Source organism: Ovis canadensis, chromosome 3 (assembly GCF_042477335.2).
Source record: "Ovis canadensis isolate MfBH-ARS-UI-01 breed Bighorn chromosome 3, ARS-UI_OviCan_v2, whole genome shotgun sequence".
Classification (NCBI taxonomy): Eukaryota; Metazoa; Chordata; class Mammalia; order Artiodactyla; family Bovidae; genus Ovis; species Ovis canadensis.
Window position 1 is genome coordinate 213,427,878 of NC_091247.1, and position 72,089 is coordinate 213,499,966.

General features: G+C 38.3%; 3 protein-coding genes, 1 non-coding gene and 1 pseudogene across 9 annotated transcripts in view; 3 read left to right on the forward strand and 2 right to left on the reverse strand.

Annotated features, from left to right (window-relative positions):
- Positions 1–4,145: 4,145 nt before the first annotated feature.
- Positions 4,146–22,594, forward strand: CLEC4A (C-type lectin domain family 4 member A). 4 transcript variants are annotated; one of them, XM_069585805.1, is made up of 7 exons: positions 4,146–4,285; positions 9,690–9,894; positions 14,272–14,385; positions 16,939–17,040; positions 19,511–19,662; positions 20,760–20,884; positions 21,946–22,594. In XM_069585805.1, the coding sequence occupies exons 2-7, from the start codon at positions 9,816–9,818 to the stop codon at positions 22,085–22,087; spliced, it is 714 nt and encodes a 237-aa protein (XP_069441906.1). In that variant the 5' UTR covers positions 4,146–4,285; positions 9,690–9,815; the 3' UTR covers positions 22,088–22,594. The 4 variants fall into 4 exon arrangements, with proteins under 4 accessions (XP_069441906.1, XP_069441907.1, XP_069441905.1 ...); XM_069585806.1 differs by lacking the exon at positions 4,146–4,285 and adding an exon at positions 8,493–9,404; XM_069585804.1 differs by lacking the exon at positions 4,146–4,285 and adding an exon at positions 9,437–9,596 and having other exon boundaries at positions 9,670–9,894.
- A 5,490-nt stretch (positions 22,595–28,084) lies between these two features.
- Positions 28,085–44,755, forward strand: CLEC6A (C-type lectin domain containing 6A). 2 transcript variants are annotated; one of them, XM_069585808.1, is made up of 6 exons: positions 28,085–30,396; positions 31,309–31,401; positions 34,640–34,741; positions 40,397–40,548; positions 42,984–43,099; positions 44,304–44,755. In XM_069585808.1, exons 1-6 carry the CDS (start codon positions 30,384–30,386, stop codon positions 44,446–44,448), a joined length of 621 nt encoding a protein of 206 aa, XP_069441909.1. In that variant the 5' UTR covers positions 28,085–30,383; the 3' UTR covers positions 44,449–44,755. The 2 variants fall into 2 exon arrangements, with proteins under 2 accessions (XP_069441909.1, XP_069441910.1); XM_069585809.1 differs by lacking the exon at positions 34,640–34,741 and having other exon boundaries at positions 30,169–30,396.
- Positions 33,859–33,931, reverse strand: TRNAW-CCA (transfer RNA tryptophan (anticodon CCA)). The gene has a single exon. It is a non-coding gene; the product is annotated as a tRNA-Trp (tRNA).
- Positions 44,756–46,652: 1,897 nt separating the features above from the next.
- LOC138436426 (selenoprotein K pseudogene) lies at positions 46,653–47,137 on the reverse strand (annotated as a pseudogene).
- A 21,116-nt stretch (positions 47,138–68,253) lies between these two features.
- CLEC4D (C-type lectin domain family 4 member D) overlaps positions 68,254–72,089 on the forward strand; it is an 11,406-nt gene continuing 7,570 nt past the window's right edge. The window contains exons 1-2 of one of the 2 annotated variants that reach the window (XM_069585821.1): positions 68,254–69,421; positions 70,925–71,017. In XM_069585821.1, coding sequence (XP_069441922.1) covers positions 69,394–69,421; positions 70,925–71,017 — 121 coding nt within the window. In that variant the 5' untranslated portion in view covers positions 68,254–69,393. The remainder of the gene's footprint in view (positions 69,422–70,924; positions 71,018–72,089) is intronic. The other variant, XM_069585822.1, reaches the window with a different exon arrangement.

Sequence of the window (72,089 nt, forward strand, 5' to 3'; positions counted from 1 at the left end):
GCATTTGAGTCAGTTCTAATGAGGTAGATGAAACGAGCCTATTATACAGGGTGAAATAAGCCAGAAAGAAAAACACCAATACAGTATATTAACATGTATATGTGGAATTTAGAAAGATGATAATGACAACCTTGTATGTGAGACAGCAAAAGAGACACAGATGTAAAGAACAGACTTTTGGACTCTGTGGGAGAAGGGAAGGGTGGGATGATTTGAAAGAATAGCAATGAAATATGTATATTACCACATGTGAAATAGATGACCAGTCCAAGTTCAATGCATGAATCAGGGCACTCAAAGCTGGTGCACTGGGACAAGCCAGAGGGATGGGATAGGGAGGGACATGGGAGGGGGGGTTCGGGATGGGGGACACGTACAACCATGCCTGAGTCATGTCAATGTATGGCAAAACCCACCACAATATTGTAAAATAATTAGCCACCAATTAAAATAAATTAATTAATAAAATTAATTTTATTGGCATTTATTTGACAGTTAATTAACTGTAAAGGTTTAGATGTAAAAAATGTTGATTTGATACTTTTTTTGCACTAGCTAGTGTTAGCTAATACTTCTATCATGTCATGTAGTTGTCATTTCTTTTTTTTTTGTGTGGTGAGAACAATTAAGACGTAATCTGTTAGCAACTGTGAAGTTTATAATATTGTCTATACAGGCATACCTCCTTTTATCACACTTGGAGATACTATGATTTTTATGAATTGAAGATTTATAGCATACATCTGGGAAGTCTATCAGTGCCATTTTTCAACAGCACTGTGATGATTTGCTCACTTGGTGTCTCTGTGTCATATTTTGGTAATATTCACAATATTTTAAACTTTTTTTGTCATTATTGTATTTGTTATAGCATCTGTGTGGTATTACTGCTGTGACTCACTGTAGGCTCAGATGATAGTTAATATTTTTTTTAGCAATGAAGTATTCTAAAATTAAGGTGTGTATATTGTTTTTCAAGGTGTTTTTCACTAGGGTACAGTATAGTGTAGACATTGGGCTTCCCTGGTGGCTCAGTGGTAAAGAACCTGCCTACCAATGCAGGAAACATAAGAGACACAGTTTGATCCCTGGGTTGGGAAGATCCTTTGGAAGAGGGCATGGCAACCCACTCCAGTATTCTTGCCTGGAGAATCCCATGGATAGAGGAGCCTGGAGGGCTACAATCCATGGAGTTGCAAAGAGTCAGACATGACTGAAGTGACTTAGTACACATGTATAGTGAACATATAACTTCTATATGTATTGGGAAACCAAAAATTCTTGTAACTTTGTTGCAATATTCATTTATTCTGGTTATCTGAAACTGAAACTGGTTTCTGAAACTGGAACTGGTTTCTCCAAGATATGCTCTTAATGATTGTGCTGGGCATTAGATTTCCAGAACTTAATTTATCTACTGATTGAAACTTTACACCTTTATTTATTTATTTTTAAATTTATTTTATTTTATTTTTTAAAATTTTAGTTTTACTTTATTTTAGTTTACAATACTGTATTGGTTTTGCCATACATTGACGTGAATCCACCACGGGTGTACATGAGCTCCCAATCCTGAATTCCCCTCCCACCTCCCACCCCATATCATCTCTCTGGATCATCCCCATGCACCAGCCCCAAGCATCCTGTATCCTGTATCAAACATAGACTGGCACTTCATTTCTTACATGATAGTGTACATGTTTCAATGCCATTCTCCCAAATCATCCCACCCTCTCCCTCTCCCTCAGAGTCCAAAAGTCCGTTCTATACATCTGTGTCTCTTTTGCTGTCTCGCATACAGGGTCATCATTACCATCTTTCTAAATTCCGTATATATGTGTCAGTATACTGTATTGGTGTTTTTCTTTCTGGCTTACTTCACTCTGTATAATCGGCTCCAGTTTACACCTTTAAACTGCATCTCCCCAGTTCCTCCACCTGCTAGTGTCTGGTAACCACCAGTCTATTCTGTTTCTACAAGTTTGGCTTTTTTAGATTACATGTATAAATGGTATCATGAAATATAGTATTACTCTTTCTCAAACTTTTCTCGCCTAGCATAACGATTTCAAGTTCTATCCATGTTGTTACAAATGGCAGAATTTCCTTCTTTCTCATGGCCAAATAATATTCTTTTGCATGTGTATACCACATCTTCTTTATCTATTCACTGCAAATGGACTCTATGGTTGTTCCATATCTTGCTATTGTGAATAATGCTGCAATAAACAAGGGAGGGCAAATATCTATTCAACATCCTGTTTTCATTTCCTTTGGGTATATACCCAGAAGTAGAATTCCTGACTCATATGGTAGTTCTATTTTTAATCTTTTAAGGAACTTCCATACTGTTTTCCATAGTGACTATACCAATTTGCATTTCCGCCAAGAGTGTGCAAGGAGTTCCCCTTAATCCACATCTCCCCAACATTTGTTATCTTTTATCTTTTGGATTTTGGCTATTCTAACAGATGTGCAGTGATATCTCCTTGTGGCTTTAATTTGCATTTCCCTGGTGATTAGTGATGTTGAACATTATTTCATGTATGTCTTAAGCATCACCCTTGCAGTCTGGGCCCCAACCCTAGGTATCAGAACAGCATGAAATGGAAGTGGTTTCTTTGTGGTTTTGAGTCATACTGAGTTAGTCAGTTGCTTGTGACTCTAAAAAAAAAATCTGTTGGCCATCTGTATGTCTTTTTAGAAAACTGTCTATTTAGTGCTTCTATCCATTTTAACAAATCAAATTGTTTTTAGTGTTTTTGTGTGTTGTTTTTGTTATTGAGTTGTATGAATTCTTTAAATATTTTGGATATTAACTTCTTATCAGATATATGGTTTGCAAATATTTTCTCCTCATCTGTAGGTTGTCTTTTCTTTTGTAGATTGTGTCTTTTGCTGTGCAGAAGCTTTTTAATTTGATATAGTCCCAACTTATTGATCTTTACTTCTGTTTCTTGTGCTTTTGGTGTGATATCTGAAAAAGAGTGGTCAAAACCAATGTTCAGAAACTTCCTCCCTGTGGTTTCTTCAAGGAGTTTTGTGATATCACATCTTACGTTTAAGTCTTTAATCTATTTCAAGTTAATTTTAGGGAGTGGTGTCAGAGGTCCAGTTTCATTTTCTGCATGTGATTATCGGTTTTCCTACTAAAGAGTTTTGTTGAAAAGACTGTCCTTTCCCATTTAGTGTTCTTGGCTCCCTTGTTAAATATAGGTTGACTGTAAATGCAGAAGTTTACTTCTGGAATCTCTACTTAGTTCCATTGTTCTATGTGTCTCTTTTTATGCCAGTACTATACTCTTTTAATTATGATAGCTTTGTAGTATAATTTGAAATTAGGAAATGTGATACCACTGGCTTTGTTTTTTTCCTCATGGTTGCTTTGGCTATTACTTTTTTGTGGTGTTTTGTGATTTTACACAAATCTTCAGTTCAGTTCAGTCGCTCAGTCATGTCTGACTCTTTGCGACCCCATGAATCGCAGCACGCCAGGCCTCCTTGTCCATCACCAACTCCTGGAGTTCACTCAGACTCATGTCAATCGAGTCAGTGATGCCATCCAGCCATCTCATCCTCTGTCGTCCCCTTCTCCTCCTGCCCCCAATCCCTCCCAGCATCAGAATCTTTTCCAATGAGTTAACTCTTTGCATGAGGTGGCCAAAGTACTGGAGTTCAGCTTCGGCATCATTCCTTCCAAAGAAATCCCAGGGCTGATCTCCTTCAGAATGGACAGATTGGATCTCCTTGCAGTCCAAGGGACTCTCAAGAGTCTTCTCCAACACCACAGCTCAAAAGCATCAATTCTTTGGTGCTCAGCTTTCTTCACAGTCCAACTCTCACATCCATACATGACCACTGGAAAAACCATAGCCTTGACTAGATGGACCTTAGTCAGCAAAGTAACGTCTCTGCTTTTAAGTATGCTATCTCGGTTGGTCATAACTTTCCTTCCAAGGGGTAAACGTCTTTTAATTTCATGGCTGCAGTCACCATCTGCAGGGATTTTGGAGCCCCCCAAAATAAAGTCTGACACTGTTTCCACTGTTTCCCCTTCTATTTGCCATGAAGTGATGGGACCAGATGCCATGATCTTCGTTTTCTGAATGTTGAGCTTTAAGCCAACTTTTTCACTCTCCACTTTCACTTTCATCAAGAGGCTTTTTAGTTCCTCTTCACTTTCTGCCATAAGGATGGTGTCATCTGCATATCTGAAGTTATTGATATTTCTCCTGGCAATCTTGATTCAAGCTTGTACTTCTTCCAGCCCAGTGTTTCTCATGAGGTACTCTGCATATAAGTTTTTCTATTTCTGTGAAGAATGCCATTGGGATTTTGATAGAGGTTGTGTTGAATCTATAATTGGCTTGGGTAGTATGGATGTCTTAACGATATTAATTCTTCCAATCCATGAACACAAGATAGCTTTCAATTTTTGTGTGTGTCTTCAGTTTCTTTAATCAAAGTTGTAGTTTTTGGTATGTAGAAATTTCACCCCCTTAGTTGAATTTATTCCTAAGTATTTTATTGTTTTTGGAGTTATTGTGAATGGGATTTTTAATTTCTTTTTTGGTTGTTTTTATTGTTATATGGAAAGGAAACTGATTTTTATATGTTTATTTTATATCTTGCAACTTTACTGAAATAATTTATTAGTTCTAACAGTTTTTTTGGGTGGAGTTCTTAGGATTTTCTATATATAAGATCATATCATCGGCAGAGAAAATTTTGCTTCTTCTTTTCTGATTTGAATGACTTTTATTTTCTTTTCTTGCCCAATTGCTCTGTCTAGGACTTCTAGTACTCTGTTGAATAGAAATGGTGAGAGTGGGCCCCTTTGTCTTGTTCCTGATCTTAGAGGAAAAGCTTTCAGCGTTTAATCATTGAGTAAGATGTTAGCTGTGGTCCTGTCATACATGACCTTTATCATGTTTAGGTATGTTCCTTCATACCCAATTTGTTGAGAGTTTTTATCCTGAAAGGATGTTGTAATTAGTCAAATGCTTTTCCTGTATCCATTGAGATAATCCTGAATTTTCACCTTTTATTTGATTAATGCAGTTTGTCACAGATAATAATTTGTATATGTTGAACCATCTTTTACCCTAGGGATGAATCACACTTGATCATGGTGTTCAGACCTTTAAATGTGTTATTGAATTTGGCTTGCTAGTATTTAGTTGAGAATTTTGTATCCACATACGTCAGTGACACTGGCATTTTCTTGTAGCATCCTCATCTTTGGTATCAAAGTAATGCTGGCCTTATAAAATGGGTTCTAGAGCGTTGCCTCCTCTTGAATTTTTGGGAAGAGTTTGAGAAGGATTGCTGCTAATTAAAAAAAAATGTTGGGTGGATATTTGGGAAACCATCTGGTTCGAGTCTTTTTTTTTGGTAAGTTTATGATTACTGATTCAGTCTACTTATTTGTTACTGGTCTCTTCAGATTTCCTGTTACTTCCTGTTTCGGTCATGGTAGGCTACGTGTTTCTAGGAATTTTTCTATTTTTCCAGGTTATTCAGTTTGTTGGTGTGCAGTTGTTTATAGTAGTCTCTCATGGTCCTTTGCATTTCTGTATGAGCAGTTGTAATGTCCCAAATTTCATTACTGATTTTATTTATTTGAGTCTTCCCTCTTCTTTTCTTAGTCAATTTTGTTTATGTTTTTGAAATACCGCCTCTTAGTTTTGTTGATCTTTCCTATGGTTTCTTTTTTTCACTCTGACTTAGATATTTCATTCGTTCTACTAACTTTGGGCTTAATTTGTTTTTCTTTTTCCAGTTCCTTGAGGTATAAAGTGAGGTTGTTTATTTGAGATATTTCTTTTTACTTAATGTAGGCTTTTATCTATCACTATAAGCTTCCATTTTAGAACTGCTTTAGCAGCCTTGCATAGGTTTTGGTATGTTGTATTCCATTTTTTGTTTGTTTGTTTGTTTCAAGATATTTTAAAAATTTCCTCTTTATTTCCTTGAGCTATTGGCTGTTCAGGATTGTGTTGTTTAATTTCCATATATTTGTAAACTTTCTAGCTTTCCTTCTGGTCTTAATTTCTAGTTTCACTCTACTGTGGTTGGAGAAGATACTTGGCACAAGTTTAGTGTTCTTAAGATTGTGTTTTGATCTAACATTTGGCCTATTCTGAAGAATATTCTGTGCTTAAGAAGAACGTGTATTCTGCTTTTGGGAAGACTGTTCTGTAGATGTCTGTTTTAGGTCTACTTGGTCTATAGTATGGTTGAAGTCCAACATATCCTTGTTGATTTTCATCTGGATAATTGATCCATTGTTGAAAATAAAGTATTGAAGTATCCTGCTGTTATTTATTGTCTATTTCTCCCTTCCGATCTGTCAGTATTTGCTTAATATATTTAGGTGCTCTGATGTTGAATTGCATATATATTTATGATTGTTATCTTTCTGATCATTATATAATGACCTTCTTTGCTTTTCACTACCATATCTGTCTCAACATCTTATTTTGCTGACATATGTATAGTTATCCCTACTATCTTTTGGTTTCCACTTGTATGGAGTATCTTTTTCCATCCCTTCACTTTTAACCTATGTGTGTTCTTGAAGCTGAGCTGAGTTTCTTGTAGAATATATATAGTTGAGTCTTGCTTTTTTCCAGCCACTCTGTCTTTTCACTGGAGAATTCAATCCATTTACATTTAAGGTAATTATTGACAGATAAGGATTTACTATGTCATCTTTCTAATTGTTTTTTTTGTGTTTTGTTGTTCCGTTGTTCCTTTCTTGCTGTCTTCCTTTGTGAATTGATGATTTTCTGTAGTGGTATATTTTGATTCCCTTCTCTTAATCTTTTGTGACTCTACCATAGGTTTATGCTTCAGGATTTTTACCCTGAAGCTTCTATAAAACATCATATCTTTCTTTTTCCTTCCTTCCTTCCTTCTATCATGGTACTATGGGCTGATAACAATTTAACTTTGATTGGATGCAAAAATTTCACCCTTTTATTCCCCCTTGTGTGTTCTTTCATGTCACTATTTACTTCTTTTTTGTGTGTACTGAGCTGCAGGTACCTGTGAAGTGGCTGGGGTCAGTTGCAGACACACATGTAGTGATGAGGACGTGAACCTTGTGGTCTGAGGCCACAAGGGCAGCTGGTGAACTGCGCCTGAATCCAGAAACCAGCTTAGATGGTTAAGGTCCAGTAGTGCTTATTAGGTCTGGAAGTTATTTGCTGGAGAAATTTATGAAAATTAGCTCTTTTTCTTCCTTTACTGTCTTTTGTACCCCCTTTCCTGTCTTTACTAAATGATTCAGTCTTAAATGAAGCATTAGGTGGGTAGAGCAGGGAGGGTGTTTGTTGAATGGTGGGATGGGGAAGGATAAAGTGGTCTGGTGCAGGCAGTCAGAGCTCACACAGGGTGAGCTGGGTGACTGTGCAGGGGGCTGGCTTGGCAGTGGTGTTGGAGCCCAAGATGAGTGAAGACACCATCTCTGTAGGGGTGGGGAAACCGTTCTGACATCATAGCCTGTGCAGGCTGAGGAGCATGTCCACATGTGTCTGTGGCCTGGTATGGGGTATCATAAGCAGCCTGGTCTGGGTACTAATGCCTGAGAGGTAAACAGGGCATCTGTGTGGCAGAGTGGGGGTTGGTGCAGGGGGCTCACGCAGTGACCAGGGCATCCTTGCAGGGAGGTGTCTGAGCCCAAGCAGAGGGAGGAAGGCGTCCATGCAGGTGTGGGTTTCAGAGGCTGTCCACATGATGGAAGCACAGCGTGGAGACTCAGAGCCCAGGCAGGGTGAGGAGGGCTTTCACACAGGAGAGTGACCTTGGACAGGGTGTCAGAGCCTGAGTGGGGTGAGAACAGATTCCACGTTAGGGTCAGGGCACTGGTTTCAGGAATCAGAGTCCAGGCAAGCAAGGAGGGCTGTGCTGTGGAAGGCGGCAGACCTGGGCAGCGTGAGGAGAAACGGCTGTGGGGATTGGCTGCCTCAGTGCAGGACTCCCGTGCAGAACGGAGGTGGTGTCAACAGCAGTAGGGCCTGGATGGAGAAGGGAGCCCAGTGGAGGAGAGAAGGGCATCTTAGTTAAGGAAGGAGGGGCAGCCAAGGTAGAAAATGGGTTACATCTAGGAAATTAATGCCTTTGAACTGTGGTGTTGGAGAAAACTCTTGAGACTTCCTTGGATGGCAAGGAGATCAAACCAGTCAATCGTAATGGAAATCAACCCTGAATATTCATTGGAAGGACTGATGCTGAAGCTGAAGCTCCAATACTTTGGCCACCTTATACATAGAGCTGACTCATTGGAGAAGACCCCGATGCTGGGAAAAGATTGAAGGCAGGAGGGGAAGGAGGTGACAGAAAATAAAATGGTTGGATGGCATCACTGAATTAATGGAAATGAATTTGAGCACACTCCAGGAGATGGTGAAGGATGGGGAAGCCTGGCATGTTGCAGTCTATGGGGTCGCAAAGAGTTGGACAAGACTTAGTGACTGAACAACAACATTGATCAAATAAGTAAGTAAGGAGAATGGAAGCAGTTTTCTTACTGTCACAGAGGGAGTTAGAGATGCAGAAAGAGGAAAAGATAGAATGAACTCTTTGTGTAAGATTGGGATTAGAGATGTTAGTGTGAACTCATGGTTTTCAATGTATTTAGACATAAAATAAATACAGAGGTAAATGCCTGTGGTGTGTGTGTGTAGGTGTGTGTGTGTTATGCAGGGGAGAGAGGAATTAGGTGGGGAGACTAAAAGAAGGTGAATCAGTGGAGTTCCCTGGCAGTCCAGTCGTTAAGAGTCTGTACTTCACTGCTGGGCCCTTGTGGGGGAACTAAAATCCTGTAAGCTGGGTGGGTCACCAAAACCTGGAAAAAGAAAAAAAATAAAAATGGAGACTCATTTGGGGAGAGCTGAATCTTGGGTGTGAGCTGGGAGCATGTCTGCAAAAAGATTCTGCATGAAGGATTTAACTTTTGGGGCGCTTTCCTCTTGGCTTATATGTAGTGCTTAGTTTCTCCTCTAAACTGTGAATCCATTAAACTATCCTAATTTGTTAAAGGCTCGTGTATACCCATAAGCCTTTTGTTGTGGTGTACTCGGGATAAAAGAGAGAAGGACATCCTTCTCTAGCATCCAGTAGAGAGCTGCTCTCAGGAGCCGCTGGGGGCAGTTGAGCAGAATGCATGCGGAGGCATGATGGACTTAATCAAGAACAGGGACGAGCAGAGAACACAGGAGAGCAACTTCTGAAGGCACATAATCTACACTTTGACTTCCCACTGCATTAGAGGACTCTGACTTTTGGAAGTGGGGAGTCTGGCAAGAAAGTTGTTCTGTCAGTTGGAATGTAGTCCCCAGAGTTGCCTGATCAACCCCAGAAGATGAGGAGAATGCAAACATGAATGAGTATATACTCAGGTTGGTGGGTCTATAAATGATTTTGTTTGCAGGTAGATGCTCACAAATGCTTTAATTTCATCCCTTCTGGTAAGTTCACTGTTCTCAGGGAGAATGTCTCTGCTTTGTTCCCCTTTTCCTTTCCTTCCTATTTCTCTCCCCTACCCTTTGACTTCCTACTTCTATCGCTATTTGCTGGCGTGATGTTTAAAGGTATGATTAACATTGCGCCTGTTTTGGGGTTTGGGCCCCTGAGGTTTTTAATTTTCATGAAATTCCTCTCAAGGTTTTTGTTTGTTTGTCTAGAGTCTCTGTCCTCAGCTGGTTGTGTGACAGGATGTATGAGAAATTACCACCGTGCTTGAGTTTCATTTTAAGTGGTTTTAAGGAAGAGACGGACAGGATTCTTTGACAAGAACGGAAGATCTCAGCATGACTTCAGAGGTCACTTATGCTGAAGTGAAGTTTAATAAACCCAAGTCCTCAGGCACCAAATCAGAGCCTCCTGCAGGTAAGACTCGCTTTCCAGTGGTCAGAGTGAATGATGGGATGAAGGGTGAAGAAAAAATACTATAAATAAAGCCTAGGGAATGTTGGTTGCTGGTTCTCTGGCTATGGTTGGGAAACACAGGATTCTCAGATCAAGTTGCCTGAAAAGCATTAAGGGATGGTACAGGTATGCCATGATAAAACTGAGGTGTGAGAAATCCACTATGGACCTGAGTTAAGGAGAATGGTAATGAAGCTGAGAAGTTCTTGTGTGCTTTCTGAGGTGAACTAAGACTGCAGTGTAGAGAGTGGGTTCAGGTCTTGAAATCATCAGTCCAGATGCAGGGGCTAATGATGAATTGGTGGGTTTTGTTTCTCGATTAGTCACAGGAGAAGAGTTTGAGTGCAGAGTGTTGGAGTGTATTGGTTTGTGTCAGACTAACATGGAACAAACCATTGCAGACGAAAGCCTAGAAAGTCTCATGTTTTGAGGGCGGTTGCTCTGCAATCAGAAAATCCATTGCACGCTGTATCTGAGATGGATTCAGTGAGGTTTGGAGGTAAATAAAAGGTAATTTCAGTAGCATGTATGATATCTCAGATACAGAAGAAAAGAGGAAAAAAACCGTGGAGACTATGAGAAGCTGCGAGAGGGAAGTTATGATTGCTTATGTTTTCCAAAATTCTGTGGAAACATGGAAATGCTCAGGAAACTGTTTTTTTCCCCTTAGAAAATTTATAGGGACTTTCCTGGTGGTCCAGGAGTTAAGTCTCTATACTCCCAATGCACAAGTTCAATCCCTAGTCAGGGAACTAAGATTCCTCATGCTGCCAGGCACAGCCAAAATAAATAAATAAATAAATAAATAAATAAATAAATAAATAAATACTTGATAACGTTCAAAAAATAAATACAAATTAAAAAATTTGTATAACTTTGTTATTATATGCCGCAATGTTTATTATAGAAAAATTAAAAACCAGAGATACACACAAATTTATTTGTTTTTAAAATTTTTATTAGTTTAGTTGTTTTACAGTGTTCTGTTTCTGCTGTACAGCAAAGTGAATCAGTTACACATGTACATATATCCATTCTTTTAGATTCTTTTCCCATATAGATCATTACAGAGTATTGAGTAGAGTTCCCTGTGCTGCACAATATGTTCTCATTAGTTATCTATTTTATACATAGTAGAGTGTATATGTCAATCCCAATCTCTGAATTCATTCCACCTCCCTTATCCCCTGCCTTAGTGTCTGTACATTTGTTCTCTACATCAGTGTCTCTATTTCTGCTTTGCAAATAGATTCATCTGTACCATTCTTCTAGATTTCACATATATGCATTAATATATGATACTCGTTTTTCTCTTTCTGACTTATTTCACTCTGTTTGACAGTCTCTAGGTCCACACACAAATTTAAATTGCTGTATTTATTCTTACTATCTAGAGATAACTATAATTTACATTTTGTGTACACCCTTCCAAATATAAATATGCATCTGTGTGCATATGTGTTTTTCCAAAATCACTGCAGATGGTGACTGCAGCCATAAAATTAAAAGACGCTTACTCCTTGGAAGAAAAGTTATGATCAACCTAGATAGCATACTCAAAAGCAGAGATATTACTTTGCTGTGGTGTTGGAGAAGACTCTTGAAAGTCCCTTGGACTGCAAGGAGATCCACCAATCCATTCTGAAAGAGATCAGCCCTGCGTATTCTTTGGAAGGAATGATGCTAAAGCTGAAACTACAGTACTTTGGCCACCTCATGAGAAGAGTTGACTCATTGGAAAAGACTCTGATGCTGGGAGGGATTGGGGGCAGGAGAAGGGGACGACAGAAGATGAGATGGCTGGATGGCATCACTGACTCGTTGGACGTGAATCTGAGTGAACTCCGGGAGATGGTGATGGACAGGGAGGCCTGGCGTGCTGTGATTCATGGGGTCACAAAGAGTCGGACATGACTGAGCAACTGAACTGAACTGAACTGATACATTATTGCAGGTTTTACCCCCACTTAGCAATATATTATAACTTTGAGAAAATAATTCTTTTTTTCAATTGAGAGATGACTGACAAAATTATATTAGTTTCAGATGTATAAGCACAATGGTTTGATTTTTATGTATATTGCAAAATGATCACCACAATGTCTAATTAACATCTGTCACCATACATAGTTTCACAGTTTTTTTTTTGTGTGTGTGATGAAAGCTTTTTAAGATGTACTCTTCAGTTCAGTTCAGTTCAGTCGCTCAGTCCCGTCTGACTCTTTGTGACCCCATGAATCACAGAACACCAGGCCTCCCTGTCCATCACCAACTCCCAGAGTTCACTCAGACTCATGTCCATCGAGTTGGTGGTGCCATCCAGCCATCTCATCCTCTGTCATCCCCTTCTCCTCCCGCCCCCAATCCCTCCCAGCACCAGAGTCTTTTCCAATGAGTCAACTCTTCGCATGAGGTGGCCAAAGTATTGGAGTTTCAGCTTTAGCATCAGTCCTTCCGATGAACACCCAGGACTGATCTCCTTTAGGATGGACTGGTTGGATCTCCTTGCAGTCCAAGGGACTCTCAAGAGCCTTCTCCAACACCACAGCTCAAAAGCATCAATTCTTCGACACTCAGCTTTCTTCACAGTCCAACTTTCACATCCATACATGACCACTGGAAAAACCATAGCCTTGACTAGACAGACCTGTGTTGGCAAACTAATGTCTCTGCTTTTGATTATGCTATCTAGGTTGGTCATAACTTTCCTTCCAAGGAGTAATCGTCTTTTAATTTCACAGCTGCAATCACCATCTGCAGTGATTTTGGAGCTCCCCAAAATAAAGTCTGACACTGTTTCCACTGTTTCCTCATCTATTCCCCATGAAGTGATGGGACCAGATGCCATGATCTTAGTTTTCTGAATGTTGAGCTTTAAGCCAACTTTTTCACTTAGCAACCTTCAAATATGCAGTATTTCATATATGTATGCCATAATCTATAGTATTATTAATTACAGTCATTATACTGTACCTTATGACCCAGGGCTTATTTATTTTGTAACTGGAAGTTTGTACCTCTTGACCCCCTTCACCCATTTTGCTGACCTCATCATCCCTCACCTCTGGCAACCACCATTCTGTTCTCTGTATCTATGAGTTATTATTATCTTTTAAAGATTATACACATAAGTGAGATCATATGGTATTTGTCTTTCTCTTTCTTACTTATTTCACTTAGTATAATGCCCTCAAGGTCCATCCTGAAGACAAGATTTCCTGATTTTTTATAGGTGAATACCCGTTCCATACAGTTGTCACATTTTCTTTATCCATTCACCCATCAATGGACACTTGATAAAATAATTCACAACTATGAAATGATGACTAAAAATGTCTCATTTTTTAACACAACATTGTAACTCAACTATACCTCCATAAAAAATAGAGTTAAAAAGCAGTCTGGCTGAGTAATGTTCCACTGTGTATATGTACCACAACTTCTTGATCCATTCATGGATATCTGGATTGCTTCCATGTCCTAGCTATTGTAAATAGTGCCGTGATGAACAATGTGGTGTTTATATGGCAGAAACCAACACAGCATTGTAAAGCAATCATTCTACAATTAAAAATAAATTAATAAATTTAATAAAACAGTGTGATTTTTATTTTAAGGATGTGATGAGGGACAGTGATAAAGAGTTATCTGCTATGGCATTATGTAAAGTAGTTAAAGTTAGAAATAATCTGCAAGATTATTTACATATATAATGAAATACTATGCAACCACAATACGGTGGGTAAAATAAGAAAATATGGTGATATAGTGTACAAGAAAATAGTAGGTCAGAACCCAATATATATGGTATGTCAGTCATGTGGCAAAATGTGCATGCATGTATATACACTTAAAAAATTGCCGGAAGAATGTATACCAAAACATTAACAGTTATCCCCAATGGGTTTCCCTGGTGGCTCACACAGTAAAGAATCTGCCTTCAGTGCAGGAGACCCAGGTTTTATCCTGGGTCAGGAAGATCTCTTGGAGAAGGGAATGGCTACCCACTCCAGTATTTTTGCCTGGAGAATTCTATGGACAGAGAAGCCTGGCAGGATACAGCCCATGGGGTTGCAAAGAGTTGGACACGATTGAGTGACTAACACTTTCACTTTAATCCTCAATGGTAGGAATTCGTGCTTTTATGTATTTTCTGGCGTTTCTACAATTAACATTACTATTTCCTTTGTAGCTTCATATTTGAAATAATGTCATGTAATAGTAATAGTGTATTATACAAGAAAAGGGAGAGGAGGAAGAGAAGGGGCAAGATGAAGTCAAGGTCAGAATTTATTATTCACGATAATAATAATTTGATTAATTTGATTCCTTCTTCAGCTCCCAAAGAGACCAACCTTCACCAAAGTGGCCATAGTTTTTCCAAGCTACTTCTTACATCATTGCTGATACTTCTGCTACTGTTGGCAGTCTCATTTTTGATCGCTTTTCTCTGTAAGTATCCAGATGGATCTATAAGAAATGTCTGCCTGACATGAATAGATGGCATCAAATAAACAGATAAACTATGAGTTTATTCAGAAATCTGGGAAAGAAGTCTTCTCTGGGGGAAGACATATATAGTGGGAATTCATTGCGAGCTTGGTTCTTTATTTGCATTTAGTCACTCTTTTATAGAAATAAGGCATTCCCTCTCTTTAGAGAAATTGAAAGAAGAGTATATGTGTGTACACATTTCTGTTTTGCAGAATGAAATCTATAGGGCACCATTTCTACACTAGACAGTTGTTTACATGAGACCAAATCTGTATTTTCTTAATAGTGTTTATAAGGCTATGCCTGTTGAGGACATAGACACATATTTTGGGATGAGCAGATGGACAAGAAGGAAATGGGAAGAAATCTCCCAGGAAAATATTCTACTGAATTTTCATCTTAATTATTTTTGTCTTTCTCAAGACTGCATGAGCTCTTAAAATCCAGTTGACAAATAGGTAGATATCTGCCTATCAAGAATTCATCAAGTTTTTTAAAATCATAAAACTAGTATAAGTTTGGGTAGATACTTTGTTCATTCATTTGGTCATTCAGTAAGCAACAGTGGCCATGTAGTCTATGTCAGGCACTGTGTCAGACAGAGACAGCAGAGTTGTAGCCCTTGGTTTTGAGAAGTTCGGAGGATGATGACAACTGGTTGAATGAACCAGTGTTTGTAACAGCATCTGGTAAATGTTCTGTGAGTAAGAAGCACAGGAAGCTGAGATAGGCTTCCTGGAGAAGATGACATCTATACCTGTGTGGACCAAGCATGACAGATGTGGGAGAGCTTGAAAAAATTCGGAAAAATGTGTTAAATGACTGTGACATATGGTGCTAAGTGAACTGTGAGGTTGCAGATGGGAGAAACAAGCAGGGTTCAGATCATGAAAAGTGTCCTGTATAATTCTTAACAGCGGATTTCTTCCTGCCCCCCCTGCAGATTATTTTATCAATTATCTTCTGTTATTTAATAAACCAGTCTAAAACTTGGTGGATTAAAACAGTTTTTAGCTCATGATTCTGTGGTTTGTCAATTTGAACTGGGCTCAGCTAAGCCGTTTCATTGGTCCTGGCTAAAGTCATTCATGCATGCATAGTCAAGTACGAGCTGCAGGTAACTCAGTTTCTGAGGAAGAGGATGTAAACTGGAATGATGTGGACAGATTGGTTCCACTTCTTTATAACTCATCAGGAGAGCTTGAGCTTGTTGATACGGCAACATGTAGGCTGGCAGAGTGAGAGCAGCTATGACCAAAGCCTCTTGAAACCTTAGCTTGAAACAATCCTAAAGGAAATCAACCCTGAATATTCACTGGAAGGACTCATGCTGAAGCTGAAGCTCCAATACTTTGGCCATGATGCTAAGAACCGACTCATTGGAAAAGGCTCTGATGCTGGGAAAGACTGAAGGCAAAAGGAGAAGATGGCAGAGGATGATATGGTTAGATAGCATCACTGACTCAATGGACATAAATTTGAGCAAACTCTAGGAGATAGTGAAGGACAGGGGAGCCTGGCGTGCTGCAGTCCGTGGGATCACAAAGGGTCAGACATGACTTAGCAACTAAACAACAACGACAGACAGAGTTGCTTTTGTACATTCTGTTGGCTGAAGAAGTCTTAGAGTCAGTCCAGTTTCAAGTGGTGAATAAATAGACCCCATTTGTTAACTGGAAAAACTAAGAAGTTATATTGCAAAGGGGTGTGGGTACAGGGAGAGTTGAAAACTGTGGGCCATTTTTGCAATGTGTCACAGTCATGGAGAACCATTACGGAATTTTAAGCAAGGAAGTGATATAACTAAATTTGATTTATAGGAATACGCTTTTGGTGGAGATGTGTAAAATGGATATATGAGGAGAGAATAGAAAGCAAAGAGAATAATCAGAAAGACAGGTCATTGTCCAATTGAGAAATAGTGAGAATCTGATTTAAGGTAGTGAAGAAGGAGAAGGGGAATACCTTTGAATGATAATGAGGAGATAGAATCAAGGAGGTGGGGGCTTGATGAATATTTAGATCTGTGTGTTGGCCTGCTGAGGAATAAGGACCAATTGGGAAGTTACTCTATTTAACATGGATAACCAACAGGGACAGTACTGTAGAGGACAGGGAACTCTGCTTAATATTCTGTAATAAACTAAATGAGAAAAGAATTTGAAAAAGAATAGATACATGTCTGTATAACTGAGTCACTGCTCTATCTCTGAAACTAGCATAACATTGTTAATCAACTTTACACCAATATAAAATAAAAATCTAAAAATTATTGCATTTTATCTAGACATCTGTTTTATCTGACGTTAGTATAGCCACTCTAGCCTTCTTTACTTTCATTCAGTGTTTAAGTTTGAAGTTAATTTCTTATAAGCATAGAATTGAGCACATATTTGAGTCTTGTTCCTCTATTCAGACAACTTTCTTTTAATTAAAATGTTTATACTATTAGAAAAAAGAATGAAGCTATAATGCTACCAGGAAAACGAATGATTTTATTCTCTTTTTCAGTTTATTTTCAAAAATGTTCTTATGTTCATAAAGAAGAAAAGGCTACACGAGAACTCACTCACACAGAATTGGAATGTGTGAAGGAAAATTCGACCCCGGAAGGTAAAAATTAATGTGCCTGTGATTCAGTTATTGACAGTATTGTGTTCTAGGTCAATATTTCCAATAAGTGAATTATACTAAGAAGTTGATCTTTAGAACATTTCAAGTTTTGAGTATACAAATATTTAGGGCCTAAAATTTTTATAATATGCACATCTTTAATTCATTTGTGCAAGGAAATAGTCTTAATTGTGAAAAAGATTACATTGCTTTTCAGTTTCTTGTCTTTGCTTCTTTCTGAACTTTCTGTGCGTACTTGTTCTTTTACTCACATACCGGTTAAAAACTTATTCGGTCAAGAGAGATTTAATTCATATATGTTTTAAGAAATCATATTGTATGTATATAAAACATTTTTGGGAGAATACATAAAATACTCTGCTTAAAAAATTTCCTTTTTTTTAAAAATCCTAAATCTAAATTCTTTTAGCAGTTCTATGGTTTTGCTTCACTTTTTAATGGCCTGTTGTTAGATACATACAGTTTAAGGATTGTTATGGTTTCTTGGGGGGTTTCCCTGCTAGTTCAGTGGTACAGAGTTTGCCTGCCAATACAAGAGATTTGGGCTTGATCCCTGGTTCAGGAAGATCCCCTGGAGAGGGAAATGGCAAACCCATTCCAGTATTCTTGCCTGGAGAACCCCATGGATGGAGGAGTCTGGCGTGCTACAGTCCACGCTGCTGCAAAGAGCCACGACTTCGTGACTGAACAACAACAACAGCAGTAACATGGCTTCTTGGAGAACTGAACAAGAAAAAATTCCCTTTCTCCTTATTCTATACCCATCTTAACTCTGAAATCTTTCCTTGCTCTGAAGTATATATACTGATATATACTATATTTATCTGCTGATATATATATATAGCTACTTCCTGCTTTGTGTGGTCTAGTGTTAGTATGGTACACTTTTATCCATTTTTTTAAAGATGAAATATTAGTATGTTTCATGGTCTTTTTTTTTTCATTTGAGATATCTTTCCACTTATCAAATTATTTCTAATTGAAAAACTGGTTCTGCCTGGTAATGGGGAGGGGATGGATCTGGCTGTTCTCCTGATACAACCCAGAGATACAGCTCATCTCAAGTTTGTGTTCGTAACAAGCTCCTGGTAGACGGCACTGCTCTCTGGAAATTATGAATGGAAGCAACAAATCATGATAGCATGTGTTTCACCAACAGAAATCACAGTCATTTACAGATTACGTTACAGTTGCAGGCATCTTGTAATTTTTTTTGTTTGTTTTTAAACTAATTTTTATTGCATTATAGTTGCTTTAAAATGTTAGTTAGCTTCTACTGCTTAGCAAAATGAATCAGCCGTACATACATAAATACTCCACCTTCTTGGGTTTCTCTCTCATTTATGACACCAGAGTACATTAAGTAGAGCTTTCTGTGCTGTGCAGTAGGTTCTTATTAGGTATCTATTTTATACATAGTGCCAATAGTGTCGGGGCTTCCCTGGTGGCTCAGTGGTAAAGCGTCCGCTGCTACTGCAGGAGCCTGTAGAACAGCAGTTCAATCAATGACAACAACAACCTTGTGGAACTCCAGGATGTGAAACTCAAGGAAGTGTTGGCGCCTCTACATTGCCTGGGTTACCCTGGACTTTTGATCTCTTAGAGTTGTCCACACTGTGCTTCCAGCAATTCCACAATTACAGTTCTGGTTTCTCTATCCTGGGACTGGCTCCCAAAGAAGTTTCTGCTCCAATATGCTGCGATTTTCCGTATTGCCTTTGTGTCTCTCCAGATCTGGGAGTGATGGTTTGCTCTGTGTATGAAAAGTTGCTGGTTTCTAGTTTGTTCAGTTTTTCACTTGTTAGAATAACTTGCTCAGTTGAGTAGTTCCCATTATTCTATCTTTTAATTCATTGATTTCTCTGTCTTCTTTATTCTGCTGTTGAGCCCATCTGCTGTGCTTTTAATTTGATTATTATGTTTTCCAACTGTTGCGCTTGATTCTCTTTTATATCTTTAATTTGTTTGCTGAATTATCTATTTCTTTGCTGAGGCCTCCTATTTTTTTGTGTGGTTCAAACATTTGTACTTACTTGTTGAAGCGTCTTTCCATGGCTTTTTAAAAATCTTTGCTGGATAACTTCAGTATTTCTTTTATCTTGGTATTGACATATATATATATATATATATGTATTTTTAAAGCTAATTTTTGAGAACTTTGTGGTTCTTGGTATGATAAGTAATTTTCCATTGAAACCTGGGTATTTCTGTGTTATGTTCCGAGGATCTTTAAACTTCTGTTTTAGCTGATTTTTCCAGATACCACGCAGGCAAAAGAAAGGGGGTCCTACCTTTTTACTGTCTGATGTAGGCAGACTTGACCTCCTTGACACCTGACAAGAGTCCTGTTTTCCATGTAGTCTCCTCTGGTCCTTAATTTTTTATAATTTATACACTTAAAAAATTACTTTTATTATATTGCACTAATATAGCCTTGTTCTCAATACAGGGAAAGACTGGAGCTGCTGCCCAAAGAGTTGGGGGCCATTTAGTTCTAACTGCTATTTTATTTCTAATGGAGCTAATTTTTGGAATGATAGTGAGAAGGAATGCTTAAGAATGAACGCTCACCTGCTGGTGATCAACACCAAAGCTGAGCAGGTATTACTAGTTTCTAATTGATAATAGAGTCAAGAGCCTGGCTTTTTAACATCTCTCTTAGTTCAGAAGGAGATTTTTATTGTCTTAGAATATTGATGCTGTGTCTAAAGGCTTAAGAAAATAAATAGAAAAGGCTAAGATTTTACATTCCATGCCTTTTTCCTTCTTCTATAAAACTAACCTCTGCCCCAAATAAATTGTGGCATTGAAAATATACTACATAGGGGTTAAGTGGAAGGCTGAAAATATTTCAGCTTGAAATATGATTTCTTTTATTTCAAATAATAAATATTACTACTTATCATTGTTGAAATATAAAACACATAAATGTTTTATAAATTATTAACTATATAACAGGGAAGGGGAATTAAGTCCAACTGGGAAATGCAGTTCAATCATGAAGAGTCACAATCAATGATCAGAAATGACCGCTAACCATCTGACGTTGTTAAAAGGAAAATTGTTTAATTTGCAAAATTTTTCTCATGTACAACTTTGAAGAATACCCTCTCTTAGAGAAGAAATGAAGGGAAGTGAGTCTGAGATAAGAATTCATTATGATTCTGAATAGAAATTGCCTCCATATGTATCAAACATGGCTATGTTCTGAATGTTTGTGTCCTGTCGCCCCAATCCATATGTTGAAATTCTAACCTCCAGAGATGATCGTATTAGGAAGTATGGATTTGGGGAGCTGCATAGGTCATGAGGGTGAAGCCTCTGTGGATGGGATTAATGTTTTTAAAAAAGAGATCCTACAGAGCAACTTCTACATGCGTGAATGCACACAATGAGAAAACAGGAATCATTATCTTACCATGTGGTACGCTGACCTGGGATTTCTAGCCTTCAGAACTGTGAGAAACAAATTTCTGTCACTTATAAGCAATTCAGCCTGAACAGACTAAGACCAGCCTCAGGCTCACAAGTGATATCTTTGATTCTATTCTGCTCTGCCAGAAAAAACCCAAGGCTCCTCTGCAGGGCCCCCATGTGCTTCATTATGAATTTACTTTTTCTTTTCTCTGTAAAGCCTATGGAACTCAATTCAATCTGACTGTTCTAAAGGCTATAACTCCTTTCTTTTATTCCTTTAGGATTTCATCACCCAGAAACTGGAAACTCGCTATGCTTATTATATGGGCCTGTCAGACAAGACATTGCCAATGGGAGAAAGACACTGGCAATGGGTTGATCAGACACCATACAACGAAAGTGTCACGTGAGTACAGAATTCAATAAAGAAACCTAGGTTCTCCATTCTACAGGAATTTTAGGGTGTTCCATTGATCAGCTATTAAAATATAAAATAGTTCATGCTATAAACTTGAAACTTACACAACATTGTAAATCAACTATACTTTGAAAAAAGAAAATACTCACATTCTTTTAATTCTTAGGCACTAGGTTAAATAATTTTCCTTATTACCTCACTCATCAAATAATGCTATGAGGCACACATTATTATTATTCTCACTATAGAGATGAAGAAACTGAGTTTAAAGAGATTAGATGACTCAGTGGTTATCTAGCAGTGGTTACAATGGTCCTCAAGCCCAGGTCTGTTTGACATAAAAACTTGTGCTTTCAACCGCTACTATTTTTACCTCTAAATATAACAGAAATGTATGTCAATTAAGATCGTGACCAATTATCAAGAATTTAATCTCTCATACAGAAAATAAGTTAAATTCTGATAGTCTTATATCTATGCAGTTCTTTTGAAACTCTTAAGTATTTTAGTACATTTTAGTACCTTACCACTTTGGATCCTCATATCACTGTGTGAAACATACAGAGATATTAATCTAGTTCTTATGAATCTGTGAAATTAAATTCCTTGTCCAAGGTAACAGGGATAGTAGCATATTCAGAGATTTTAGCTAGCTCATCAGACTCCAAAAGCAGTGCATAAAAAAGTGAAGCATACTACATTGACACCTGAGACCAGTATGAAGTCTTTTGCATCTTTTAAGAGTCTGTGGATTAACAATTTCCTGGTAACAGGACATAAGATAGACAAACAGAAGATAGCCTCTGGAATGTCTGCTGGGAGGGTGCTTAATGCAATAAGATGACACAGTGCTGGGTGATGTAAGAGCAATTTTCAAGGGAAATATCAGAGATACAGAGGAAGAAAAACTCCATGAGAAGTGGGAAAGAATGATTTGGGCATATTTGACTTTGATTTTCATGCCTAGCCATCTCCCTTACTGTTTCTTTTCAAAGCACTGCTTAAAGAAACGTTCTCATCCTTTTTTCCCCCCCCTTTCTGGTGCTCAGATTCTGGCATGGAGGTGAACCCAACAATCCTAATGAGCATTGTGTTATGCTGAATGCTGTTTCCAATAAATGGGGCTGGAATGATAGTGCTTGTAATGAGCGTCACAAGTTTATTTGCAAGATGATGAAGATCTACTTGTAAAATGGAACATTCTCCATGACCATGAGGTTGAATCGGTATCCTACATCATAGAGATAGCTAATATATTCTTGTTATTCATATGTCTTGTTTAAGGATCTTAACAGAATTTTCCAGAAGGTTGTGCACACATTCATTCATTTATTCATTCATGAAATTTAAAGGGAGCAAAATTTGCCACTCCCAAATGTCTTTTTGGCATGTGTATTATTTCGAGCTGAAAATATTAGTCAGTGCTAGAACTTTACTTTCTATCTTTTTATAAATGTCATTCATAGCCTATTTTCTTTCATCTTCCTTTGAGTACCAGCAATTATTTGTGTATTATGATTTTATGTAAGATTTGTGTCTAAAGAGTGAGATTAAAATGAAGAAGTAAAAGGGATTATGCAGCACACTCTGTCGATTTTTCAATAAGAGTTTGAAAAAAAAAATAAAATGAAGAAGTATCCAGGTGTGTACCAATTAACAGAATTGTGAAAATAATAAACAGCTGTTTTAAACCACTAAGTTTTGGGGTGGCTTATTCTTCAGCAATATGTAACTTAAACACTTTCAAAACAGTTTTGAGCTAAGATTTGCAAAATAATGTAACATATCATAGCACACTGTTTTCTCTAAAAATAATAGTAGTAACTGAAAAGTCAGAGTAGATTAATTTTACTATTAGTGAATAAAATGCAAAATTAAAATGTTTATTTTTTATATCATTTTAAACCCTTATTCTTATATAGTAGGCATATTGTATGATATCACAGGTATGTAATTCTTATATAAATAAATGTTCAATATGAAGTGTTTATATACTAAATTTTATTAAGAATGTGTAATAAAAATTGCTCTGAGATCACTATTCTAGAAAATCAATCTTAAAATTCTTTTAAAAAAAAGTTATTTATGTATCTTTGGCTGCACCAAGTCTTTGCTGCAGTGCGTGGGCATTCTCTAGTTGAGACCAGCAGAGGCTACTCTGTGTTGTTGTGCACAGGCTTCTCATTGTGGTGCTTTCTCTTGTTGCAAAGCCTGAGTTCTAGGGTGCTCGGGCTTCAGTAGTTGCAGCATGTGGGCTCAGAAGTTGTGGTGCATGGGATTATTTTTCCTGTGGCACGTGGGATCTTCCCAGACCAGGGATCAAACCCGTGTTCCCTGCATTGGCAGAAGGATTCTTATCCACTGCACCACCAGGGAAGTCCTTAAAATTCTTGATTGAAATTTAGGTAGATATTCTCTGAGGTTAAAAAAAGATAGGTTACAAATGAACTTATTTATGAAAGAAATACAGTCACAGATGTAGAAAACAAAAGTATGGACATTTAGAGGGAAAAGGAGGGCGGGATGAATTGGGAGATTGGGATTGACATATGCATACTACTAAATATAAAATAGATAATAAGGACCTAGCATACAATACAAGGAACTCTACTCAATACCCTGTAATGACCTATATGGGAAAATAATCCAAAAAAGAGTGGATATGTGTATATATATAACTGATTCACTTTGCTGTATACCAGAAATTAACACAATGTTCTAAATCAGCTACTCCAATAAAAACTAATTTAAAAAAGAGATAGACTACATCCAGAACTATTTGAACACTGTGTTTATGTGTTGGTTTATCTGGCAGATATATTTAAGTCTATAAGTGAAATATGTCTTAGAATTTTAGCCTCTATATTCATCTTTCTAGTTGCTTTAAAAACAACATATAAACAAAAAAAAGTCTACCAACACTTTAAGCTTTTTTGTCACTTATAAATGGAAGAGGATGCAGAAACTCTGAAATGTCCAGTACTGGGAAAGATACTTTTGTCCTTTGGAATTAAAATTATCAACCTGGATATCTTCTCTGAAGGTGGAAATCTGCTGACACTTAATGACCCTTTATGGTCTGGTAAGTGTTAATTTTGCTTAGGTGATCTTAAGACTGCAACATCAATTAATCAATCTGTCTTTACCAATATAGAAATCATCAATGTTTAATTTATATATAGTAAAAAGCTAACATTTTCAGAGTACAGTAGAATAATTTTGACAAAGGTGTGCAAACCTGTAGCCACCATGTCAATCAATATAAAGAACCTTTCCATCATTGTGGAATATTTCCCTGTGTCTCTATGCCAGAAAAACAGTGATCTGATTTCTATCAACGGTGGATCATTTGGTAAAGAATTTGCGATGAGAGAGATCCAGGCTCCTCTGTCCATGAAATTCTCCAGGCAAGAATACTGGAGTGGGTAGTCATTCCCTTCTCCAGGGGATCTTCCTGACTCAAGGATCGAACCTGGGTCTCTGACATTGCAGACATGGGTTCACAAAGAGTCAGACACAACTGAGTGACTACCACTTTCATTTTCACACATATTTGTTTTGCCAGCTCTAAAATTTCATAAAGGAGCAATAATAAAGTATGCTGTTTTGTTTCTACCTCCCTTTGCTCAGTGTTCGTGATATTCATCCATGTTTTGTATTTTTTCAGTTTTACGTTCAATTTTACTGTTGAGTCATATTCCATTGTATGTAATATATCATGATGTTATCCTTTCTTCTTTTAAAGATAATTGATCCTTTCTAGGTTTTAGATATTATGAATAAAGCTGCTATAAACATTCATTTATATGACTTTTGTGGTCATGTGTTTTTGTCTTCCATATGTAGCTAGGAATGTAATGTATTAACCATTCAGTTCAGTTCAGTTCAGTTGCTCAGTCGTGTCCGACTCTTTACCACCCCATGAATCACAGCACACCAGGCCTCCCTGTCCATCACCAACTCCCGAGTTCACTCAGACTCACGTCCATCGAGTCAGTGATGACATCCAGCCATCTCATCCTCTGTTGTCCCCTTCTCCTCCTGCCCCCAGTTCCTCCCAGCATCAGAGTCTTTTCCAAAGAGTCAACTCTTCACATGAGGTGGCCAAAGTATTGGAGTTTCAGCTTTAACATCAGTCCTTCCAAAGAACACCCAGACTGATGTCCTTCAGAATGGACTGGTTGGTTCTCCTTGCAGTCTAAGGGACTCTCAAGAGCCTTCTCCAACACCACAGCTCAAAAACATCAATTCTTCGGCGCTCAGCTTTCTTCACAGTCCAACTCTCACATCCATACACGACCACAGGAAAAACCATAGCCTTGACTAGATGGACCTTTGTTGGCAAAGTAATGTCTCTGCTTTTGAATATGCTATCTAGATTGGTCATAACTTTCCTTCCAAGGAGTAAGCGTCTTTTAATTTCATGGCTGCAGTCACCATCTGCAGGGATTTTGGAGCCCCCCAAAATAAAGTCTGACACTGTTTCCATTGTTTCTCCATCTATTTGCCATGAAGTGATGGGACCAGATGCCATTATCTTCGTTTTCTGAATGTTGAGCTTTAAGCCAACTTTTTCACTCTCCACTTTCACTTTCATCAAGAGGCTTTTTAGTTCCTCTTCACTTTCTGCCATAAGGGTGTTATCATCTGCATATCTGAGGTTATTGATATTTCTCCTGGCAATCTTGATTCCAGCTTGTGCTTCTTCCAGCCCAGCGTTTCTCATGATGTACTCTGCATATAAGTTAAATAGGCAGTAAAATCCCCTGTGCCCCACCTATTCATTCCTTTTCCACTTTTGCATGACCCTTGGCCACCACTGACCTTTTTATGTTTCTGCAGTTTTGCCTTATTTAGATTGTCATATAGTTGGAATCATGCATTATGTGGCATTTTAGACAGGCTTATTTCACTTAACAATATGTATTTAAGATTCTTCCACATCTTTTTGTGGCTTGATAGCTCCTTTCGTTTTATCATGGAAAATTTTCATCATGTGGCTGTACCACAGTTTATCTCAGTTCAGTTCAGTCACTCAGTCGTGTCCAACTCTTTGCGAACCCATGGACTGCAGCATCCCAGGCTTCTCTGTCCATCACCAACTCCTGGAGTTTACTCAAACTCATGTCTATGGAGTTGGTGATGCCATCCAACCAGCTCATCCTCTGTCATCCCCTTCTCCTTCCACCTTCAATCTTTCCCAGCATCAGGGTCTTTTCCAGTGAGTCAGTTCTTTGAATCAGGTGGCCAAAGTATTGGAGCTTCAGCTTCAGCATCAGTCCTTCCAGTGAATATTCAGGACTGATTTCCTTTAGGATGGACTGGTTGGATCTCCTTGCAGTCCAGGGGACTTTCAAGGGTCTTCTCCAATGCCACAGTTCAAGACCATAAATTCTTCAGTGCTCAGTTTTCTTTATAGTCCATCTCTCACATCCATGCATGACTACTGAAAGAATCATAGCTTTGACTAGATGGACCTTTGTTGGCAAAGTAACGTCTCTGCTTTTGAATATGCAATCTAGGTTGGTCATAACTTTTCTTCCAAGGAGCAGGCATCTTTTAATTTCATGGCTGCAGTCACCATCTGCAGTAATTTTGAAGCCCCTCCAAAATAAAGTCTGTGAATGTTTCCATTGTTTCCCCATCTATTTGCCATGAGGTGATGGAACCAGATGCCGTGATCTTAGTTTTCTGAATGTTGAGCTCTAAGCCAACTTGTTCACTCTCCTCTTACACTTTCATCAAGAGGATCTTTAGTTTCTTTTTGCTTTCTGCCATAGGGGTGGGGTGTCATCTGCTTATCTGAGGTTATTGATATTTCTCCTGGCAATATTCATTCCAGCTTGTCCTTCAACCAGCCTGGCATTTCACATGATGTACTCTGCATATAAGTTAAATAAGCAGGTCAACAATATATAGACTTGATGTATTCCTTTCCCAATTTGGAACCAGTCTGTTCCATGTCCACTTCTAACCATTGCTTCTTGACCTGCATACATATTTCTCAGGTGCAGATCAGGTGATCTGGCATTCCCATCTCTTGAAGAATTTTCCACTGTTTTTTGTGATCCATACAGTCAAAGGCTTTGGCATAGTCGATAAAGCAGGAGTAGATATTTTTCTGGAACTCTCTTACTTTTCCAATGATCCAACAGATGTTAGATCCAACATTTTATCTACCTACCTATCAAAGGGCATCATGGTTGTTTTCAGTTTTTGACAACTGTGAATAAAGCTGCTGTAAACATTTACACAGACTTGGATTTGATCCCTGCGTTGGGAAGATCCTCCAGAAAGGAAATGGCAGCCCACTCCAGTATTCTTGCCTGGGAAATTTCCTGGATAGAGGAACCTGGTGGGCTACAGTCCATGGGATCCCAAAAGAGTCGAGTATGGCTCAGGGACTAAACAACAATAACAAAGCATTCATGTGCGGATTTTTGTGTGAACATGCTTTCATCTCATTTAGGTAAATATCTGAGAGCATAGCTGCTGGATTTTATGTTAAGATTATGCATGGCTTTGTAAGAAACTGCCAGATTGTCTTCCAAAGAGACTACCTCATTTTGCAGACCATAAAGAATCTGCCTGCATTACAGGCAAATTGACCTGGATTCGATCCCTGGGTTGGGAAGATCCCCTGTAGAGGGGAATGGCAACCTACTCCAATATTCTTGCCCAGAGAATTTCATGGACAGAGCCTGGTGGGCTACAGTCCATGGGATCTCAAAAGAGTCAGACGTGACTTAGTGACTAAACAATAACAACCAAAATGCAACTTGCAAGTTGAGTTCAGACCACTGTTATGTCAGTGAATAGACATGATCACTATCCTGAAATGCATGCAGGGGAGTGTTAAAGTGCACGTCTAACAAAGATGTTTATAAGAATGCTAATTGTAAGCTGCTTTGAGAAGTGTTATAGCAACGAATAGAAGTGATTCACATTCTATAATGCATGTAGTTATGTGGGCTTTTCCCATAACATTCCTTAGTTATTCTTTTAACGTCTGTGTGGGTCATTCATGATAACTCCTTTGATAAGTTCTTTTTCACTTCTAATTTTGGTAATTTATGTCTTTTCTCATTTTTTTCTTCATTAACTGGCTAGGAGATTATCAATTTTGTTGATTTTAAAAATAATTTTGTTGATATTTTTAAAGAAAAAACTTTTGGTTTCCTTGTCTTTATTGTTTTGCTGTTTTCAATTTCATTAATTTCTACTCTCACTTTTATTATTTATTTTTCTTCTACTTACTTTGGATTTAATTTTTTCTGTTGTTATAGTTGTCTAAGGTGGAAGCTTAAGTTACTGATTTTAGGTCTTTCGTCTTTTCTGATATAGGGCTTCAATGGTATAAAATTTTCCTCTAGGCATTTGCTTTGCTGTAGCCCATAAATTTTGATACATTTCATTTCATGTAATTAAAATTTAAAAAACTGGGGGGAATTCCCTGGTGATTCAGTGGTTAGGATTTGGCTCTTTCACTGCTGTAGGCCTGGTTTGATCCCTGGTGGGGGAATTAAAACCCTGAAAGCCCTGTGGCATGGCTAAAAAAAAATTCTTCTCTGACTCTTGTGTCTTTTAGAGGTATGTTGTTTAATCTCCAAGTATTTTGGGATTTTCCAGTTTTTCTTCTATTACTGACTTTTAGTTTAACACCACTGTGGGCTGAGAGCAGACATTGTATAATTCCTATTATTCTAAATTTGTTAAGGTGTATTTTATGGACCAGAATGTGGCCTATCTTGGTAGTATTCTATGTGAGTTGGGGACAAATGTATATTTTGTCATTTTGGATAAGATATTCTATGAATGTCAATCAGATCCAATGCTGATTGACAGCGCATCTTTTAAAATGAGAGTTTTTATTTTTGCTGGATATATACCCAGGAGTGGAATTACTGGATCATATGGTTCTACTCTTAGTTTTTTAGAGAATGTCCATACTGTTTTTCATAGTGGCTGTACCAATTTACATTTCACCAACCATGTATGGAGTTCCCTTTTCTCCACGTTTGAGGAGAATATTCTTTTTCTGGATGATGAAATGATTTCATCCTTGGGTTTATGTTTCTTCATCGCTGAGGGGAACTGAAAACAGATGGTGACATTTTATAATCTCTTCTCCCATTATGACTTGTTGCATCCCAAACTAATTGGGTGGGGGGAGAATTTTGTGGGTTTTTAATCTTAGTCTCAATGTCTATTTTCATTATTATTGATAACTATCCTGTTACTTAAAAAGTCCTGCTGAGTTGGGACTTCCCTGGTGGTCCAGTGGTTAAGACTCTGAGCTCCCAGTGAGGAGGTATGACTTTAATTCTTGGTCTGGGAGTAAAGATCCCCCATGCTGCATGGCACAGTCAGAAAAACAAACAAACAAATCCTGCTGAGTTCAATAGTCATACATCCATGGTAGTTTTGATTTTTGTTTCTTGTATTTGTGGTTGCTCAATTGAGACTGTGAAGATATATGTAATGTTAACAGAAAACTCTACATTCTGGAAACAGTATGTGAGGAAGGATCCCTAAACCCTTGAGTAATAACAAGATATTAATAAAGCTCACCCTTGATGTTATACCACTTCAAGCTCCTCCTTACTTAATCAAGGAGATTGTAATATATTAATAAATGTTCTTCAGTCTTGGTCTTGATGTAATAAGAATGTTTTATCACATTTACAGATAGATTCCAGTCTCTTCCACTTTGCATTATATTCCTAAACAATGTCCATGGTTCTTTATGTAATTTATTATATTAACCCTTATTATCTAAGTCATATCTATTCAATCAGACTTTTGCTCACTTCCTAGGATACTATTAAACACATGGGTTAAGTCTTACATAAAACTCAATGTAAAAATTGGCTTGTTGTTTAGTTGCTAACTGATGTCTGACTCTTTTGCGACCCCATGAACTGTAGCCTACCAGGCTCCTCTGCCCATGGGATTTCCCAGGCTAGAATACTGGAGTGGGTTGCCATTTCCTTTTCAAGGGATCTGCCTTACCCAGGATTATACCCAAGTCTTCTGCATTGGCAGGCAGATTGTTTACCACTCGGCCACAAGGAAAGCCCCCCCTAAATGGGCTAAGGACCACTGAATTAATTATCTCTTACAAATAATTTTTTTAAAGATTCCTGCTCTGTTCTGAGTAGGAATCAGAGAGAGACACTTTCTGTCAGAAAGTGAGCAAATGATGTGAGTATTCTTGTTGAAGTTCTCATGAACAGTTTAGGCTAGGTTTCTCAGTTTCTCTTTCATTTTACCCACTATTTAAAAATCACTGGAATCTATAGTCCAAACCGCGACTTCTTCTTTCAAGGTGCCCTTTATATTGGATGTCTCTTAGTCACATCAGAGTGTCCAGCAGTTCATCTCTGAGCTCTGACTTCTTTGAATGAAGCCAGAGCTCTGGGTAACATCTTCAGAGAGAGAGAGAGAAAGAGGCTCTTGGACCTCCTGAGCACAGGGAGCTCACAGAATGGTGCGGGAAGGTAAGTATTCCTTTCCTCCATTCAAGAAAGGAAGGTATAAGTATGTGATGAAATGATGAGTCATCTGGAAAGAAGAGGTAGACAACAGACAAATGATGGGAAAGCGATTGGACCACATTGTGGAGTCATGGGAGACTCAAAGAATGATTCCTCAGAGGCCAGACTCACTTGAAAGTGTAAGAAACCACATGCCACAGAGGTTTATGAGAAGTAAGAGACAGAAAAGATATTTTGAGAAAGATGGGGAAATCAACAGATGATTATAATATTAAGAAGAAAGAAGAAGGAAATGGAAATTATCTTTGGCTGAGAATGAGTTTTGCCTGGATTGTTTAAGACCTGAGAGCTGCTGCTAAGTTGCTTTAGTCACGTCCGACTCTTTGTGACCCCATGGACGGTAGCCCACCAGACTCCTCTGTCCATGGAGTTTCCCAGGCAAGAATACTCAAGTGGGCTGCCATTTTTTCTCCAGGGGATCTTCGTGACCCAAGGATTGGATCTGTGTCTCATATCTCCTGCATTGGCAGGCGGGTTCTTCACCACTAGCTCCACCTTTGAGAGCCACTACCTGGTTATTTAATCTTGAGGGTGTTTCTAAGCTCTCTCTATTTTAAAAAAGATACTTATTTACTTACTTGGCTGTGTTAGGTCTTAGTTGAGGCATGTGGGTTCAGTTGCCCCACAGCATGTGGGATCTTATCTCTGTGACCAGAGGTGGAACCTGTGTCTCCTGCATTGCAAGGCGGATCCTTAGCCACTGGATCGCCAGGGGAGTCCCCTAAGTTCTCTTCTTATTTAAGTCTTTTAATTACTCTGAGATTCTTCATCTGATGTCTTCATTGCTCTAAGCTTCTCAGGGTTTCTTGCTTCCTGGAACTCCTGGTAACTACATCTGTCTTGCTGACTTGACAGGGAACGCAGAATCCTGCTTCCGGGTGAGGCTCTGGTGTATTGCGGTACTTGGCTTAGCCCTCCTCAGTGCATGCTTCATTGTGAGCTGTGTGGGTAAGTTCATCATTGAGGGGCTATGTCCCTTGATCCCTTCCCCATCAAGTTCAGTGTAGACCCTCTAGGCAGTGATCCTCAACCTTTTTGGCACCAGGTGCCCACTTTGTGGAAGACAATTTTCCCACAAACTAGGGGTTAGGATGGGGAATGGTTTCAGGATGATTCAAACACGTTACACTTATTGTGAGCTTTATTTCTGTTATTATTATTATATCAGCTCCACCTCAGATCATCAGGCATTAGATCCCAGAGGTTGGGGACCCCTTCCCTAGAATATGTTCTCCTTCATGCATTAATATGTTAGCTCTTACTTGGAATGCCATGCTTTTTCTTCATTTTCCTCTCCCCTCCTCCTCCCTTTTCTCTGCTTCCTCCATGTTTTGATAACTGGTTCTTCTTCCAGACTTATTTTGCCTGGTTTTACTAGCATTTACCCAATCATGACTTCGCCTAGATTGTATGTTGCTTGTTGCCATCCTCGAGGACTCCATCTTCACTCCTGGGTTCACTGTGATCACGTGTCATAAAGCCCTCTAGTGAGAGGACAGCCATAACTGCCTTTATGATCATAATACTTTAGATTAGGGTCTTTGGTTTTCATGTGGGAGTCTTTCCCACTAGGAAAGGAAAAAGTTTTCAGGTGGAATATTGGAACTAGAAGAGAATAAAGTATTTCTTTCCTGTTCCCTTTGCTTCCAGTTAAATAGTTCAAGTTCATTTTGTGACAAGTCTTAAAGGCCTTTTTGCTCTTTAACCCACAGTTTAGTTCTCTATTCACTGACAAGGTGGTTAAAAATAGTTATTGAATAATCTGAGGGAGTGAAACTGACTTCCTATGTCAAATGGGCCATATTTGAAGCTCCTTCTGACATGCAAATCAATCTTATAGTCTTCATTAAAGCACAAAGAATTATCACCAGGATTAGAATTTGCTTTACTTTACAGGGTCAAGTGCAAGAGAGAAAGGGGTTTAAGGGTAGTTATTTCAGTAATCAAGAGGAAGCAGGTATTCAGAACTCCGAGACATAGGCTAAGAGAGACGTAGTAACGTTTGACAGGACAGGGTTTCAGTAACAGAAGGACGAGAAGGATATGAGTGAAGAATCAAATCAGAACCTGAAAGAGAACAGGTCTTACTCAATGTGCACACCCTGAACATAAAAGTTTATATTCATTTGAGACATTTAAAATGACTCTAAAAGTTTAAAGGCTCCCCTTGGTTGTTATTTATCCTCTATGTTTAAGTGTAGCTACCAGCAGTCAGTATTTAAAAAAAATACTGGAATAAACTGCAAACTCACTTCAGGATTATTAACATGAAGGAGAGCTACCATAAGACCCTGCAACCCCACTCCTGGGTATATATCTGGAGCAAAACATGATCCAAAGGATACATGTACCCCAATGTTCACTGCAGCATTGTTTACAATAGCTAAGACATGGAACAACCTAGATGTCCATCAACAGGTGAATGAATAAAAAAGATGTGGTACATGTATGCAGTGGAATATTACTCAGCCATTAAAAAAATGAAGTAATGCCACTTGCAGGAAGATGGATAGACCTAGATATTGTCATACGAGTGAAGTAAATCAGACAGAAAAGGAGAAGTATCATATGACATCCCTTATATATGGAATCTAAAAAAAAAAAAAGATACAAATGAACTTACTTGCAAAACTGAAAAGACTCACAGACTTAGAGAATGAACTTATAGTTGCTGGGTCAGGGGGTGGGGAAAGTATGGAGGAAAGAGATAGTTAGGGGGTTATGGATGGACATGTACATACTGCTATATTTAAAATGGATAACCAACAAGGAACCTACTGTATAGAACATGGAACTCTGCTCAATGTTATGTGGCAACCTCGATGGGAGAGCAGTTTGGGGGAGAATGGATACATGTATATGTACGGCTGAGTCCCTTTACTGTCCACATGAAACTATCACAACATTGTTAATTGGCTATACATCAATATAAAATAAAGAGTTAAAAAAATTTGAAGAGAAGCAGATAGCCAGTGAATGAACAGTGTCTATTGATTATTGTGATCATCACAGCTCTAGGTGATTAACTGGTATAGAAAACAGAATCTCAGCTACTGAGAACATACTGTATAATAGCACAAGGAACGCTATTTAATGCTCAGGGCTGACTTGAATGGGAAGAAAGGCCAAAAGGGAGAGGATATATGTAGATGTATGGCTCATTCACTTTGCTGGACAGTAGACTAATACAATATTGTAAAGCAAACATACTTTTATAAAAATTAGTGAAAAAAAAAAAAAGAAAACAGAATCTCTGCCCTAGAACATAAGTAAAAGTAAGTAAAGTCACTCAGTTGTGTCCGACTCTTTGTGACCCCGTGGACTGCAGCCCATCAGGCTCCTCTGTCCATGGGATTCTCCGGTCAAGAATACTGGAGTGGGTTGCCATTTCCTTCTCCAGGGGATCTTCCTGACCCAGGGATCGAACCTGGGTCTCCCGCTTTGGAGGCAGACGCTTTAACCTCTGAGCCACCAGGGAAGCCCTAGAACATAAAGCTTAAATTTTAATGGGGGAAAGAGTGAAAAATAAGTGTGTAGGCATAAAAAAAACATGATAATGCATACAAGCAAGCATTAAACAATTTTTTTTCAGTTGGAGTATAAATGGCAACCTACTCCAGTATTCTTGCCTGGAGAATTCCATGGACAGAGGAGCCTGGTGGGCTATAGTCCAGGGGGTCTCAAAGAGTCAGACATGACTGAGTGACTAACACACAACACATAATTGCGTTAGTTTCTGCTGTGCAACAGTGTGAATCAGCCATATGGATACATATATCCTCTCCCTCTTGTGCCTCTCTTCCACGCCCCCATCCCACCCCTCCAGGTCATCACAGAGCATCCAGCTGAGCTCCCCGTGCTATATGGCAGCTTCTCACTAGCTATTCATTTTACACGTGGTAGTGTGGATAAGTCAATGCTACTCTCTCAACTTGTCCTACCCTCCCCTTCTCACCCTGTGTGCACAAGTCATTCTCTACGTCCAGGTCTCTGTTCCTGCCCTGCAAATATGTTCCTCAGTACATTTTCCCTAGATTCCATATACAATCAGCATGGTCTTTATTGAGCTGGCTTAGAAAGAAGAGAGTGGCGGCAGTTGCAGGTAAGCCAGCATGGCACAGATTTAGAGCATAAGGCTCAATAGTGAAAGAATGGAAGGATACTAATCCTTCTTCTCCTTTTACAGTGACTTATTATTTTACATATGGCAACACTGGCAAAAGGCTGTCTGAACTGCACACACATCATTCAAATCTAACCTGCTTCAGTGAAGGGACAAGGGTGACAGGTAAGGTGTTGCAATGTTTAACTAGACTACCCCTTTTCTCAGAGAGAGGTCAGGGTTGAGCTCAAGATTGGTTTATTCTATTAAAAAAAAAAAATTTGCTGCAGGCTTCCCTGGTTGCTCAGATGGTAAAAGAATCTGGTGAAATGTGGGAGACCTGGGTTTGATCCCTGGGTTGGGAAAGATCCCCTGGAAGAGAGCATGGCAACCCATTCCAGTATTCTTGCCTGGAGAATCCCCATGGACAGAGGCTTCTGGTGGGCTACAGTCCATGGGGTTGCAAGGAGTCGGCCATGACTGAGCGATTAAGCACAGCACAGCATGCAAAGTTGCTGCATGGATATAATTAATGTATATCTAAACTTCATTGTTCATATCAGGTTCTAGACTTGCCTTCAAAAAATGCCTCCTCCAGCCTTGTTGACTTCAATATGTGCTACCAACATACCCTCGTAATTTGCTAAAGCCCACCCTGGAAATTATTCCTAACGGTTCTTATTTCACATTACCCTCACCCTCTACCAAATGGATAAAATCTTTTTGATATCTAAAATGCCCAATTAATAATGCCCATATCGAGGCTCAGGGGAGTTCAGTGGTTAAAAAGTCCACGCGCCAAGCAGTAGATGTGGGTTTGATCCCTGATCCGGGAAGATCTCACATGCTGTGAAGCAACTAAGCTCCTGCACTACAACTATTGAGCCTGTGCTCTAGAGCTCAGGAGTGGCAACTACTGAGCCCACATGCCACAACTACTGAAGCCTGTGTGCCCTAGAGCCTGCGCTTGGCAACAAGAGAAGCCACTGCAATGAGAGGCATATGCACTGCAGATAGAGAGTAGCCTCCGCTCGTCACAACTAGAGAAAAGCCCACACACAGTGAAAAAAGACCCAGCGCAGCCAAAAATAAATGAATAAAAATAATGCCCATATCCATTCCAAGAATCAGTTTTATTACAGTCAACTTGGATCTCAGAACATGGCTCAGGATGGTGTTACCACATACTTTCCAGATCCCTGGACAGTGATACCATAGAAATGAATATTGATTCCACAAGAGTCTTAGGCAGGCAAAGCTTTTTTTAAAGTAGACAGCTTGTACACAAGAGGGAAGGCAGGGAGAAAAATGCCAGCTCCCCAAGTAGTAGGGGGTGAGTTGCTTTTATAACAATAAGGAGAGTTTGTCCCATGATCACTGATAATTTCCAACAATTGTCAAACATTAAAAAAAATATTTTAGCATTTTGGCTGTGCTGATTATTCATTGAGGCACATAGGCTCTAAACAGCAGAGGCTCTGTGGTTTCAGCAGCACATAGTTACCAAGAATCTGCCTGTAATGCAGGAGACACTGGAGACACGGTTCGATCCCTGGGGCGGGGGGCGGGGGTGGTGGTGGTGGTGGGGGGGAAGATCCCCTGGAGGAGGAAATGGCAACCCACTCGAATATTCTTGCCTGAAAAATCCCAAGGACAGAGGAATGTGGGGTCGTCAGTCCATGGGGTCTCAGGAGTTAGACACAACTGAGCGGCAAAGCACAGCACATGTGGGATCTTGGTTTCCTAATGAGGGGTTAAATCCAAATCCCCTGCACTGTAAGAAGAATTCTTAACCACTGGCCCACCAGGAAAGTCCATCAAACTTTTAAAATCAGTGGCAGATGGGTCCATGATGGCTGTCGGGAACAGAAAGAGCTTGTGTGAAGGAAAAGGAATGCATGACGATTTTCTGCAAGAAAGGACAGAAACAGATAAGGTTAACATATTTAGTTGAGCTTCTTGTGGCAACTAGGTATACTCGTTAGCCTAGCAAAGATAAAGTCAATCTTTTATTCCTGCAAGTGTGTTTTTGTTTTGTTGCTTTTTTTCAACCCTGTCTCTGGGACTCAAGCTCCTATTTAGCTTCCAAGGGCTGTTCTGTGCAAGGCTGTTCCCTGGTCCTTTCAAAATGGCTATATTGCTGTCTTCCTGTCTCAGTGAGACTGCCCCTACTCTAAACAATAACCCTGGTAACTTAGCGTATGGAGAACTGAAAGTAAGTGAAAGTGTTAGTTGCTCAGTCGTGGACTGTAGCCCACCAGGCTTCTCTGTCCATGGGATTCTCCAGGCAAGAATACTGGAGTGGGTAGCCATTCCTTTCTCCAGGGGATCTTCCTGACCCAGGGGTCAAACAAACCCAGGTCTCCCAATCACATTGCAGGTGGATTCTTTACCAGCTGAAAATCTTTACCATCTGAGCCACAGAGAGAATTGGTTGAGTTCAATTCAGAATCAGCACTGGTCTGACTCACAAAAGCCCAAGAAAGGCAAAGTGCATGTTTGCAGTGGTCATTATGACTTGACTCCTTCCAAGTAATGAGACCCAAATAGACATTAGACTCCTGCTATTTCAGGAACTAAATATTTCCTCCTCTGCTTTTATGAAGAAACTTATGAAAGGTAACAAGAAGGCAGAGGTTTCTTTGTATTTCTGTGAGATGTTGAGAATTCCCCCATTTTTTGGGTATTTGGCAAGAATGTAGTGCATGGGGGTGTTGAGGAGTAATTTTTCTCACTCTCCCTGACCTATGGTATTGTTGTCACACTGAGTTTTATTTTTTGTCAAACAGCTGTAGAGCTGGCCCTTCTGGGGTGGAAAACATAAGTCTATCAGGATTGTCTCTCTCCTGACTTCTGGAGACACTCCAACAATAACTACTGAAATTTTAAAGACTACTTTTCTGGAAGCCTTTGTCTTCAGAATACTCTGAATTGAACAAAACAGATGGATATTAATTAAATTAACTCCACATTCATCTGACATAAGAGACTTCAAATTCACTCTCTAAATCTATCCAACTTAATGTTATGGCCACTCAGGATGATCAACACAACCAATTTAAGTTACAGATAAGCTTATGGGATGAAATTATGTTGTGTAATACCATATCATCAAATAAAAATGCCCAATTTTTAAACAATAACTTTTCAAATTATTACAACAATGAAAAGGAAAAATGAAAGTTCAAACACAAAATTACCATTTGATTGAAGTTAAAACCTAATTGAAATCCATATTGTATCTTTCCCATTTTTTCCCCCACCCAGTCCTGGTGTTGAAATGTTCAGAGGCATGGGTAAAGTCAGAGTTTTTTCAGTGGACCTGTGTTCTGCCTAGGCCTGTCCTCTTTTTTAAAAAGACATTTATTTTATTTTTCGACTATGGTGGGTCTTCGTTGCTGCATGTGGGCTTTCTCTAGTTGCATTGCGTGGGCTCCTCACTGCGGTGGCTTCTTTTGCTGTGCAGCGCAGTCTCTTGGCGTGCAGGCTTCAGTATTAATAGTTGCAGCACACAGGCTCAGTAGTTGTGGCACATAAACTTAGCGGTTCCACAGCACGTGCAGTCTTCCTGGACCAGGGATCAGACCGGTGTCCTTTCCATTGCAAGGCAGTCCTAAGGACTGGACCACCAGGGAAGCCCGACCTGTCACATTTAAACTGTTCTGCTTGCCAAGCCCCTAAAAGTATTTTGAAAAGCAGTTATTATATCTAGAGGGGTAATATATTCATATTCTGTGGAACACTGGGCTTTAAGTGTAATGAATTTCTTGCGTTCAAAACATCACAAATGTATTTTAAATATTGATGTTACTACTAATAAAACAAAATCCTATTGGAAGTTAGATGGATGGGACTTGAAAAATGCAATCAGACAGTATCTACTTGGTTAACATTATTACTAGAATGGGAGAGAATTCAACATCAATTCTACTCCTGTTTTTCACTTTAGCAACACAAACTTTAGATAAGCCTTACTTACCTAAATAAGTAGATAGGCATAGAATGTGCTTTGTTAGGATGTCAGTCAATTTTTTGCAAATTTTCAGAGTTATTTGCCAGAAATCATACAGTGTTCTAGTACCAAAAATTATTTGTGGTGGTCTGCTGAGAATTTGATTAGGTTATTTTTCAGTGTTGTTGGGTGTTAAGAATAATAAATGGAATAATTTGCAAAGTCTTGCTATTTTTCAGTCAGTAGTCATTTGCTTTCTCAATTTCTGGAAAGTACACCAAACATGTTTAAGAAGTCTTATCAAATGACTATTAATTACATGGCAACCCACTCCAGTACTCTTGCCTGGAAAATCCCATGGACAGAGGAGCCTGGTAGGCTGCAGTCCTTGGGGTCACAAAGAAGTTGGACACGGCTGAAGTGACTTAGCAGCAGCAGTTCAATACTTACAAAGCATTTTAATCAGTCCATTATTCTCAGAACAGTTAGGAAATTGAAGTATATTAAAATCAATATGCCATTTTGACAAATTCTTCTACTCATCACATTTTTCAGTATTTTTGTCAACCTGGAAACTGGAGATTTGTATCTAACATGTGAAAAATGTTTGCAATGTATAATTAATAGGCAAAACCAATCCCTACTATCAAAACAGTCAGTCAAATTAGACTTAAAATTAAAATAATCTGTTAAGGCACATTTTGAGAAGTCTTATGAAAAGGCAATTTTTAATAATGATCAGAATATATAATTAAGATAGATTTCTAAAGGGGGCCAATATTAAAATGATATTCACGTAGTCTATTTATTCACTTTATAATATTATAAAATGAATTATAAGCCTTTAAATGTTTCCTCATTACTTAATATGTAATAATTTGGCCATAATTAAAAAAACACAAATAGAATAGAGCTACATATAACAATATGGATGAATTTTAGCATTGTGGAATGAGGAATTAAGCCCAAGAAGACTACATATAATACCTTTAAGAAAGTTCAAAACCCAACAAAGTTATACTATTTAGATATACATATACATGGGCTAAAATTATATATATATATATATATATATATATATATATAAAAGACATCAGTGGATAGTTTTACAGTTAATTGCAGATATTTTAATCTAAGGAGAGTGACAAACTGGTGCTTTGAAGGAGAAAGGGGAGAACTATTTGTTTATAGTCTTAAGTGCTTGATACTGTGTAAAACTTAGTACTAGGTAATATTTATAAGCAATTATTACCTCTTAAGAATTCTTTAAAGTGCTTTGTGTATATTATGTGATTAACTCTCACCTTGAGTTTGGTATTGTTATTTCCATTTTAAGGATTAAAAAAATGAGGTGCAAGGAGGTTATGGAATTTGCTCAAGGACAGATATAATAAATGGTAGAGACAGAATTCTAATGATAAATAATTATAATTCCCACAATCATCCTGAGAATAATTATCATTATTAAAATGTTAAAAATTTGAGGCTCTGTGGCTTGCCCAAGATTATTAAGCAGAACTGGAATTCCAGACTCACTTATGTTGATCATTTGAAACTCTGAAAGAATTTGGTGCTTCTAATGTATAAAGAATATGAACAATAGGAAAAAAAATATTGATAGTGACTTTTTTTGGCCAAAAAAAAATCCAGAAAAATTTTGCCGGCAAACCTTAGTAAATATTGAGGGCTTAATGTTGAATAATGTTTATTTACAAGTAATTCTATGGCATCAAATTATATAATTAAGGGAACTGAAAGAAAATACATGAATTAAGAAACCTATCTTTGAAAAAGGACTACAGATCATCAGAATTTTATATGTATAGAACATGCCCCTTTAAGCTTATTAGTCTCATCTTAGACTTACCCTTTCCTTTCATGCAACGCAGAAAAGATTTGGGGATGTTGCCCAGGTACCTGGAAGCCATTCGGTTCCAGCTGCTACTTTATTTCTTCTGAAGAGAATTTCTGGGCTAAGAGTGAGCAGAATTGCGTTGGGATGGGAGCTCACTTGGTGGTGATCAACACAGAAACAGAGCAGGTATTTTGGTTTTCTTTATTTTTCATTAAAATTTTTAAAAAACTGAGGAAAGAGAATAACAAAACTTACCACCTTAACTCTTTTAAGTGTACAGTTTAGTAGTGCTAACTATATTCACATTATTGTATTTGTAATGTCTTATTGTTGTTCGGTCGCTCAGTCATGTCTCACTTTTTGCGACCCCATGGACTGCAGCATGCCAGGCTTCCCTGTCTTTCACCATCTCCTGGAGTTTGCTCAAACTCATGTCCATTGAGTCAGTGATGCCATCCAACCATCTCATCCTCTGTCGTCCCCTTCTCCTCCAGCCTTCGATCTTTCCCAGCACCAGAGTCCTTTCTTAGAAGAGTCAGCTCTTCGCATCAGGTGGCCAAAGTATCACAGCTAATGACTTATGGAAAAACCCAAATGAACTTTTTGACTAACTCAATAACAAGATTTAACAACTTTTTCATCTTGCCAAACTGAACTCTATCCCCAGTGGACAGTGACAACCCATTTCCCCCTCCCTCCAGTCCTTGGAAACCACCCTTTTAATTTCTGTATTTATGAGTTTGACAATTAATACTTATAGATACCTCATCATATAGTATTTTGTATTTTTGTGACTGCCTTATTTCACTTAGTATAATATCTTCAAAATTTACCCATTTCTATCATGTGACAGGATTTTCCTCCTTTGTAAATCTGAATAATATTCCACTCTATGTATAAAACATGTATCACTTATCCATTCACATGTTTATGGACGTTTGGGATGCTCCATCACCTGGCTCTCCTGAACAATGCTGCAATAAACACAGATGATCTTTGAAATTTTACTTTCAATTATCTGCATATATATTCAGAAGTGGGATTGCTGGATCGTATAGCAATCTTAATTTGAATTTTCGAGGAACCACTATTCTGTTTTATATAGTGGCTATACTATTTATAGTCCCACAAAGAGTACACAAATGTTCCAATTTCTCCATTTTATTGACAACATATTATTTTCTTTGTCTTTATTCCAGTAGTGGCCACCCTAATGGGTGTGAAATTATATTTTATCGTGACTTGATTTCCTTTTCTTTAATGATTAGCAGTATCAAGCGTCTTTTCATATATTTGTTGATCATTTGCATGCCTTCTTTGGAGAAATGTGTATTCAAGTACTCTCCCTATTCTAAAAACTGAGATGTCTGTGGGGTTTTTTGTTGAGCTATAGGAGTTTTATATATTCTAGATATCAATTCCTTATCAGATATATGATTTTTGAATATTTTCCCCCATTTCACAGGTTGCCTTTACACTCTGTTGATTATCTCCTTTGATGCTCATAAGTTTTAGAGTTTGATGTAGTTGTTAGTTTATTTTTTCTTTGTTGCCTGTGATTTTGGTGTCATAGCTAAAAAATTGCCAAATCCTATGTCATAGAACATTTCTGTTGTGTTTTCTTTCACAATTTTTATAGTTATGGGTCTTATATTTAGGTCTTCCATTTTGAATTCTTTTTTTTAATGCAGTGTAAGGTAATAGTCCAAATTCATTTTTTGCTACCCCTGCTCCATTTTAGCTTCATTGTGTGGAATATCTTTTTCCATTTGTTCACTTTCAGTCTCTGTGTGTCCTTAAGACTGAAGTGAGTCTCACTGGAGTTTGTTTTTTTAATCCAGTTAACTACTCTATGGTCTATTGCTTCTTGTAGATAATCTCTGTAATTTTAATTATCATCTCATCTGTGGGTTACCAATCTGGGTGTATGGATCTTGACTCCTCTGTGTCTGTGACCCATCTATCAGTCACTTTGTCGTTAAGTTGTAGATGATCTTTCAACTAGCCTGCAGGTCACTCTCATTGCCAGTTGCTTTATAAATAGTTGTAATCCTGGTGTGCTGTGAAAGAAGGGAACTCGGGGTCTTTCTACTCTCCATCTTGGCTCCTCTTGGTCAAAATTAATAATAATTTCAGAAATTAATCACACACTACAGTTAAAATTTAGTTAGAACTCCTTTATGTTTAACTTTTGCAAGTACTGAAATCTATTTCCTAGAGAAGTACTGCTTAGGAAAGTAGACAAACAAATTTGAATTTTGATGACCCAAATATAATTTTACTGATAAACAATGATAAATAAGATGACACACACACACTTGTAAAATTTATTAAACATTTAAAGCACAGAAACTGATCTGTACATTGAAAAAGAATTGTCTCTTGGTGAAGAGACAATAAGAATTGTCTCTTGGTGATGAATAAATCGTCTGAGATGGGAACTCACAGAACAGAGCTTTCTTCCTCTGGGATGGTGATGGTGTTTTTAGCCGTCACTCTTGTTCAGTGTGCTGTCGTGACACTGTTCCTCACACCTGCATTTTCTTTTCTCCAGAGCTAGAGATAACCCTTACTTGATCCAACCTGGAAATTTCAGTCTGTGACTCTTTTTCTTCACATAGGATTTCATTATCCAGCAGCTGAATAAAACATTTTCGTATTTTCTGGGACTCTCAGACCCACAAGGGAATGGCAACTGGCAATGGATTGATCAGACTCCTTACAAGGAAAATGTCAGGTGAGTGCAGACTCAGATGAATGAATCCTAGTGTCTTGTTTACACAAAGAAAATTAGAGAAATTTTGTTAGCAGCAACTATTAATGCTAATACTAACGGCTATAACTTTGAAAACAAGAGTCTAGCAATCATTAAGTTCTTACTAAGTGCGTGCATTATCTTACCTAAATTTCATAAAAACTTCTTTTGCAGAGCTCATTTTACTGATAAGAAATAGAATAAATTGCCCAAGTTCAATAAATTAGTAAGATGAGAAAGTAGTCTCAACTCTATTTAAGTCCAAAGATGGTGCTCTTAACTGTTACTTTTGCTGCTCCTAAACAATTCAGTTAAGTATTTCTCCAATTAATAAGACTTAAATGTCTGAAGCAGTATTATGTTCAAATTCTAATAGGAAAACTATATGATAATACTATTTGTTTGTGGCTTTAAAAAACCCTGAATTTAATTATACATTATTATACAACCTTGTGAGCTATTTGGGGAACTTGTGGTGATTCCTATCTTTGTAGATGAAGAATTTAATTACTTCCTTAAAGTCAAATGAGTCAGCAGCAGTACCAGGTCTTTTAATTTAAAAAATAATGTCCTGTCCCTTCTGTCCCACCCTACCACAGATTGTATCCCAGACTCAAGCATTCTGATACTCACTTTGTGTAGCTCCATGAGAACAGAGAGATTTAGGAATATGATAAGAGTGCATAAGTGAGAGAGGTCAGGATAAGTGCTCTGTATAGGAGAGGAAGTGAAGATCAGATTTTAAAACATTAAATCTTGCCTTGTTTCATAAAAACTTATTTTCCAGGAGAATTTTAGATTAGCAAGAGCGAAAGTATGTGTCTGCACATGTGGTTTTATTTTTAAGACTTTTTTTTTTGATGTGGACCATTTTTAAAGTCTTTATTGAATTTGTTACAATACTGCTTATGTTTTGGTTTTCTGGTCTCAAGGCATGTGGGATCCTAGCTTCTTGACCAGGGATCGAAACTGTGCCCTCTACACTGGGAGGCAAAGTATTAACCACTGAACCATCAGGGAAGCCACCTGCATGTGAGGTTTTTGAGGATGGCTATATGAAGAAAAGGAGTCATCACTGGGATGTTTCTTCATCCTGAACCCCAATTTTTTCAACCCTAACCCTAAGTACTTTCTAATCAATCACTCAGCATTCACTGAAGTGTTTTTACTCTTTGTTTCTCCTTAGATTTTGGCACCAAAATGAACCCAACTTTTCTGCAGAGGAATGTGCCTCAGTTGTTTTCTGGGATGGGAGAGGATGGGGCTGGAACGATGTTTTCTGTGATTCTAAAAGGAAATCAATATGTGAGATGAAGAAGATTTACCTATGAGTGGAACTTTGTTCACTAACATCTTTAAAATTTAGACCCATTGTAAAATTATAATTTCCTTTTGTAACTTACGATAATTCTCATCATATCAGGTCATGGGGATATTCCAATGCCTTTCTCTCTTCAGTTCATCCTCTTCTATTGACCTCTTTTCCACTAATTTTAGGATGAACTTTCCTTAATTTTTTTGTTTAGTTTGTTATTCATTCTTTTCTTCTCTTTTTTCATACTTCTTTTCAACATTCGTTGTTCCAGATATTGTACTATTTTGTCTATTAAAAGGCTTTGTTGTTGTTTAGTTGCTAAATTGTGTCTGGCTCTTTTGTGACCCCATTGACTGTAGCCTGCCAGGCTCCTTTATCCATGGGATTTCCCAGGCAAGGATACAAAGTGGGTTGCCATTTCCTTCTCCAGGGGATCTTCCAGATCTAGGATTGAACCCATATCTTTTGCACTGGCAGGCAGATTCTTTATGAACTTGTGTTTATCAAAACCCTTTATAGTGTTTTTAAATTAAAAATTTTTGAAAACTGAGCTGGGAGAAGATATTTCAATTACTTTTAAGGAGCACAGTATTAATACCAAGAACCTTAAACAACTGTCATGAAATAATTAGAAAGGCAAAAATTGGGAAAAATAAGTAAAAAGCACTTCATGGAAGAGGAAGTACATAATCTAATAAGCTGTATGTATAGAGATGCTCAGCTTTACTCATAACTTGAGAACTGCAAGTCAAGATCATAGTAATATAATATTTCATACCCATTTTAATGGCAAAAATGAATAAATAGGTAATACCACGTGTTGGAGATGTAGATAAATGAGATCTCTTACATTTTACTGATTTGAATTTATATTGGTAAAACCACATTGGGAAGTACATATATCTACATTTTTCATTTATAAACATCATCCAACAAATGCTGTATTAAGAGAAATCTAGGGTCTATGAAATGTGGTTATTAAAATGAAGAGTTGTTCATGGGGATAACTTTAATCAATGTGTGCCTGCTTAGTCACAAAGTCATGTCTGACGTGTGACTCCATGGACTGTAGCCCACCAGGTTCCACTGTCCAGGGGATTTTCCAGGCAAGAATACTGGATGAGTTGCCATTGCCTTCTCTAGGGGGTCTTCTGATCCAGGGATCAAACCCACGTCTCTTACATTGGCAGACAAGTTCGTTACCTCTGAGCCACCAACTTTAATCAGTATGCTTGCATTGTTTAGGCACATATATGGTAAAAGTGAAAACAAATCAAGGGTTTGATAATCAAAGCTCAATATAATGGTGACATTTGCTTGGTAGGCAGGAGGCAGGATTGGCAGGAGCACATAGACATGTTATTAAGTTCTAGCTTTTATATTGGCTAATGATATTCATATAATAAACATCAAACACAACAAAAGAAAACAAGAATGTCAAGAGGCTAGTATACTAGAAATCTCAAATTATAATTAAAATTTTTTGTGCACCCAAAGTTTAAATATGAAAAATGATTGGAGACTAAATTAATGAGAGTTGGGGATTCTTTCTTTCTTTCTTTCTTTCTTTCTTTTTTTTTTAGTAAATACAGTGTGATATATTTATAAATGAGAATAACAACAATAAAAACCATGAACAGTATTTCAGAAGTTGAAAACAGTGACACTAGCAGCACTCAATACACAGCATTTTACTTTTCTTCACATTTGGAACATTTTTTTTAAAAAAATTATATAAAGATGAGAATATAGTATACTGCTAAGTCACTTCAGTCGTGTCTGACTCTGTGTAACCCCATAGACGGCAGCCCACCAAGCTCCCCTGTCCCCAGTATTCTCCAGGCAAGAACACTGGAGTGGGTTGCCATTTCCTTCTCCAGTGCATGAAAGTGAAAAGTGAAAGTGAAGTTGCTCAGTTGTGTCTGACTCTTAGCAACCCCATGGACTGCAGTCCACCAGACTCCATCCATGGGATTTTCCAGGCAAGAGTACTGGAGCAGGGTGCCATTGCCTTCTCTGGAATATAGTATATAGTATGTTAATACTAGCATATAGTATATTAATTAATATATAGTATATTATTATTTTAATTAATAGCATATCAATTAGTATTTTATTAATAGTATGCCAATTAATTAGTATTTTAATTAATATAAAGTGTGTTAATACTTTAATAAATGACAAAAAGATGAGACAAACGTGCATTTAGAGAACTGCATGTCAGTCCTGCCAGATCACTGCAGAGGGAATTCCCAGCACGACCTCATTCGAATGCGAGGACACAGAGCAGTCCTTGTTTGGATGCACACGTTCATCCAGCTTGTCCAACACGGTCAGCATTCCGTTTCTTGCTGGTTTCTTTCCACCGTGAAAGTTCATGTCCAGTTGTCTGCTTCTTAATGCAGACATGCACCTTCCTCATCCACTGGCCATTGAAGGAGGATTAAGGCCAAGCAGGTGGCTGTGATAAATTCAACCCATTCTTCCGGGGACAGGGGGTAGTTTCCTGGTGGCCCTCTTCCTTCATCATATCTGGAATTGGATGAGCTTCCATAACCTCATCTCTTTTTCACATCTTGCTGAAGCAGAGTTCTGAAAAACAAAACCACAAACTCAGCTATTCTGCAGAAGAAACCTGTGATAAAAGATAATGTTCATTGGGATTGACTCTTGCTGTCCAACACTTGTCCATTTGAGATGTCCATTGCCTATTCAAAGCAGTGGTGGGGCCTGGCCCCTTTCAGCTTCTATATCTCTCTGAGTTGGCGATTCTTGAATGATGTCCTTGAGGTCAAGGTCATACTGCAGTAACGGTGATCCCAGGGTCTGCAGCATCCAGAGAGTTTTGCCTCCATGCCAACCTCATCACGATTTTCTCTTCTTTTTGAAGTCTTTATTGAATTTTTAATGATATTTTTTGTTTTATGTTTTGACTTTTTGACCATGGGAACTTTGCATCCTGAACAGGGATCAAACCTGCACTTCCTGCATTGGAAGGGACCACCAAGGAAGTCCCATCACAATTTTCTTTTCACCCATAAGGGTCTGGTGGCTGGACACAGGAATACTCAGTCTAGCCACAACTGCATCTGGAAATTCACAATTTATGACCTTTATTATCAATAGAAAGTTAGCTCCTGCTTCATTTTTACTCCCAAGTCTCACACACTATTGAATTTAATTGGTGTTTACAAATTTGCATCAAGAAAATAAAAGGGAGTCTGGAAAATGTCATTCATAACTTTCCAGTCTCTGAAGCAATGGTAGCTATGATGAAGGAGGTGGGAGTGGATACTGAGGGCTGAGGGACTGGATCTAACATAGTTGGAATACAGCATTCTTTAAATACGTTGTCAGGTTTGCTCTAAGCATTTCTATCTGTAAGTGGGAAGACTCATAGTTTTTATGTGTGTGTGTGCTCTGTGAGTTTGTAATCAGTTTAAGTCTACTTTGTAGAATGAGTCAGAATGCTCTTCTTCCCTTTCTATTTTCTGAACCATTTGATTAAATTTACCTGTATTATAGTGTCTTTGCATGTTTGAAATGTTGTAACAAAACACTGGACACTGGGTAGCTTATAAACGACAGAAAATGTATTTCTCAAAGTTCTGAAGCTGGGAAGCCTAAGTCAAGGCATCAGCATGATCATGTGTTGGTGACATCCCTCATCCTGTCTCTTCCCAGGATGGAAGGGAAAGTCTAGGGGTTTCCTGGAACTTCTTTTATAAGGCACGAGTCCCATTCTTTTTTTTTTTTTTAAATGAGTCCCATTCTCGATGGCCCCATCCTCATGACCTAAGCACCCCCCAAAGGCCCCACCTAATACCACCATCTTTGGACATTAGGATTTCAACACATAAATTTTTGAGGGACACAAACATTCAGACCATAGCATATAGGTGTATATATACTTCTTAGAAATTTGGTTAAATTTGCCCATGAAGTTCTCAGAACTCTTGTCTATTTAAGAGGATTTCTTTGACCATGTTTTCCCTTTCCTCTATGATTCTGAGGCTCAGGATTTCTAATTCTTCTTAGTCATTTCCAATAATTTTTATCTTTTAGAAAACCATCCATTTTGTATTAATTTTTAATTTGTCATTTTGTTTAATTTGCTAGCACAGCTCACAGAACTCAGGGAAGCAGTTTACTTACTAGTGTGTGCATGCGTGCTTAGTCACTTGGTGGTATCCGACTCTGCGACCCCATGGACTGTAGCCCACCAGACTTCTCTGCCCATGAGGTTCTCCAGACAAAAATGCTGGAGTGGGCTGCCATTTCTTCCTCCAGAGGGCCTTCCTGGAATCCAACTCAAGTCTCCTGCGTCTCCTGGATGGGTAGGCAGATTCTTTACCACTGAGCCACCTGGGAAGCCTCTTACTTTCTAGATTCCTAGTTTATTATAAAGGATATTAAAAGAGAAGAGTTAGCAGCCAGATGAAGACATACATAGAATGAGGTCTGGAAGTTTCCTGAGCACAGGAACTTCTGTCGCCATGAAGTTTGGGAGGATGCCTTACTGTCCTGGCACATGGAAGTATTCTTCTTCACTGACCTGGAAGCTCTCTGAACCCTGTCCTTTTGGGGTTTTCTGGGGCTTCATGTATCAATAGAATGACTGATTATCAGTCATTGGTGATTAATTCGACCTCCAATCCTTTTCCCTTCCCTGGGGGATGGGAAGTAGGGCTGTAAGTTTCAGCATTCTAATTATATGGTTGGTCCCCTTGCTAATCAGCCTCTATCCATAGGTTATATAGGGACATTCCAAAAGTCATTTCATTAGCATAAACTCCTTGAAAAGGTTTTAAAATTTTCTTTTGTAAGCTTTTTATTTTGTATTGGAGTATGGCTGATTAACAATGATGTAATAATTTCAGGTGAATTGTTAAGGGACTCGACGACACATATACATTAAAAAATAATAAAAGACATCCATTTTACCTTTATTGCTCTGAGCTACATTAGAAACCAAGGACGAAAAACAAGTGTAACAAAAGATGTTTCTATTGCTCTAATCACTCAGGAAATTATAAGCACTTTGGTTGTGTGAGTCACGAATGAAGGTTGAGGACCAAGTATATCAATATATCTTATTATGTACATCTTGTTATAAATTATTGTATCGTATCTCACAAAAAAGTTTTCATGTATATAAGGTTCTCTAAAAAATTATCTAATATTTAATACTGTATTAAACTTTTTAATGGGTACGTTCATACACAAATGTTGCAGAATAGGAATTATGTTATTTTTCTTCATTGTGATGAAAATGCTGTAATGTGAGAAAAAGCCTCTGTAAATTGAGCCTGGATTGACTTTGACTCAAGGTCTCTGGCAAAAAGAGGCAAGAGCCTACAGAGGGCTGAACAACCAGGGAAAGGACTGTGAAGTTAGAGCATGCATTTCATCTGGATTTTAAAGAAATTTGAATAATTAAAAAATATTTATTTATTTGGCTGTGCTGAGTCTTAGTTGTGGCATGCGGGATCTTAGATCGTTGTTGCATCATGTGGTTCTTTAGTTGCAGCATGCAGAGTCAAATTCTCTGACCAGGGAACAAATCTAGGCCCTCTACACTGGGAGCTCAGAGTCTGAGCCAATGGGCCACAAAGGAAGTCCCAAATTTGAGTAATTTTTGTTATAGCACATGCAGATTCTAGAATTTTTTTCTCCCTTTAATAAAAATTAGCCTTTAACAATACTACTTCTTTTAAGATTAATTTCACATCTAAAGTTTCCTAGTCTTTCAGAGTAAAATGACTAAGGTCTAGCTTCTCTGAATAGATCCAGATTTCCTGGGTAAATCTTCATGGAAACAGACCTAAGAGATTCCACATGCCTCACTACAAGGGTACATACTAGTGTTTCTAGAAGAATAACTTCAAAGTGAAAGTGAGGTTGTATTTTCTTTTTATAATAGTTCCAGATAGGAGAGTTGAAGCAAAAAAACCAAGAATGGGAATTTAGCAATTGATGTTGATTTCAAGAGTGATGTTCTATAAAGTAAGTGCCCAAGAAAGTGAAAGAATTGTGAAGCTAGATGATTTTAGGACTAAAATAGAAGTCATATACAATAATAGGCGAAGGAAGCATGAAATTAGAAAGATAACTCAGATTTATGAGCAATTGGGAAGATAAGAGAAACAGGCAGCATGATTCAAGATGGTATCTAAGATTTTCTATTTGGGGAGACATTAAAGATTTCTCATCACTTTGCCTTGTTATTTCTCAGATGATTTAAAATATCTGTTTTCTGATGTGATGATAAAAAATCAGATAAAAGTGAGAGAGAGCAACCCAACCTGCCTCCTTATGTGAATTTGGAACATTTGGTTTAGATAACCTGAAATTTTCTGGAATATTAAAAAAAAAAACCAACCTCAGATGTTAGTGTAATCCAAAAAAAAAACAACAAAAAAAACAGCATCATCACAAAAGTTAGCTCCATTTTAGTTTTTCAAGGTCAAGTGATAGAGAAGGAAGGGTTTAAGAATATGTATTTCATTGATTAAGGGGAAGTGGATTAGAAAATCCATATTTGACTAAGAAATACAGAAAAATCAGACTGAGTTGAGTATCCACACATTAAAAAAAAAAAGAATGAAAAGAGGGATGAAATGAAGTGAGAAATTGAAAGATCTGTGCCTGTGTTTTCCAAAAAACAAAGAGATAGTTTTTATTGTAAGATTAGGATATCTCAAAGCATTAACAATTTCCCTTGTCGGTTATATTATCTCTTATGATTCTTTGTAGTTAGTAGTAGTCAGGAAACTTCAGAAACTCTCAAAAGGAGGAAGTTAGTATTAAATGGCTGGAATCATGATGGCAGATTGTATTCTTAAGGCATGTGAATGAGAGGGCATGTGGGAGAACAGGGGTGAAATGATCTGTGAGGGGGTGGTTGTGTTCTGGTGGTTTGTAAGAACATGACTCTGTAGTCTAACAAAGACATAATGTACTATAAAGGAACAAACCCCCTTCCTCTTTCCCAGTGACTCTTCAAAAGTCTGCCTAATGGAAAAATTGTATATGCCTTGCTTGTGAAATATAATCCTACTGAAATACATACTTTTGCTAGGACTAATCAAACTTTCTTTTCTAATGTTTAAATTTCTGTTCAACTGAATCTTCCTGATTTCCAAATTAGCAGGTCTTGCTGTCTCATTTGGAGATCTTTTTTCAAAAATTTATTTTAAATTTAATTTTTATTTATATTGTGGCAGCTTCCCTGATAGCTCAGTTGGTAAAGAATTCACCTGTGATGAAGGAGACCCCAGTTTGATTCCTGGGTCAGGAAGATCCACTGGAGAAGGGATAGGCTATCCACTCCAGTATTGTAGTACAGTTGACTTACCCAGGGATTGAACTTGCGTCTTTTACAGGTCTCCTGCATTGCAGGCTGATTCTTTACCACTGAGCCACTGGGGAATGGCTGGAGATACCCTGGAGTAGGAAATGGAGACCCACTCCAGTATGCTTGCCTGGAAATCCCATGGGCAGAGGAGACTGGCAGGCTACAGTCCATGAAGATCACAAGAATCAGATACTATAAGAGTCAGTGACTAAACCACATAGTTGGTGTATAATGTTTTGTTATAACGTTTTAAGTGTGCTGCAAAGCAATTTAGTTATACATATACGTATAGTAACTATTTTTAGATTCTGTTCCCATGTAGATTATTACAGAATATTGAGTAAAGTTCCCTTATTTGAAGATCTTAAAGAAGCATTTCAAGCTTAACATGTTGAATGCCCTAGATTTTACTAAAAACTGCTTTTTCTAGTGCTTCCATTTCAGTAAATGGCTTCAATCAGCATGTAAACAGGTGCTCAAACCATAAATCAAAGGATCATTCTCAACAACTTTCCTTGCTTTAACTTCCTGTTTTCTGCTGGTCTTTGCCTATTGATAGCAATGTTATTGGCTAGAAATGCTTAGGGACATTCACCTGGGGCCGTGGCAAGTCCGTATAGACTTCTCCCCTTTCAGAAGTAGTGCTGTGGCTGGACTGACCCTTGGGATTTTTATAATTGTAAGATACCCTTCCCTGGTGGCTCAGATGGTAAAGAATCTGCCTGCAATGCAGGAGACCTGAGTTTGATCCCTTGGTTGATCCCTGGGTCGGGAAGATTCCCTGAAAAAGGGAATGGCTACCCACTCCAGTATTCTGGAGGCTACAGTCCACAGGCTACAGTCCACAGGAATAAATCTAACCAAGGAGGTAAAAGACCTGTACTCAGAAAACTGTAAGATAACTGTACTCAGAAAGCTGATGAAAGAAATTGAAGGTGACACAAGCAGATGCAAAGATATGCTGTGATCATGAATTGGAAGAATAGCCATTGTTAAAATGACCATTATACCCAGGGCAACCTACAGATTGAATACAATCCCTATCGAAATGCCAATGATATTTTTCATAAAACTAGAACAAATAGTTCAAAAATTGGTATGGAAGCACAAAAGACTGAATAGCCAAAACAATCTTGAGAAAGAAGGGTGGTATCAGTTAATCTAAACAAAAGAGGCAATAGCATACAATGGGAAAAGACAGTCTCTTTAGTAAATGTTGGGAAAACTGGATCACTATATGCAAAATAATCAAACTGAACTACTTTCTCACACCATATTCAGTTCAGTACAGTCACTCAGTCATGTCTGACTCTTTGTGACCCCATGGACTGCAGCATGTCAGGCCTCCCTGTTCATCACCAACTCCTGGAGTTTACTCAAACTCACGTCCACTGAGTCCATGATGCCATCCAACCATCTCACCCTCTGTCGTTCCCTTCTCCTCCCACCTTCAATCTTTCCCAACATCAGGGTCTTTCCAAATGAGTCAGTTCTTCGAATCAGGTGGCCAAAGTATTGGAGTTTCAGTTTCAGCATCAGTCCTTCCAATGAACACCCAGGACTGAATTCCTTTAGGATGGACAGATTGGATCTCCTTGCTGTCCAAGGGACTCTCAAGAGTCTTCTTTAATACCACAGTTCAAAAGCATCAATTCTTCAGCACTCAGCTTTCTTTATAGTCCAACTCTCACATCCATACATGACCACTGGAAAAACCATGGCCTTGACTAGATGGACCTTTGTTGGCAAAGTAATGTCTCTGCTTTATAATAAGCTGTCTATGTTGGTCATAACTTTTCTTCCAAGGAGCAGGCATCTTTTAATTTCATGACTGCAGTCACCATCTGAAGTGATTTTGGAGCCCTCCAAAATTAAGTCTGTCACTGTTTCCATTGTTTCCCCATCTATTTGCAATGAAGCGATGGGACTAGATGCCATGACCTTAGTTTTCTGAATGTTGAGTTTTAAGTCAACTTTTTCACTCTCCTCTTTCACTTTCATCAAGAGTTATTAGTTATATTATATATTATATAATATATATTATATTCTTATATTCTATATATAATATATATATAGAATTATATTCTTATATATATTCTTATATTCTTTAGTTATTCTTCACTTTCTACCATAAGGGTGGTGTCATCTGCATATGTGAGGTTACTGATATTTTTCCTGGCAATCTTGATTCCAGCTTGTGCTTCCTCCAGCCCAGCATTTCTCATGATGTACTCTGCATATAAGTTAAATAAACAGGGTGACAATATACAGCCTTGACGTACTCCTTCCCCTATTTGGAACCAGTCTGTTGTTCCATGTCCAGTTCTAACTGTATCTTGACCTGCATACAGATTTCTCAATAGGCAGGCAGGTGGTCTGGTATTCCCAGCTCTTGAAGAATTTTCCACAGTTTGCTGTGATCCACATAGTCAAAGGCTTTGGCATAGTCAATAAAGCAGAATTAGATGTTTTTCTGGAACTCTTTTGCTTTTTTGATGATCCAACAGATGTTGGAAGTTTGATCTCTGGTTCTTCTGCCTTTCCTAAATCTAGTTTGAACATCTGGAAGTCCATGGTTCATGTACTGTTGAACCCTGGCTTGGAGAATTTTGAGCATTACTTTGCTAGCGTGTGAGATGATTGTAATTGTGCACTAGTTTGAGCATTTTTATGGCAGAAAGCAAAGAAGAACTAGAGAGCCTCTTGATATTACTTTGCCAACAAAGGTCCATCTAGTCAAGACTATGGTTTTTCCAGTAGTCATGTATGGATATGAGAGTTGGACTATAAAGAAAGCTGAGCACTGAAGAATTTATGGTTTTGAACTGAGGTATTGGAGAAGACTCTTGAAAGTCCTTTGGACTGCAAGGAGATTCAACGAGTCCATCCTAAAGGAATTCAGTCCTGGGTGTTCATTGGAAGGACTGAGGCTGAAGCTGAAACTCCAATACTTTGGCCACCTGATGTGAAGAGCTGACTCATTTGAAAAGACCCTGATGTTGGGAAAGATTGAAAGTGGGAGGAGAAAGGAATGACAGAGGATGAGATGGTTGGATAGCATCACAGACTCAGTGGACATGACTTTGAGTAGACTCCGTGAGTTGATGATGAACAGGGAGGCCTGGTGTGCTGCAGTCCATGGGGTCACAGAGTCAGACACGACTGAGTGATTGAACTGAACTTGAGCATCCTTAGGCATTGCCTTTCTTTGAGATTGGAATGAAAACTGACCTTTTCCAGCCCTGTGGCCACTGCTGAGTTTTCCAAATTTGCTGGCATATTGAGTGCAGCAATATGTACAAAACACCATGTACAAAAAATAAACTCATAATGTGGACCAAAGGCTTAAATGTAAGATCTGACACCATAAAACTCCTCGATGAAAACATAGGCAATATGCTCTTTGATATTGGTTGACACTATATTTTTGATATGACTTTTTAAGCAAGGAAAACAAAAATAGGCAATGAGAATATAGCAAACAAAAGAGCTTTTGTATGGTGAAGGAAACTATCAACAAGACAAAAAGGCAGAAATCTGGAAAATTTTTATCTGATAAAGGATTAAAATGCAAAATATACACATAAGTCATGAAACTCAACATTGAAGAAACCAACTCGACAAATAAGCAGAGGACCTAAATAGATATTCTTTAAAGAAGATACACAGATGGCTAATAGACACATGAAAAGATACTCAACATCACTAATCAACATGGAAATGTAAACAACCTGGAAGGGTGGGATGGGGAGGGAGGGTGGGAGGGAGGTTCAAGTGGGAGGGGAGGTTCAAGTGGGAGGGGAGGCTCAAGTGGGAGGGGACGTTCAAGTGGGAGGGGACATAGGTAAACCTATGGCTGATTCATGCTGATGTTTGGTAGAAACAAACACAATACTGTAAAGCAATTATCCTTTAATTAGAAAGATGCAATTACAAAAAAACCCCACAAGATATCGCCTCTAGTTTACTCTGGACCGTCTCACTCTGAGAAACCTATTGCCATAGATCAGTGTGTTCTTTACTTGCTTCATCAAAAGCGGAAGCTGTAGGTCCCCACTGAATCATTGGATTGCTGCTGTGGTTTTCATTCTGTTTGCCCATGCTGGTTTCATCACCACTGTAGTGGGCATGCATAGTTTCTTTTCCTTCCTCTTGCAGACTCTTTTTTGAGTGTGGTCCAGTCATGATTTCCATGCTAGATACAGTCTTACTTCCTGTGAGGCTATGTTTTTAATTTTTCTGTCAGTTGCTGTTAACCAGTGGCTTTTTACATGATGAAATGTCCTTCTTTTCTCAGAGGGCTATAATTCAGTAGTTAGCAGTATGGGCTTCATGCTGTATCACCTAGATCTGAATGCTAGCGTACTCTCTGTGGGAGCTCTGGCAAGTTTCTAACTTTTCAAAGACATGGGTATGTTATTTGTAATGGTGGGAAGATAATAGTACATACTTTGTTTTATGAAGATCATGGAAGTTAATTTCTGTTCAGTACTTAGGATAATCCCTGATCTAATAAATTAATGTGAGCTATCACTGCTTTCAGTTCAGTTCAGTTCAGTTGCTCAGTCGTGTCCGACTCTTTGTGATCCCATAAAGGCATTTAAAAATAATGTTCCAAGGTTGTTACAGCTGGCATGAGCTGTACTCATATTCTCCTAGGTGCCTTGCTTGGGTTACTTATATCAACTTTTTTTTTGGCCAAAAGACTTAAAAAAACTTTTTCCACAAACTCTCTGTAGCAGTCTAAATCTTTGTGTGTGTGTTTTTAAATAAAGCATTTTGCTGTTTGATGAATCCCTGAAGTATTTTCAACTTTAGAAACTGTTGATATAGTCTAGCTTCTTCATTAATGTGGAGGGCACATTTTTAAAATTTATTTTTTAATTGAAAGATAATTGCTTTACAGAATTTTGTTGTTTTCTGTCAAATCTCAACATGAATCAGCCATAGGTATACATATATCCCCTCCCTTTTGAACCTCCCTCCCATCTCCCTCCCCAGCTCATGCCTCTAGGTTGATATGGAACCCCTGTTTGACTTTCTGAGCCATACAGGAAATTCCCATTGGCTATCTATTTCACGTATGGTAATGTAAGCTTCCATGTTACTCTCTCCATACATCTCACCCTCTCCTCCCCTCTCCCCATGTCTATAAGTCTGTTCTCTATGTCTGTTTCTCCACTGCTGCCCTGCAAATAAATTCTTCTGAAACATTTTCCTAGATTCTGTATATATGTGTTAGTATACAATATTTATCTTTCTCTTTCTGACTTACTTCACTCTGTATATTAGGCTCTAGGTTCATCCACTTCATTAGAATTGACTCAAATGCATTCCCTTTTATGGCTGAGTAACATTCCATTGTGTATATGCACCTCTACTTTATCCATTCATCTGTTGATGGACATCTAGGTTACTTCCATGTTCTAGCTATTGTAGATAGTACTGCAATGAACAATGGGATACATGTGCCTTTTTCAATTTTGTTTTCCTCAGGGTATATGCCTAGGATTGGGATTGCTGGGTCATATGGTGGTGTTATTCCTAGTTTTTTAAGGAATCTCCATACTGTCTTCCATAGTGGCTGTATCAATTCATATTCCCACCAACAGGGACATATGGTTTTGAGCTACTATAACTAGTCTGTAAGACAAGCCAAATTTGCTTCATTCCCTTGTTTATAATGGCTATCTTCTTCAAAACAGAGTCTTGAGTAAGATGCTTTTGTTTAAATTTTCCAAACCAATACGAATCCTTCTTGGAAGCTAATTTTAAAATACCTTATACTTTCTTTGCTTAATTGACCACCATTGAAATGGAGTTTGTTAGTCTGTAATGAATACCTGTTGTCCTCCTTTAAATGATATACATTTATACCACTTTTTCAACCTGTGAGAAGTCTAATTCTTCTTTCCTGAAGATGTGCAGAGTGCCCAGTGACTTGAGCATGCCATCAACCTGCTACTTTGAAATTTTATAGCATTGATTCAATTCATGAATTTTAAACATTAGTCTTGGTTGGCTTTTTACTTCCAAATCACTTGAGTGATCCTGCATTTTGGTCTCGTTTGCATGATTTCAGTTTAAGAACATTTGTGCAAAAGAAACTGTTTTCCTGCACAGTAATAACAACAAAGATGGTGACCCCTTATACAACACAACTTACACTGGCATGGCCCATGATAGTTTTCAAAGTTCCTTGAAATAACTTGCTTAATTTTATTTTCATGGTCCTTCATTGAGAAAGGGGAAAAGAAAGACCAGAACTGTCCTTAGGGATAAAGTCCAAGTTTTGACATACACTGTCAGGACTGTTGGTGTGTCAGACACACTAAACAAAAGATTTGGATAATTAATCAGAGAAAACCTTTAAGACTGTCTTAGGAATCAGTCTACAGAGCACCCATACTTGTCAGCCACTCCTCTCTTCAGCCTTTTCCAGTTTTTATTTGCCAGCGTCAACATCCTACAGACTCAGTATTTCTCAGCTTCTGAGATGACTTGAGAAATCATAAAGGACACCAGCTTCTTTGATTTGTAGGGTTGAAATCAATTTTGCTGCAAAAAAGCCTGATATCTACAGTATAAGTCACTTTCAATGTCTATGACTTTTAAAAAATCTTTATCTTATGATCATAATACCCTTTCCAATATACCCATTTTTCATCCATTTAATGATTAGGTTTCTGACTCAGGCTTTGTGCCCATGATTCTGGCTCTGGTTTCTTGCTGAATTTTGGACCCTGTGCTGAAAACTATTCAACTGACCCACAGTCCTATCCTTTCTAGGGCTTCCCAGGTAGTGCTAATGGTAAAGAACCCATCTGTCAGTGCAGGAGATGCAGGAGACATGAGTTTGATCTCTGGGTCAGGAAGATCCCTTGGAGGAGTGCATGGCAACCCACTCCAGTATTCATGCCTGGAGAATCTCATGAACAGAGGAGTGGCAGGCTACGGTCCATAGTGTTGCAGAGTCAGACATGACTGAAGTGATCTGTACTTGTACCTAGCCTTTTTTCAAGCCATTCTTTTCGCAGTTCTCTGTACCTACACACATGTGTTATCAAGGCCTTCAGTGCTATTGTCTGATTTCAAGTCTGACCAAGGTGTGAACATTCTGCTGCTGAATCATGATTCCAGATTTTGTTTTCCTTCGAGATTAACAATATGTCAACCATGGTCCTACCCATTTTGATATTTTTTTCATGTTTGCTTGATATGCAGGAGTCACTCAGCTTGTTTCTAGATTTCTTTCCGAAGGAGTTATTGCATGTGTAGCTGCAGATTTGGTGTGTCCATGGAAGGAAGTGTGTTCAGGAGTCTCTTATAACACTGTCTTGAACCAGAATCTGATAGCTGTTTTATTCTTTAATTTCACTCATGACATCAGTCTATTTTGATCTTGTACTTTTCACATCTTTTTCTTTTTTTGCAACCAGACATTTCTTCCAGAAATATCATACATATACTACTATCTTACTGGCTAAATGCTACATGACTCACTGACTTCAACTGTCAGCATTATTCCAAAGCCATGTATTTCTTATATTTTCAAAGACTGTCATTTGATGTTAGGGTCTTATCTTCTAGAGTATAAAGGAGTCTTTCTTGTTAGCTCTTTTGCTTAGCATGTTTGACTAATTTGTAACTTTGTAGCACATTAGGAGTTCTCTATCTATCTTTTAATTTTTAGACCTACCCCATGGGTATGTGGGATCTTAGTTCTCATACCAAGGATTGAGCTTGTGCCCCCTGCAATGGAAGCCTGGAGTCCTAACCAGGCTTACTTACTGCCATGGAAATCCCCTATTCAGTTACTTTGTATGAACTCCTGGCTTCTTTTCCTGCTTGGTTTTTCAGATGTAGCAACTACTGCACATTGGTTGTTCCTGTTTTTGCTCCAGAAATTTTCCTCCAGAATTACTTGTCTTACCATTTCTGTATCTATTATTTAGTTCTACAAAACAGAACAAGGAAATAGCTATGCTTGGAAATGCATATACTCTTACTGAAAGAAGAAAAGAGATATTAATGTACATATCATAATAATACATTTGTTTTCCAAAGTCAGTTAAAAATAAACAAGGCTTGAGGGGAAGGAATAGTTAGGGAGTTTGGGATAGACATGTATACATTGCTATATTTGAAGTGGACAACCACCAAGGATCTACTGTACAGTACAGGAAACTCTGCTCAATGTTGCATGGCAGCCTGGTTGGGAGGGGAGTTTGGGGGAGAGTGGATACATGTATATGTGTGGCTGAGTCCCTTTATTGTTCATTTGAAACTATTACAAGATGTTTGTTAACTGGCTATAACCCAATACAAAGTAAAAAGATTTTTAAAAAATAAGCAAGTCTTATAATATATATTCACATTTTATATTGGAAATATAAATTGCTTCCTTTTGTATCATTATAAATTCATAACTTTTTATACATTCAAATATTTCTAATTTCTCATCATAATATAAATTATATATATATAACTATTTTAATATCTATTTATCTATCCTTGTTATTTATTAACTTAAGGATAATAAATCCTTATTACCAAATTCAGAATTAAATGATGAAAGTAGGGAAAACCGCTAGGCCATTCAGGTATGACCTAAATCAAATCCCTTATGATTATACAGTGAAAGTGAGAAATAGATTCAAAGGATTAGATATGATAGAGTGCCTGAAGAACTATGGATGGAGGTTCATAACATTGTACAGGAGGCAGTGATCAAGACCATCCCCCTGGAAAAAAAATGCAAAAAGGCAAATTATTGTTTGAGCACACCTTACAAGTAGCTGAGAAAAGAAGAGAGGCAAAAGGCAAAGGAGAAAAGGAAAGGTATAACCATCTGAATGCAGAGTTCCAAAGAAAAGCAAGGAGAGATAAGAAAGCCTTCCTAAGTGAACAATACAGAGAAACAGGAAAACAATAGAAGGGGAAAGCCTAGAGATCTCTTCAAGAATAGAGACACCAAGGGACAATTCATGAAAAGATGGGCACAATAAAGGACAGAAATGGACCTAACAGAAGCAGAAGATATTAGGAAGAGGTGGCAAGAATACACAGAAGAAATATACAAAAATATCTTCTTGACCCGGATAACCACGATGTTGTGGTCACTCACCTAGAATCAGACGTCTTGGAGTGCGAAGTCAAGCGGGCTTTAGTAAGCATCACTATGAAAAAGCTAGTGGCAGTGATAGAATGCCAGCTGAGCTATTTCAAATTCTAAAAGATGATGCTGTTAAACTGTTGCACTCAATATGCCAACAAATTTGGAAAACTTAGCAGTGGCCAGAGGACTGGAAAAGGTCAATTTTCTTTCCAATAGCAAAGAATGTTCAAATTACTGTGCAATTGCCCTCATCTCACAGGCTAGCAAAATAATGCTCAAAATTCTCCAAGTGAGGCTTCAACAGCACGTGAACGAAGAGCTTCCCAATGTTCAAGTCGGATTTAGAAAAGGCAGAGGAATCAGAGATCAAATTGCCAACCTTCAATGGATCATAGAAAAAGCAAGAGAATTCCAGAAAAACATCTACTTCTGCTTCTTGACTATGCTAAAGATTTTGATTGTGTGTATCACAACACACTGTGGAAAATTCTTCAAGAGATGGGAATATCAGACCACCTTACCTGCCTCCTGAGAAACCTGTATGCAGGTCAAGAAGCAATAGTTAGAACTGGATGTGAAACAACAGACTGGTTCCAAATAGGGAAAGGAGTATGTCAAGACTGTATACTGTCACCCTGCTTATTTAACTTATATGCAGAGGACATCATGTGAAATGCCAGGCTGGATGAAGCACAAGCTGGAATCAAGATTGCCAGGAGAAATATCGATAACCTTGGATATGCAGGTGACACCACTCTTATGGCAGAAAGCAAAGAAGAACTAAAGAGCTCCTTGATGAAATTGAAAGAAGAGAGTGAAAAAGTTGGCTTAAAACTCAACATTCAGAAAACTAAGATCATGGCATCTGGTCCAATCACTTCATGGGAAATAGACAGGGAAACAATGGAAACAGTAAGAGACTTTATTTTACTGGTCTCCAAAATCACTGTAGATGGTGACTGCAGCCATGAAATTAAAAGATTATTGCTCCTTGAAAGAAAAGCTGTGACCGACCTGTTTCAGTTCAGTTGCTCAGTCATGTCTGACTCTTTGCGACCCTATGAACTGCAGCACACCAGGCCTCCCTGTCCATCACCAACTCCCGGAGTTTACCCAAACTCATGTCCATTGAGTCGGTGATGCCATCTAACCATCTCATCCTCTGACGCCCCCTCTCCTCCTGCCTTCAATCTTTCCCAACACCAGAGTCTTTTCAAATGAGTCAGCTCTTCGCATCATGTGGCCAAAATAATGGAATTTCAGCTTCAACATCAGTCTTTCCAATGAACACCTAGGAATGATCTTGTGTAGGATGAACTGGGTGGATCTCCTTGCAGTCCAAGGGACTCTCAAGAGTCTTCTCCAACACCACAGTTCAAAGCATCAGTTCTTCTGCATTCAGCTTTCTTTATAGTCCAACTCTCACAACCATACATGACTACTGGAAAAACCACAGCCTTGACTAGACGGATCTTTGTTGACAAAGTAATGTCTCTGCTTTTTAATATGCTGTCTAGGTTGGTCATAACTTTCCTTCAAAGGAGTAAGCGTCTTTTAATTTAATGGCTGCAATCACCATCTGCAGTGATTTTGAAGTCAATCGCTGTTTCCACTGTTTCCCCATCTATTTGCCAGGAAGTGATTCCCTTGATCTGCAAGGAGATCCAACGAGTCCATCCTAAGGGAAATTGGTCCTGGGTGTTCATTGGAAGGACTAATGTTAAAGCTGAAACTCCAGTATTTTGGCCACATGATGCGAAGACCTTACTCATTGGAAAAGACCCTGATGTTGGGAAAGATTGAAGGCAGGAAGAGAAGGGGACAACAGAGGATGAAATGTTTAGATGGCATCACCGACTCAAATGACATGAGTTTGGGTAAACTCCAGGAGTTGGTGATGGACAGGGAGGCCTGGCATGATGCAGTTCATAGGGTCGCAAAGAGTCAGACATGACTGAGAGACTGAACTGAACTGAACTGAACTGATGAGACCAGATACCATGACCTTAGTTTTCTGAATGTTGAGCTTTACGCCAACTTTTTCACTCTCCTCTTTCAATTTCATCAAGAGGCTCTTTAGTTCCTCTTCACTTTCTGGCATAAGGGTAGTGTCACGTGCATATCTGTTATTGATGTTTCTCCTGGCAATCTTGACTCCAGCTTGCGCTTCATCCACCCCAGCATTTCTCATGATGTACTCTGTGTATAAGTTAAATAAGCAGGGTGACAATGTGCAGCCTTGATGTACTCCTTTCCATATTTGGAACCAGTCTGCTGTTCCATGTCCAGTTCTAACTGTTGTCCTGACCTGCATACAGGTTTCTCAAGAGGCAGGTCAGGTAGTCTGGTATTCCCATCTCTTTCAGAATTTTCCACAGTTTATTGTGATCCACACAGTCAAAGGCTTGAAAAGCAGAAATAGATGTTTTTCTGGAACTCTCTTGCTTTTTCAATGATCCAGTGGATGTTGGCAATTTGATCTCTGGTTCCTCTGACTTTTCTAAAACCAGCTTGAATATCTGGAATTTCACAGTTCATGTATTGCTGAAGCCTGGCTTGGAGAATTTTGAGCATTATTTTGCTAGCTTATGAGATGAGTGCAATTGTATGGTAGTTTGAGCATTCTTTGGCATTGCCTTTCTTTGGGATTGGAATGAAAACTGACCTTTTCCAGTCCTGTGGCCACTGCTGAGTTTTCCAAATTTGCTGACATATTGAGTGCAGCACTTTCACAGCATCATGTTTCAGGATTTGAAATAGCTCAACTGTAATTCCATCACCTCCACTATCTTTGTTCATAGTGATGCTTTCTAAGGCCCACTTGACTTCACATTCCAGGATGTCTGGCTCTAGGTGAGTGATCACAGCATCGTGATTATCTGGGTCATGAAGATCCTTTTTGTATAGTTCTTCTGTGTATTCTTGCCACCTCTCCTTAATATCTTCTGCTTCTGTTAGGTCCCTACCAATTCTGTCCTTTATTGAGCCCATCTTTGCATGAAATGTTCTTTTGGTATCTCTAATTTTCTTGAAGAGATCTCTAGTCTTTCCCATTCTATTGTTTCCCTCTATTTCTTTGCGCTGATCTCTGAGGAAGGCTTTCTTATCTCTCCTTGCTATTCTTTGGCACTCTGCATTCAAATGGGTATATCTTTCCTTTTCTCCTTTGCTTTTTGCTTCTCTTCTTTTCACAGCTATTTGTAAGGTCTCCTCAGACAGCCATTTTACTTTTTTTTCATTTCTTTTTCTCGGGCATGGTCTCGATCCCTGTCTCCTGTACAATGTCATGAACCTCCATCCATTGTTCATCAGGCACTCTGTCTATCAGATCTAGTCCCTTAAATCTATTTCTCACTTCTACTGTATAGTCACAAGGGATTTGATTCAGGTCATACCTGAGTGGTCTAGTGGTTTTCCCCACTTTTTTCAGTTCAAGTCTGAATTTGGCAATAAGGAGTTCATGATCTGAGCCACAGTCAGCTCCTGGTCTTGTTTTTGCTGATTGTGTAGAGTGTCTCCATCTTTAGCTGCAAAGAATATAATCAACCTGATTTCGGTGTTGACCATCTGGTGATGTCTATGTGTAAGGTCTTCTCTTGTGTTGTTGGAAGAGAGTGTTTGCTATGGCCAATGTGTTCTCTTGGCAAAACTCTGTTAGCCTTTGCCCTGCTTCATTCTGTACTCCAAGGCCAAATTTGCCTGTTGCTCCAATTATTTCTTGACTTCCGACTTTTGCATTCCAGTACCCTATAATCACTGCAGATGGTGACTGCAGCCATGAAGTTAAAAGATCCTTACTCCTTGGAAGGAAAGTTATGAGCAACCTAGATAGCATGTCTCTTCAAAAGCAGAGACATTACTTTGCCAACAAATGTCCATCTAGTCAAGGCTATGGTTTTTCTAGTGGTCATGTATGCATGTGAGAGTTGGACTGTGAAGAAAGCTGAGCGCCGAAGAATTGGTGCTTTTGAACTGTGGTGTGGAGAAGGCTCCTGAGAGTCCCTTGGACTGCAAGGAGATTCAACCAGTCCATTCTAAAGGAGATCAGCCCTGGGTATTCTTTGGAATGAATGATGCTAAAGTTGAAACTCTAGTACTTTGGCCATCTCATGCGAAGAGTTGACTCATTGGAAAAGACTGATGCTGGGAGGGATTGAGTGCAGGAGGAGAAGGGGATGACAGAGGATGAGATGGCTGGATGGTATCACCGACTCGATAGACATGAGTTTGAGTGAACTCCAGGAGTTGGTGATGGACAGGGAGGCCTGGCGTGCTGTGATTTATGGGGTCACAAAAAGTCAGACACGACTGAACAACTGAACTGAACTGAACCCTATAATGAAAAGAACATCTTTTTGGGGTGTTAGTTCTAAAAAGGTCTTGTAGGTCTTCATAGAACCATTCAACTTCAGCTTCTTCAGCATTACTGGTCGGGGCATAGACTTGGATTACTGTGGTATTGAATGGTTTGCCTTAGAAAGGAACAGAGATCATTCTGTCATTTTTGAGATTACATCCAAGTACTGCATTTCAGACTCTTTTGTTGACTATGATGGCTACTCCATTTCTTCTAAGGGATTCTTGCCCACAGTAGTAGATATAATGGTCATCTGAGTTAAATTCACCCATTCCAGTCCATCTTAGTTTGCTGATTCTTAGAATATCGATGTTCACTCTTGCCATCTCCTGTTTGACCACCTCCAATTTATGTTGATTCATGGACCTAACATTCCAGGTTCCTTTGCTATATTGCTCTTTACAGTATTGGACCTTGCTTCTATCACCAGTCACATCCACAACTGGGTGTTGTTTTTGCTTTGGTTCAGTCCATTTATTCTTTCTGGAGTTATTTCTCCACTGATCTCCAGTAGCATATTGAGCACTTACCAACCGGTGGAGTTCATCTTTCAGTGTCCTATCTTTTTGCCTTTTCAAACTGTTCATGGGGTTCTCAATGTAAGAATACTGAAGTGGTTTGCCATTCCCTTCTCTAGTGGGCCACATTCTGTCAGACCTCTCCACCATTACCCGGCCATTTTGGGTGGTCCGACATGGCACGGCTTAGTTTCATTGAGTTAGACAAGCTGTGGTCCATGTGATCAGATCGGCCAGTTGTCTGTGACTGTGGTTTCAGTCTGTCTGCCCTCTGATGCCCTCTCTCAGTGCCTACCATCTTACTTGGGTTTCTCTTACCTTGGACGTGGGATATCTCTTCATGGCTGCTCCAGCAAAGCACAGCGCTGCTCCTTACCTTGAACATGGGGTAGCTCCTCTTGGCTACTCCTATGCTGTGCAGCCACCAAAGCAGAGACATTACTTTGCCAACAAAGGTCCATATAGTCAAAGCTATCGTTTTTCCAGTAGTCAAGTGTGGATGTGAAAGTTGTACCATAAAGAAGGCTGAGTGCTGAAGAACTGATGCTTTTGAACCGTGGTGTTGGAGTAGATTTAAAAAATATATATATTTATTTTAATTGGGGGCTAATTACTTTACAATATTGTAGTGGTTTTTGCCATACATTGACATGAATCAGCCATGGGTGTACATATGTTCCCCATCCTGAAGCCCCCTTCCACCTCCCTCCCCATCCCATCCTCAGGGTGCAACAGCCCTGAGCACCCTGTCTCATGTATCGAACCTGGGCTGGTGATCTGTTTCACATATAATATTGTTTCAATGCTATTCTCTCAAATCATCTCACCCTCACCTTCTCCCACAGAGTCCAAAAGACTGTTCTTTACATCTGTGTCTCTTTTGCTGTCTTGCATATAGGGTCATTGTTACCATCTTCCTAAATTCCATATATATGCATTAGTATACTGTATTGGTGGAGAAGGAAATGGCAACCCACTCCAGTACTCTTGCCTGGAAAATCCCATGGATGAAGGAACCTGGTAGACTACAGAGGGGGACATGTCTGCACAGAGTCAGACACGACTGAAGCCACTTAACATGGATGCATGCATGCATTGGAGAAGGAAATGGCAACCCACTCAAGTATTCTCGCCTGGAGAATCCCAGGGACAGAGGAGCCTGGTGGGCTACTGTCTATGGGGTCCGCACAGAGTTGGACATGACTAAAATAACTTAGCAGCAGCATACTCTATTGGTGTTTTTCTTTCTGACTTACTTCACTCTGTTTAATAGGCTCCAGTTACATCCACCTCATTAGAACTGATTCAAATGTATTCTTTTTAATGGCTGAGTAATACTCCATTGAGTTTATGTACTACAGCTTTCTTATCCATTCATCTGCTGATGGACATCTAGGTTGCTTCCATGTCCTGGCTGTTATAAACAGTGCTGCGATGAACACTGGGGTACATGTGTCTCTTTCAGTTCTGGTTTCCTCAGTGTGTATGCCCAGCAGTGGGGTTGCTGGGTCATAAGGCAGTTCTATTTCCAGTTTTTTAAGGAATCTCCACACTGTTCTCCATAGTGGCTGTACTAGTTTGCATTCCCACCAACAGGGTAGGAGGATTCCCTTTTCTCCACACCCTCTCCAGCATTATTTGCTTGTAGACTTTTGGATAGCAGCCATTCTGACTGGCGTGGAATGGTACCTCATTGTGGTTTTGATTTGCATTTCTGTGATAATGAGCGATGTTGAGCATCTTTTCATGTGTTTGTTAGCCATCTGTATGTCTTCTTTGGAGAAATGTCTGTTTAGTTCTTCAGCCCATATTTTGATTGGGTCATTTATTTTTCTTGAATTGAGCTGCAGAAGCTGCTTGTATATTTTAGAGATTAATTCTTTGCCAGTTGCTTCATTTGCTATTATTTTCTCCCATTCCGAAGGCTGTCTTTTCACCTTGCTTATAGTTTCCTTCGTTGTGCAAAAGGTTTTAAGTTTAATTAGGTCCCATTTGTTTATTTTTGTTTTTATTTCCATTACTCTGGGAGGTAGATCATAGAGGATCCTGCTGTGATTTATGTCAGAGGGTGTTTTGCCTATGTTTTCCTCTAGGAGTTTTATAGTTTCTGGTCTTGTGTTTAGATCTTTAATCCATTTTGAGTTTATTTTTGTGTATGGTGTTAGAAAGTGATCTAGTTTCATTCTTCTACTAGTGGTTGACCAGCTTTCCCAGCAACACTTGTTAAAGAGATTGTCTTTTTGGAGAAGACTCTTGAGAGTCCCTTGGACTGCAAGGAGATAAAATAGTCAATCCTAAAGGAAATCAATCTTGAATATTCATTGGAAAGACTGATGCTGAAGCTGAAGCTCCAGTACTTTGACCACTTGATGCAAAGAGCTGACTCCTTAGAAAAGACCCCGATGCTGGGAAAGATTAAAGGCAGGAGGAGAAGGGGATGACAGAGGACGAGATATTTGGATGGCATCACCAACTCACTGGACATGAGTTTTAGCAAACTCCAGAAGATGGTGAAAGACAGGGAAGCCTGGCATGCTGCAGTCCATGGGGTCGCAAAGAGTTGGACATGACTGAGCGACTGAACAATGTATGGCAAAACCAATACAATATTGTAAAGTAATTAGTCTCCAGAAAATAAATAAATTAATAAATTAAAAAAAAAAGTTATTTAAGCTTGGTTTTGGAGTCTTTGCAAGTTAACCAAGTTTAGCACATTTCACCTGTATTGAAGATTGTGTTCTTTACCACAGAGTTTCTCATTTCCTCTTCTTTGCCCTAATAGGGCACCACTTGTTAAAGAGATTGTCTTTTTGGAGAAGACTCTTGAGAGTCCCTTGGACTGCAAGGAGATAAAACAGTCAATCCTAAAGGAAATCAATCCTGAATATTCATTGGAAAGACTGATGTTGAAGCTGAAGCTGCAGTACTTTGACCACTTGATGCAAAGAGCTGATTTAATTTCTCTCATTGGAATACTTGGGAATTTAATCAACAGCTCCACCACCTTTTTCTCACCTCTACAACAAAAGTGTTTTGTCTTTACATACATACACTGTGCAGATTAAAAACTTTTGCTCATTGTTCACATTACTTTTTACCATCTTGCATGCAACTTAGTTCAGAGAAATTTCCATGGCAGAGTTTAGCTCACGCACACAATTACCTTTGAAAATATAATATCCAGGAAAAGAAACTTGAGGAAATGTTTATTCTTCTTTTGATTAGGTGAAGTTGTGATTCTTTTAGGACATGGCTAGGGTTTTTGCTTGAACAAGGAAAATAAATTAAGAAATTCTCCATGACACACTGGAGTAGTGACCTTATGAAAATTTCTACTGTTTCTGAGTGTGGCTTTCTCAATTTCCTTTTTCTTTGCTCCATCCTAGAGTGAATCAAAGGAAACCCCTGTGTTTGGAAAGACTTCTTCTTTTGAGCTGTCTTTAATATCGAGAGCTTTCTAATCTTAGCAGAATAGGCAAGATTAATGTTCAATCTCAAGAATTTCTGAATATATTTCTTTATCCACAGAATAAACTGTGGGGAAAAAATTTAAGAGGTTGCTGAGGCTGCTGGTTCTCTCCACTGCTGAACCACAAGAGATTTAACACACAATGGGACAAGAAGAACCGCAAAATGAATGTGAGTATTTGTCTCATTTCAGTTTTAAAGAAGCATATTTAATTATGACTAAGATTTTAAAATATGAATTGATGACAGTTGCAGTTATGAAGATTGAAGATGGTGATGGGGAGGAAGTTGAAGAAAGTAAAAATTATTTTGGTGAAGAAGGGGGACATAGATTCAAACATTTGGGGTATTAGAAACTCCTTTATAAACTGTATACAGGGACAAGAGAGAGAGCGCCAAGTATATAAAAAAATTAGATGAAAGAGAGTAATTTGGGAAAATTGTTTAAAGGAAAAAAAGAGAAGAGAGATACAGAAAACACCCTGACTGGGACAGCAGTGAACCTGAGGTTCTGACTTTATTTCTTTTTATACTCAAGTTCTACTCAAGTGACACATAAATGGGTTTGTTCTGTAAGAACATTAAAAAACACTTTTGAGAAATATATAGAATGAATGCAGAAATATATAATTTTGAAATTAATGTTTCATTTCATCTCATCACATGGGGTCATGACGTACAATGGTACTGAAAATCACATTTTTATGTAGCAATATGTTTTGAAGAATTCTTTCTGTTAATACATACATGTATACATGATTATTTTAATTGCTCTGTAGAATTTCATCATAGGAATTCACCATAATTTAGTTTCTGCTTTTGATGATACACATACAAGTATTAGGTTTCAAGGTTTCTTTTTTTCTATTTCCAAAGTTATTGCAGTGAATATCATTTTATAGAAATAAGTTTAATTGCTTCTATAGGCTTGAGCTCTAGAATTTAAATTGTGGCAAATGTAATGCATTTAAAAATTGATAAGTGTTCCTAACTTTATCTGTCTAAGAGGCTTTCCAGTTTATAGTTCAGTAGTGGCCTTTATTTCCTCACTGAGTGTTTATTTCCTGTAGGCCTTGCCACACTATGTATTCTCAATTTACTTTTAAAAATTTGATATATGACAAAACATGCAATAATATTTTGGTTTACATGTCTCTGATTGAGCATGCTGTTTGTTAGTTTGTTTAATGGATTTTTGAAATAATTTCAGCAAATTAAATTTTCAGCAAATTTTCTGCTCAAATTTTTGCTCAGTTTTCAAATTGGTTTTAGAAATTCTTTATACAGCCTGGATATTAGCATTGTGACAAGATTTTTCTTCCATATATTCTTTGTGTTTTAACATTTGTTTATAAAGGAGCTTTGGTTTTTATGTACTACAATTATCAATTTTTAAAGATTTTGGGGTATTTAGTCTGCTTAATAAAAAGCATGTTCCTAATTCCTCCAAAGAACCCTGAAGAAATACATTTTATTTGCAAATAAATATATTTAACTAATTTATTTATTTATTAATGAACTTTAAAGTTGATTTATTCAGGGGAAATCTTTAAGCTCTCTTCCAGGTCTAAAATAATTTGGATGATCTCATTCTAAGCTTTCTCTATGGTGGCATTAGCTCTCTTAGTTTTCATGGCTGAGAAGATAACCTATTCATCTTTCTTTTTGTTTTAGTAGAAAGAGGCCAGCATTCCCAGCTGATCCTTTGGACCATTGCTATTTTTTTCATGTCACTTCTAAGTGCCTGTTTTATTGCAAATTGTGTGGGTAAGTCATTAGCAAAGTGGAATGCTCCTTGAATCATTCACTCGAAAAACTTTCAGAAAGTTGCCCTACACCTTTTGTTAGCATGACCTTCTCCAACACACCAATCCAGAAAGGCCTCAGGGCTTGGATTTAATATTCAGAGCTACGTACTTGACCTTCTGTTTTTTGATGATGCAGCCTTGAGCCAGAAAATGAACAATGGAACTTAGACCCATTCCTATACATGGGAAGGTTGGAGACTGCAGTAAATTATTCTTCACTTTGGACCAGGATAACAAGGACCGCATCTTTCTAGAAAAGAATAACCAGAAAAAAACCCTCAAATTTCAGATGGACTGTAGTCTGGCTGTGAAAAGAAGAACAGCTGGAAGACTTCTTTCTGACATCAAGACATTGTATAAAGTTATTATAAATAAAGTAATATAGTATAGGTGCAAGAATAAACAAATAGAGAAAGAATGTTGAGAGCTTTGTTACAGATCTGTATTTATGAACTCTATATAAAACAGGCTACCCACTCCAGTATTCTTGCCTGGAGAATCCCATGGACAGAGCAGCCTGGCTGGCTACATACAGTCCATGGGGTCATAAAGAGTTGGACAGGACTGAGCGACTAAACAACAACAAACAAAATAAAACTGAAGGGAATAAGTCAACTATCCTCCAATGAAAATTAATTAAAAAATGAACAGAGGGGATATTGCAGGGTTATAGGGAGAGGACAGTTTTGTTCAATTACTGTAGTAGAAAGGATTGATTATCCATATTCAAAAATGAAATTGTTCTCCTGCCTCATATCATGTTCAAAACCCAACCTAAAGTGGAGAATTGATTAAAATATGAAAGCAAACTAATGTTTTAGAAAAAAATATGGAGAATATATTCATGACCTTGAGACAGAGCATGATTTCTTAAACATGTCACAAAACTTGCTAGCCATTAAAGAGACTATCACCAAAGTATACTACGTTAAAGTAAGAATTACTGTCCAACAAAAATAACACTGACAACAGAAAACATAGGAAAATATGTTTTAATGCATATAATTAATAAAGGATTAGAGTATAGAATA

Coding starts and splice junctions, on each gene's coding strand:
- CLEC4A (XM_069585805.1), top strand. CDS start 9,816: ATGACTTCAGAGGTCACTTATGCTGAAGTGAAGTTTAATAAACCCAAG. Junction 17,041..19,510: donor GGAAAATTCGACCCCGGAAG/GTAAAAATTAAT, acceptor TTCTCAATACAG/GGAAAGACTGGAGCTGCTGC. Junction 20,885..21,945: donor CCATACAACGAAAGTGTCAC/GTGAGTACAGAA, acceptor TCTGGTGCTCAG/ATTCTGGCATGGAGGTGAAC.
- CLEC6A (XM_069585808.1), top strand. Junction 34,742..40,396: donor TGAAGGGACAAGGGTGACAG/GTAAGGTGTTGC, acceptor CATGCAACGCAG/AAAAGATTTGGGGATGTTGC. Junction 43,100..44,303: donor CCTTACAAGGAAAATGTCAG/GTGAGTGCAGAC, acceptor GTTTCTCCTTAG/ATTTTGGCACCAAAATGAAC.